The sequence below is a fragment of the Colius striatus genome, chromosome 1 (genome assembly GCF_028858725.1).
Source record: "Colius striatus isolate bColStr4 chromosome 1, bColStr4.1.hap1, whole genome shotgun sequence".
NCBI classification, from domain to species: domain Eukaryota; kingdom Metazoa; phylum Chordata; class Aves; order Coliiformes; family Coliidae; genus Colius; species Colius striatus.
Window position 1 is genome coordinate 94,775,929 of NC_084759.1, and position 72,089 is coordinate 94,848,017.

Below are 72,089 nucleotides of genomic sequence, written 5' to 3' on the forward strand. Positions count from 1 at the left end.
GACTCCCCAGGTGGGATTTCCGTAGTGGGCTGGAGCTCTTGATGCAGAGAATATAAACAGATAGCTTCTCTGCAAAGAAGCAAGTGTCACCACTCTTATCAGGAGGCAATTCTGAGATTAAAGAGTATTTAAAAAATGGCATTAGGTTTTCTGGAGGTTTAAATGCTAATTTGGCATTTAAAAGTTTCAGTTTGTTCATATTTGTGACTTCTTTAAAGATATCATTTGTCTGCTTTTTGTGAAAACTGGTGTGAGACCATACAGACTTACGTCACTTAGCACAACTGATCACAACAATAGCCTGTATCTGAGAGTCTACCTCTCTAAAAAAGGCTTAAATGGTTCAAAACAGATTAGAGGATCTTAAGAAATTTTTAAAAGAAGAAGTGAGAGAAGACAAACTATTATCTCTTCACATGGTATTTTTCTCCTTCTCATTAAAATTGACTGAGATCAGTAATTCATCAGTTTAAAGTCTTTGCTCTGTTGAAAAGAAAAACAACAAACCATCAGTGGTGCTAACTTAAGATATGGCAACAGTGATATCTCAAGGATACCACTGCTGAAACTTTGCACAGTGCAGATCAGTGGTACAGCATTCACAATTGAAAATCAGTATTAGATTTTCACCTAGTTTAGTTTTTCATGTTGCTGCAGTTCAGAAGAAAAGATCTGCAAGAGTATTTTACTTTGAACACCACTGAAAATATTTGCCCTACCAGAAGTGGTAACCTGTCATAGCCTGCATTAGTATGTTTACAATCTGGTTTCAAAATCCAGGCCTGTATTTGGCCCAGTAATGTTTTCCAAGTGTGCACCAATATGTGTTATCTACAAAAATACAGTTAAAGTACTAAGGTTTAGAATGGAAGACATTATTAAATTAAACTGGTTTTTGTCAGTCATTTTGGATAGATGACACACGATGACAGCATTACTATAGAGGATGAAATGTTGCTTCCTAAGTACGCTCTGTGACTCTGAGCTAGAGAATAAATGCCAGTTGTCTCCTCATTTATGTCTTCGAGAAATTTCTTGTAACTGGAAAAGAGAATAGGCTTGTCAGAGGCTTTCTCATCATAAGAAGGAACTTCACATATTTGCCACCAGTTCCTGTTCTTTACAGGAACTCAAGGATGTTTTGCTAATAGCCATATATTTTAGTATAGAACAGGTCTCAGGTGAGAAAATGGGATTTTAACTGATAACTCTTTCCACTTTTTAGACCTTTGTTTCTTATGCAGCCCTGCAGGGGTAGAGTAGGAGATTAGTACTTTGCCAGCTACTGTCCAGCTCCTCTCACTCCTTTCTGCCTTTTACTCTTCTGCATTATCCTTGTACTAGTGTAGGATGTTTCAGGTAGATGTGGCATTATCACAATAACTTTATTTTAAAAAGGTGACTTTTGGGCCTTCAACTGGAAGGTGATGCTACATATAAATATGTAAGAAAAGTGTTTGTCTAGATTGGTTAGGCCAGACTAACCAGCTAAGCACATTACATAAATGTTATTCTTCCATGTAGGAATGATACAAGCAGCTCTTTGTGTGTAGGCAGAGAAGGTACAGTAGTCCTTTATGGCATTCTTTTTTGCACACAGGTGAAAAAGAGAGGTTATAAAAACATGTCTCCATGTCAAAAGAGGAAAGTAATTTAAAGTTGGAGCTTCAAAACGCCCTTGCTTTCAAACATTCCTCACTGAGAGTAGGAAGTTAGGTGTGGCTGGGTAAGAATTCCGAAACAAAGACTCAATAACAACAGAGCTGTTATTAAGCAGTTATTCTTTAATGCAGTGTTGGATGCACAGAGGATCCTTCCACGAAACGTGCATGCCACAGGATGAAAGTACACTCATTTTATACATTAAAACATAACCTTTCACGGGGTTATTTACCATATACATGTCTATTACAAGAAACAATTGCCAGTTTTACAATTTTTTATTTCCTTGAGTGGTCGTTCATTGTTTGTCCTCTAGATTTACTTATGTGATTTGCTATCACTGGTTTGGCGACACTCTGCTAGCTCAATTAACTTACATCTTGAACGTTTGCTGGTCTTATCTTGGGCATTCTCTTTATAGACAATACTTTGTTTGACAGAGTCAAAAGGCCTTGAGAAACATTAACAGTCTTATGCAACTTTAAGCATATGAAGGTCCTGAGGCCTTTCGAAACATTAGGCGTCTTAAGAAATGATATATAAAAATTCAGTAGCATCAGTCTTAAGAAACTAAATTGAAATATTTAAGTAATTCAATGGCTCAATTTCAAAAGCATATAGACATGGCTTCATGTGCCATATTTCTCAAATTTTAAAGTTCAAACACTTCTGATCTTGTCCCAGCACGAGGATACTTTTGAAAAAAGTACAAAGAAAGCATGAAGATGAGTTGCATTAATTATAATACAACTGTCCAAGCAACGTTACGGCATTTTTCCCCCTTCTTCTAAGCTCCCTCTCTGTTGTCTGTGTTCAGTGAATGGTTTGCAGAACATCAAGGGTTGGGCAGCTTATCCTTAAGGCTGATAGGGGTATTAAGATGTCCAAGATGGCGACTTTTGGCTGATTTAAAAGTGTTTTCAGTGAGGGTTATTTTATTAACGGGCTTGTTGCATAGTATTCCCTGTGCTTTAAATCAGGACGTGTTGTTCCCCGCGCCTGCCGTGCTGCGAAACACAGGCTGTATGACTGCAGCGGGCCCCGGCCAGTCACCTTGGCCCTGGGTTGCTGCCATTCTCCAAGACGGGCTGCCCGTGCTCACCAGGCACGTGCTCACCCACAGCTGCTGGGTCACCTCGCCTCCCACCTCACCCTGATCACCTGGCTGCGTCCGCTCGTCCCTCCCTCCTGTACGTGTGCCACTGGCCCAGGTGCTGGCACCGCACGACCCACGGGCTCCCTCACTCCCCACAAGCCGCCCGCTGCCCTCACTCAAGATGGCGGAAGCAGCGCCTGGCTCGGGCAGGCCACCTGTTGCTGCGGAAGCGGCCGCTCGCTATTGGCTCGTGTGCGCGGAGGGGAAGGGGGCGGGAGGGTGCCACTCGAACCGGCCCGGGGTGAAGGAAACGAAAAGGGGGCGGTGGGGGAAGAGAGGGTGCGGTAAGTTTCGTGTGTGTGCGCGCCCTGGCGGGGGCAGAGCCGCCACCGGCGCTCGGCGTTGCCTCAGCGGCTGCCGAGCCCCGCCCCGCGGGGGCTCCACTCGCCCCCGGCCATGGAGAACGGCGGCGGCGGGAGGGGCCCGGCGGGGCAGGAGGAGCTGCCGTTCCAGCAGCCGCTGCCTCTCGGAGAAGCCGCGGAAAAGGAGGAGGAGCTGTTGCTGTGGCCGCCGCCGCCCGAGGCCGAGACGGACTGGAGCTTCGTTGACGGCGAGATGGAGGCGGTGGCACTGCGGGACCTGCCCACCGCCACGATCGCCTGCAACCTAGACCCGCGCGTCTTCCAGGACGGCCCGTGCCGGGTGAGCGCGGCGGGCAGGCCCGCCCCACGCTGGAGGATCGCGGGCCGGCTCCCTCTGCCGGCCAGGAGCTGCCGCCACTCCCCTCAGCTCAGCTCGGCTGGTTCCCGGGCGCTGAGGCCGCCGTTCCTCACACGAGCAGCCCGAGGCGGCGGCGGCCTTCTGCGGGGGCGGGCCTTGCGGGCTGGCGGCGGGGGTGGAGGGGGGAAGAGGCAGGGGCGGCCCGCCTCCGCCCGGGCCTCGGCGGGAACGTTGGTCTCTAAGGCCGCCCCCACTCTCTTCAGAAGGAGGGTGGGTGTTTGTGCTGTGTCTCCGCGTCCCCGCCTGCTCTCCTGATAGGAAGCGAGCGCTAGGAAGCGCGGCTCGAGTCCCGTGTCGGGTCCCGTGTCCTCGGGTCTCAATACAAGGGCTCAGTCTGGCGAATCCACTGACCTGAACCCGTAGGTCAGGGCGAAAAGGAGCATAGACCAGAAGAAAAAAACCTGTCCTCGACCAGTCTGCTCAGAGCGTGGCCATTGTGGTTTAGCGAGAAACAGCAGTTAGATGCACCTGAAAGTGCTTGGTGAGAGAGGAACTGGCAGGCAGTGTTTAAAGACCTTCGAACGTGTCAGGCAGGCATGGTCCGAAAGGAAGCAGAAACTGCCTGCGGGCAAAGGGTAGCACACACTGAGCTGTAGTGCTTGTCTGAGAAATAACCAAAATCACCTGCCCTTGTTCCAGAGCAGAGAAAGGTAGCAGCAGCTGTTGGAGGAATACTATAGACTGTCTGAAGTAAACTGCAGCTTTTGGTGTAATAAGTAGAAATAAATATTCCAGGATCGTTTCTCATGTTATCTATGGCCTTCTTGAAAGCTGAATTCAAATCAATCTTAATTTTTCATTCTTCTTTTACTTGTCTCAACCCTGGCCAGGATTAAACAATGAGTGAAGCTTAACTTTTCTTTTGGCTTTTATAGTTCATTTTGCTATTGAGCTCTTATTTTCTAGTGACTTGAATATGTTTAGGAAATGTTTAGTTTTCAACCAGATTGAAATTAAATGAAATGGACCTAAAAAATTAGGTAATACTTCCACCGCTTTTAAATCCTATTAAGATAATTTGCTGTCTCTCTGTGAAAAACAACTTGGAGTTTTTGTAATAGTAGTTCAACAGCTCAACTCTGCTATCTATCATAATACGTTAAAATGAGCTGGAAACAGTAGATACATGGTAGCTGTATTCCGGTTCTTTTCTAAGGTTTTGGATTTTTAGTGGCAATATACTTCTGTATCACTTTGGACACTTGCTGGTATGAAAGGAATGGCAGCTTGATCAGGATTTAGCCTATTTATTTGAATTCAAGTTCACCACAAGTATGCTTAGGAAAACACCTGTAATCAGTTCTACGTAGTATCGTCAGTTGCATGTAGTAATAGTATTTTGTCAGAAGGTGTCTTGTGACCTTGAAGTGCATCTTCTGAAATGACAACTAGGTGGGTGAAAATGTAGATGCATAATCCCACGCAAGACCAGGAGGTACCAGAATATTTAAATATTTTTCTGTCTTTCTGTGTTTTGACTTGAATCTTTGTCTCCAGGCAGTTAATTCAGACTGGGACAAAGCCTTAGTTATACTTAACACTGCAATAAAGAAAGGTTTCACTACTTTAGTTTTTCTTTCCAAGAACTGCAGCAGGAAGGAGTGTAGATTATTTAATGAATTATCATTTATCACTTAATCATTTCAGCAGAAACTGTGTTTTAACCATGGATGATACTGTGTGTACAGTTGCTGCAGCATAGCCGTTGCTTTTAAAATTTAAATTGCGAAGGCAAATAATGGAGGAATTGCCTTGAACTTGAATAAATACATATAAGTAATGCAAAATGGTAAAAAAAAGTTGAGGTGCTTGGAACCTGGTGTTTCATAAATGTGGTGGCTGTACACAATCACTTAATAGATTGAAAAAACAGCTTAGGGTTTGGCTAACTGAATGTCAGCCATTGAAATACATAATTTACCTTCAGCTAATACAGTTATAGAAATGGTAAGAACTAACTCTTTAAAGCTATAAACTTATGACTGCTGTGTATGAAAACAGCAGATTCATGGACCAGATGCATTTTTATTGTTTTCTGTTGGCCAAACGTCAGGCAGTTGCAAAGAGAGAGGAGGTGGGACAAGGCACTAGGGCTGCATCTCAGACTTTGTGCGAAAGATGTCTTCAGCAAAAGAACAAGGTTATATTAAAAGTGGAGAGAAGTGTGTTGGTTTTGTTTTTTGGGTGGGTTTTTTTTTTAGTGTTTACTGATTCTGGTATCCATGAAAATAAGGTATTTTGCTCTAGAGTGATAATTTAGCATCTGAATATTATTCCAAGATAGTATTTTTAAAAGGCTATGCTTTGCTAGGGAGAATTTAGGAAAATTCAGTTAGTGTACTAGAGAGTGTAATCAAATAAATGAAACTTACAGTGCAACAAGTGACTGGGTAGAGCTATGTTACTGTGATGACAGAGGGATGAGTAAAAATGAGGTATTGTAAAATCTAACATCACGAGACCTAGTGTTTTATAAATATTCTATATATTTTAGTGTGTACAATATGTTTTTTACTGCCTTGTAAACATCATACTTTTTCCAGTGTGTGCAACACTCCTAAAATACCTTGTCTACATAATTAGTAGTTTTCTGTCTTCAGCAGGCCCCTTAATAATCCTGGATTGCCCTATTTGAGGAGGATTGATCCAATCAAAGATGAGATAGGACAGCTAGGCTACGGCTGACAACTATTTCTATTTATCCCTCCCCCTTTCCAAACAGGGATTTGCACTTGAAATGCTGGCTATATGTTCTTACTCTTCCTATTTTAGAATAAAAAACAAAAAAAAATACTGAAGTGTTGAGAAATTGTAAGAAGTTTTATTGAATTTGTAATCAGTCCCTTAAATATAGGCCATCCTACCAAGTAACATAATTGGTGTAGTAAGTGACAGTTTCTCTGCTTTGTTCTGAAAAGAAAGAATCTGACTTACTTAAATACCTCATGGCTAGTTTTTCAGTGTCACTTCTAAAATCTTTAAGAGAACACTTGAATGCTTACTCTCAAGTTATTCTGCTGCAAAATTGCAGGAATACTTACAGGTTCTGCATCCTCTTTTGTTTTCTCTGAAGTACAAGAAATTACCTGAAATGAAAGTTGTTTATCTTGAAGTTTGCTAATTAACTTGGAAAAGTGATGTTCTGATTTCCTGAAACATCTTCTAACCCCCAGTGTTTTGGTAATTTCAGTGTGACTTTGTGCTTGAGGAATTATATTTCTTTCTTGAAGAAAAGTAGCATTTCTTCATACAACACACAGATGACTTTAATCTATTGCAACTGTATTCCAGTGTACTCATTAAAAAAAAAAAAGAAAAAGGTGTCAGTAGATAATTACCAGAGACAGCAATTACGCTTTTGCGTATTTCCATCCTCTGCAACTGGTATTCAATTTTTAAGAGCCTTTTTTATGTCAGTAGAGGACACTCGGGTTTTTTTATAGAACTCATGCTGTCAAATGGCAAGTCCAATAGGTAATATGCTTGCTTGTGTCTTGTAATCCTGAAGGGATGTGGCATACTTCACTGATGACTTTAAAGTTCTGAGTACAGCCACAGGGGGGCTAAATAACTTCATGTATGCCCTGGTAGTCTCTAGCTAAGTAGGTTACCTAGGTCTGTTCTGTCAGGTTTCCATTTCAGTTTAATTGTAGACAAGTATCGCTCATTTAATTTGTGAGGAGTAAAAGAGGAACGTAGTATATACAGAAAGAATTAAACTTTACGCTGCTGAGAAATGAATTGTTTTCTAGGGCGAAGAGATGAGAAACTTTTAGTTGCAGTGAATTTTCCTTAGAATGAATTGAGTTCTTTACATTATTTTAATATCTGTAATTGCAGTAACCTACTAGGTCTTGCAAGTTATTGCAAACTTAATGAATGTGGCAGAAGATTTCTTGAAATTTATGAGAACTTAAATTCATACATAATTCTTGAAAGCAAGCTTTTCTATCACGATAATAGTTTTTCTCTGGAGCTTACTAGGAAAAGCTTCAGTGAAAGCTGGATTTCTAAAGAAACTTAGCTTCACTGCTTTTTGAATGCACTAGGAGTGAGCCAATGTGTGTCCTCGCATAACCTCTAGTGGCAAGCAAAAGTAGAACTATCTGTGAAACAATATCTCTGATTATTTACTTAAAAAAAGAGAACTATTGTAGTTGTAATTGAACATAAGGCCTAAATAATGTCAGAAATCTCTACAGTGGTATAACCATGGGGAAAAAAAACCCCAATAATGGCAGATATATTGAATCTTGTCAATGATTATCATAGCTTTAAAATTCTACTCTTATTTACCTTTCCATAGTCTCAATATGGAGTTTTTTTTATGAACTGATTTGAAAATAAAGCCATTGTTAAATGAGCTATACTTTTAAAAATCATCAGTTGACTTCCATCCCACTGGAATAATCATGAGATGTTGAATATAATTTGTGTGTTTTAAATACTTAGAGAATTATTTCTGATTTACAGGAAGTTTGTCAAATTTCTCAAGAGTATTTACAAAACTTTCTTTACCAGAAAACCCAAGTACTAGTCTGTAATCTCTTCCTGTCTCGGTCGCATGCCTCATTAATCCTTTTACTTAAAGTTCGGTAATCCTCTTAGATCACATTTTAAAAAAAAAATCAAAAAGCTGTTTTTATGTGCTTGTATTTTTGTGATCACAGCTCTGTTTTGGCAAAATGTTCCCTGATGTGAGTGTAAAAGTTACTTAAAGACATCTCTACATTTCTGCTTGTATTTTGAAGGTGTTCATTTCTTCTCTGGCGGTGTTTTTTCCTTTTTTTTTTTGTGACAATGTTTATAGTTCTTTCTCTACAGTTGTTTTCTAGAGAAACAGAGTTAAGATTGTTATTCAGAATCCTATCCCAATAACCTGCTTTTACACTGAACTATAAAATGATTAAGAACGATTTAAAAAAATAAAGAAACTTTTAAAAAAAAAAATCATTATGAAAACTGAATAAAGCTTTTGGAAGTATTTGGTTTCATACTTTCAGATGATGCAGATTCATTCTGCAGCTATTAACAGGTTACGACAGACTTTTGAGTGACTGCAAGTCTGGAAGCCATATAAATATAATGCGATAGCTGACGTAATAACCTTTGACGTTACAGTAGAGTATAATACCACGTTAATGCAGTTTTATGGCTCCTGGGATGCATCCAGTCTGCCATGTGCACAAGCGGAACTTACTCATATCTCTGTATCTGAGGACAAAAATGAACTCTTGAGAGTCGCTGAGATGCCTAACCTCCTTGGCTTCTGAGAGTCTTTAAAAAAAATTTCTTTTTCTGTCTCAAAAAGATGGCATGCTTTGTAAATAATATGATGAGCTCTGACAGATGCCACTGTATATGCATTCCGTATGAAAACCTTAGCAGTAGTCATGAAGAGGGGAAATATCCAGAGAGAGTGAAGAGTATTCCTTGCTTCGAAGACAAAAGCTGTGTGCTTTATAGACTCAAAAGTAAATAGAGATTTTAATGCTTGTAGTTTTCTTGGTGGCAATGCAGTCCTTGATTTTTTTTGTGTGTGTGGTTTGTTTTTGTCCATTCTTTCTATCCTATGTGTTAATAAGAAAATAAAATTTAAATATGAATACTGTCCTACATATTATCAAGTATGAAATTTTTGTTCCATCTTAGTGTGTCACTTCAGTTTAAGGATGGTGTCACCAAGTCTTTTCACTTCACTAGCTTTTTTCTGGCCTGTGAGCCCAGAGTAGGTTTTCTAGTGGCTCCTTTCCAGTTCTCATGTGGTTCAGTTCTGCTGAGAGGTGACTGAATAAATTTTAAGTCAATAAATTGGTAAAATTCAAATCACAAAGGTGATTTGAGTAACTTTTGAGATGAATACTCTGTTTTCAGCTGGAGTAGAAGGATTTAAAGAGACTGTACAGTATAAAATTTTGTGGGCAAGCAATGCTTAGCTGCATTTTCTGTACACTTGGACTTCGGGGCGTGGAATAGTGATTTAGATCACTTCCTTTAACCATTGTCCACATTAATTATGCTTCTTGTGAAAGTACATAAAATACCATGAAACTGTAGTAAAAAGGCTTATTTCACAAGGAGAGGGAGAATTATTTTCTTTTCTGTAGCTTTTTGTTATGCTCAGGTCTTTTCAGTGTGCATCATAATGAGTCGGAGCCTTGATAAAATAAAGTGCTAACAGAGAACCCTCATGCTGCGGCTTTGAGTGTATTGCTCTCATTAAGATGAGGTATTTGAGCATATTCAGGTGTATATCATGCTTGGACCCTCTATAGGACCTAGGTGAGGTGCAAATAGCAAGATACTTATTTCTGTGTCAAGAATCCCCTACTAGGTAATCCTAAAAGTGTGGTCATTTTGCAAGCAAACGATGCAAATACCTTTCCAAAAAGAAAGAAAATGAAAATTGAAATAGAATGTTTACATAATATGATAAGTCATGCAGATAGGGTGAAAATAAGAATAAGCACTGGAACAGGCTGCCCAGGAAGGTTGTGGAATCTCCTTCCTTGGAGGTCTTCAAAACCCACCTGGACGTGTTCCTGTGTGATCTGATCTAGTGGACCTGCTTTAGCAGGGGGGCTGGACTAGATGATCTCTAAAGGTCCCTTCCAACCCCTTCAATTCTATGATTCTATGAAATGTATCATTGTTTAGAAATAGTTTCAGTAATGCTGCACACCATGATTGTTGAGTGGCTTAAAAATATCTCAGAATAAAAGCAAATATTACAAAATTGTCATTAATAGCTTAGATGTTGGAGACATTAAAAAAATATTTTCATATGATAAAATGCTCTAATTATTAGCCCAAAGTTGTGAAAAACAATTGTAGGCAAGATCTGTGCTACAAGATCAAGAGCATTAGTTTTCCCGGATAATCAGATGCAAACTAGGAGGAACTTCAGTTTAAATTACTGTACTTGGGTCACACTACCAACTCCGATATACATTAGAATGCTATGGAATGCATTTCCTTATTTTCTTTGCCATCTATCTTTTTTTAGGAACAAATTTAGCTTTGTTCTCCAGCAATAGTGGCACACACATACCTGTGTAAAAGGAAATTTAAAAATAACTACAGAATATTAGATATGATACTAACTGGATATATCCCAAAGACCTCTCAATAACATAAACATTAATAATATTATTAAGATCAGCAATGACTAAACTGTCTTATATAACATAAGTTTAAAATAATGAGGAGGGTCTTTTTGGCAGCTATCATACAGAAAGCTCCATTCTACAGCAATTTGTTACCGAAATTGTGTATTCAGTTCGGCAAGTTTTAATAAGTAATGTTTATAGACCTAAGTACTATGGGACATTAATAAATAATATGCTTTTTAGTGTCATAGCTGAATTTCACAACTGAAAAGGGAAAATGTAGGAAATAATCTAAAAATGGTTACACGAGGTTCATATATGGTACATTAAACAGAAATGACTTTGTAGTTCAGATTTTGTGTTATATTTGTGAGAACATATTGGAGATCTTATTGTACGTTTTTTGTTTTATTGGGCTTTTTTAGTAATATCCTAACAAAGATACACCACCTTTCTCAATTGAACTGTTAGGTAGTTGTATTTGAGGTTGGTTTGGGTTTTTTGCTCATACTCTAAGTATGATCAGGTCCAGAGCAGGCTTTTATACTTGAGACTTTTCATGGAAGTGTTTCTCAAATTAGTGAGCAAAAATTTTCATTACGACTGCTGTTATATCTTCTGATAAATAATCCAAGAGCTCTTTTAACTGCAACGTGGCAGGTAAAACAATGCAAAATAATTGGTGGAGCTAGTGAATGTTTTCTGTGTGCTAATTTATAAAAAATGTAATTCAGAAGTCCCAACTTTTCACTGGGATGGACCCAATTGAGGCTATTTTCAAGAACATGAGGATTTCACACTTCATCTGTGATGCGAGGCTTCTAGACACCTCTGGCCTAAAAGCAGCTAGGAATGACTTTATAGTTAGTTACATCTTTTTTCCATTCAGGTAGCTAGAACCTGCCTCTACCCCTCAAAGGAAACTGTATTTTTTAAAAACTCGAGATCATTCATGTAGCGTGAATTATTGTAAACTGGCTTTTATGAAGGATTTTTAGGCTTGGTGGTATAGTGTGATTTTTTTGTTTGTTTGTTTTAGTGTGGAATGCTTGTACTGTTATTTTTCTTAAATATGAGAATATGCTGGAAACGCATTAGTGAAGCTGAAATACTTGCTGTCTCCAGTGAACTTGAAGTTGAGGCCAAGGTAAAAAATACCTTTGTTTGTAATGAGTAATTAAATTGTGGAAATTATTGTCATAGAATGTTTGAGAGACCAGGAACCTGTAATTAAAAAAGAGGTGAGACTGATTCATGAGTAGTGTCTGTCAAGCACAGTGATTAGGGTATAACTTAATCCTCAGAGTCTGTGAAGTGCTGTTGCCAAGTTTAGATGGGAGAAGAATGGTCTATACATACCTGGCTTTATCTGTTATGTCTCTTCGTCCAAGCGCTTGATAACTATGATGGCTTTCTTCTTTTCATCAACTATGTGAGTCGTTTATTATTACTGGTCCCACTTACTAAAACAAAACTATCAATACAGTGTGCCTAGTAGATTTCATTTACTAAAATGTAACCACATTGTACAAGATAAACCTTCCTCTTCACCTAGCCGATCTTTAGATAGTTCAGAAGTCGATAGCTGGATTTGAATTTTTTCCTTTTTGAGGTTTTCTTTTTTGGAGTTATTTTGATGTTGGCTGACTTCCTGGAAGGAGAACACACTCTCTGCTATTGAGCTGAGGGTACACTGCAAACCTAATGAGTTAGATTTTAGTTACTCATTGTTCCTAAAGTACAAAAAGGTATTATGAAAAAAAACAATGTGCACTGTGAACACCATAAACTGCGAGACAGTGTATGTCTTTGACGCAACAATGGTTTTAGGAGTGATAAATGTGATCAAACTGCTCTATTACGAGAGTGAAGTAGGAATGAGTTGAAAGTATTGCAATTATTTATTCTTGTCTATATTCATCCTGGCTGAGGTATGTTTCTGAAGTGATAAACTTGAGTTGTCAGACAATTGGATAGGAGAAGAGTAAGATACTTTAGGTACTTTGCTCTCCTGGAAGCTACATTGTAGTTCTATATAGTACATTGTAGTTGTAGGGCTAAGCTGCAGAGAGCTTTCTTGAGGCATACACAGACACTGTCGTAAAAGCTTAATGCTATTATTGGTGTATGGCCAGTCTTTTAGCCGTAAATGTGCTGGATTGCGTCTTTGAGTGAAGATTATGGCGAGGTGAGGGTTGTTTGAGAAATGGATTGATGTGTATGGGTGTCTGTATCACAATGTTTAAAAAAAATAATCTTGGTATCCTTAAAAAAGAGTCAGCCTTTGACTTTTAGATACTATAAGAGTTTTATTTTGGCAACTTACTAAAGAAGAAGGCGGTGAGGAAACCAAAACCACTTTGTTTTGTTGCTGGAGTACCATTCTGGAAGCTTCAGTGAAGATTTGGGCCTGCTTTCAAAAGAAGCGGCTGTCTGGATCAAAAAGCCTCTTAAAAATCAGGATGTTTTCCAAATAAAATCTGGCTGAAAGGCATGGAGAAATGTTTCTCTTTTTCCTAGAGGTACTGTTTCCTTTCTCTGTAGAGATAGGAAGCCAGAATAATTGAGCTGGTGAACTGCCAGAAGACACAAGCTGTATTGTTATAATAAACTGTTTTTTCCCTCTTTCCGGTTTTTGTAGGTGAAGAAGCTGTTTGTAATCCATATAGTTAAGTAAAAACCGTCTGTGTGTTTTTAGTGAAAATATGAGAAAGGGAGGGTATGACCCAACAAATGCAGAGAACAGATGTTACCAAATCTGTTAGTAACGACTCCTACCTCTGATAATTTTTATTGAATTTTATATTTACTTGGGTTTGTTGACTTTACTACAAAGCTAATATGTCTATTACTATCGGAAACTGAGGCTACCTTTAGTCTACAGGTATATGTATGTTGCAGGTGGGTTTGCTCAATTCAGGGAGAAGGATGAAATTAAATATGGGCAAAAGAAAAGATGAGATAGAAACTAAAATGTGTATTTCGTGCAGGTTGTGATACTTAATGAAAAGAAAGACTTTCTTGTGTCAAGCAGAACATACACACTTGTGAAGCATTGTAGAGAAAGCGTATGTGTGTGGCATGTGCAAGCAAAAGGGAATCAGTGGGAACTCATGAGTGGTATTTGTCCGACTTCTGAGGTATGTGGACACTTCTTTGTAGGATGGATTTGAAAATGTTTTTTGAAAATCAGTTTCCTGTAGTTAGACTACTTGGCACTTTGGCCATGTCACATCAAGCCCATAGCAAAGATTGGTTGGCTAATGGAAACAGTGATTAAGGGCTTGAATTTTCCTGAGGCCCCGGGGTGATAGTGAAACAGCTGCTGTTGCAGGCAGTGGAAAGTATGAATAACTCTTGCCTGGGGTTGTATAACCAAAAGAATAATCGGATCAGAGACTAGGTTAAATCATTGTGACTTCTATTAAAAACGCTGTTAGTCCATGTGTTCACGCCTCATTACAGCATATAATTTAAGGACACTGGAGTCCACCTATTAGGCATGAATAGATAAAGCCTTCACATCAGGAGTCAGGTATTTTCCTCTTGAGAAAGGAGTGAGGGAGAAGGGTCATTTGCCTGAGAGTTGTATAATAACTTTGAACACATTTTAGAAGTTTTTTTCTTTGGTATATGCTAAGCAAACTTTAAAAGCAATTTTACTAACCTAACCCATAGCAGATTAAGCGCAGTAATTCTTCACAGGAGACAATTTTGAGAGACACTGTTTCTTAATTAACTACTTGAGATGCAGCTATGTCTCTTGTTTCTTCCTTAATAATTTGCCAAAATAATACTGTTAATATCAATATTAGGCTTGCACTGATAAGTTTTCATCTCCCCTGCTGAAAAAAGTGAAAGCCAATGACTTCTATAGAAAGGATGGGGGAAGCAGGAGATTAAATGAAATGTAGAACTGCATTGTTTTTCAGCAATGTTAATGGAAATGTAAGTTCATAAACAGAAACATTTCCTTGAATATTCATAAAGTTATCCTGATTTTGGTAGTTATTTTTTAATACTAATCTTTGTTCCTCTTCAATCAAAACAGATGTGTTCTTGCCATATAAATAAAGAAATTAAATGCATTCTGAAAGCTCTACTGTTACATACCTCAAAAGATTTAAAAGCCAGTGTTTTTTGTGACCAGTAGTGTTTAAATGGCAAAATTGCCCTGAGGCATCTCTAGTTAAAGCAGATGGTCAGGTGTCTATTTTGCTGGGGATTTTTTAGTGCCAGATATTGCCAGTAGTAGCTGAAGTAATTCAGCCCTTTGTTACCTAGGAAGCTTCACAAACTTTGCAGACATTTAGGCTATTTGACTGTTAAAAAGCTGTAATTGATCATATCGTAGTATATTTGCAAATACAGGTTATATAATTTATTACAGTATTTAATATGTCACTGACTTAACATGCCCAAGAAAATGACAGTATAGTAGACATTAACATTACAAAAATGCATGTGATTTAGGATAAAATGTAAAGTCTTCTGTGGCTCCTTTTATCTTTATTACTATATTTTTAAAATGCTTTTGAAATTTCTAGGTGCACTTAGTATATTCTTAGATGTACAATAACTAATTGCAATGAAATTGTTCTGCTATGCACCCAGAACATTCTTTAAAAACATTTTGAAACTGTCTTCCATTCTTCCTTCCCTTAGCTCCAGTGGAAAATTTCATTCTTCAAAGTTCACAAACATACCAGCCTGCTTCTGAACAGCTACTGTGGTTTTCTAAGACTCTTGTGTTACGAGTATATTTTTTTTTTCCCCTTGGTTTTTGTTTTTTCCATTAGTCACAGAGACTGTGTAAGAGGAATGGTGAGAAGATAAACACTAACTTTTACTTGCCTATCATAATATCTTTCATAATAAAGTTAAATACCGTTGTCACACTGTGAAGAACTAGTCATTAAAAATGCTGTTAAACACATGCTATTTTCGTATAGTTTTAGTCCTTGTGTTCCTTCGATCTTTGCAGTCCTTTAAGTAGTAGTTCTGGCATAATACAGTTGATTTTTTTAATGATAGTAAATAGTTAATTGCAGAGGTATTTTTTTCATGGATTGTGGCCATATCTTAACTCAGTAGAACAATTCATGTACCTGTTACAGCTGAAAACACCATAATGATTTAGAATAATGCTTTGGAGAAAACTTCTGCTTTATTTTTGTGATATGACAGCTAAAGATCAAAAGGAAAAAAAAATCACTAAAATACACGATCATGCTGCAAGGTTGTTTTGTTTTTTTTTTTTTAAGAAAAAAGACAAGGTAATATCTTGATTTAGTATTGCCTGTTAACCATCTTTGTCATTTAAAGGATAAACCATGTATCTTGCGTAAAATTTGGCACACATCTGAATTTTGAATATAAGCTATGTTAAGTTTACCAGAATCATAGCTGACAATGTGCAGCAAAGCATATTTATATGAGCAGAAATGCCCTAAACTCCCATTCTGCTTTTAGAAAACAGAAGCCTCAGAACTGTAAGTAAGAAGAGGAGGTTACCGGTTCTGTGTTGTGATGGGGGAAGTGTTGATGAGTTAGGCTACTGTGGAAGCAGCCTGGCAACACTGGCCTTGCAATCTTGTAAAAACCCTTTATTTTTCAACAGCTGCCCAGCATTCTAGAGCCCTTATCACTAAAGCAAGGACTCAAAGGACTCTTGAAGGCTCTGAAATGGGCCAAGGAGATAAGAAGTCTGCAGCTGAATAGCTGCTGCTGGTTGAGTTGCTTCTAGCAGCACAGTTCACAGTTTCTAAGAAATGCACCTTAGAATAGTCATCAGGTTTTGCAGCATACCTGACATGAAGTTGTACGTATGCTTAATCTTGTCCAGTGTTGTCAAACTGTTATATTGTTCTGGCATTAATTTGGGTTTGTGTTAGAGCATTGCTCCTTTGTCTGTTATGTTTCTTCTGTCCCTTCTGCAACTGTCAAGCATGGTCTTAAAGCTGGTGACAGTTCTGAGATCTGTGCATGTTCAGTGGAAACAAAATTGAAATTGCCAGCTTCTTTCTTGGGAACATCTGAAGAGCTGCCTTGTGGATATGATAAATGGCAGCAAATTTTAATTTGCTAGCTGAAAATAGCACCTACTTTATTGCCTACTATAATAAACCTCTGACCCCATAGATGATGCAGACCTGAAGGTGTATGTGAAGCCTAAAAGATACACAGAATGTTTGCTAGTCAAAGTGAATTAGCCAGTATAGAATTACATGCAGCTGCTTAATTCTTATGCACTGCTGTGAGTCCATTTTCCCCCTCCATAATGCAGAGAATTTCAGGTGTTACAGAACACCACATCAGTTTTGAAGCTTTTATCTCTGAATATGTTTCTGAACTAGCCTTTTATTTAATAGCAGACTTTTGTTAAGGTAAGAATATTTTAGTGATTATTTTGTGGTAAATACCTGTTGAAGAACTTTGTGCAGGAAGTAGAAATACTAAACAGTCAAGCCCCATTGTAATTTGCAATACAAGTGCAATGAAGAAGAATCTTGCATTATGTAGCAGGGACCAGAATTGATGCTGTTTAGAGAGGCCTTTGTTTTGTGAAACAGATAATGGCACCAGTGTCTATTTTTAGAGGGTGTGGTTCTTTCCCACAGTTAATCAAATATTACAAATATCTGTAGTAGACTGAGTAATGAAACAGAAGCATGTGATGCTTTAAAAAGTGAAGTCTACTATCACTTTTAAATAAATACATGTTTAAAAATCCTAGGTTAAAGGAGAACGGGGTGGAACGGTAAGAGCTAACTTCTGATCACTTGGTGATTGACTGCAAATTGGAAAGTAGAAGTTATTTAAACCTGTGCTGTCTTTGGTGCCTCCCTTTCCTAGACTAAATCTGGTTTTGACTCCTGCAGCTCAGTGTTTGTGACCTATAGTTTAACCATGATTACTAGAAGATCAGTTGCCCCATTGTCTTATCCTAAAAAATTCCCCAAGTGTAAGCATAAAGTGTGAGGTAAAGGATCCTGTGAAAGCCAAGTATCAGGACAGCAAAAGCCATCTGTGACACTTCAGTACTTCAGTGCTGCAATGCAGCACAGCCAGTTACAGATAAGCTATCAATGGTTTGTGCTCATATAGTCCAAAAGCTGAGGTAGCGTCAGTGGGGAAGCCGAGGTGCCTTTTAAGCCCCTATGCACCAGGGCAGCTCTGTGGCAGCAGAGCTTGCCAATTCCTCAGTGCCACCAACAGCACAGTACTGGGAACAGTTAGGCTGAGTTGTGGTGTTAGCTTGGAAGGAAGGTCAGACACACTTTTTCAGAACAATTGGACATACCCTGTAGGAGTAGAAGCTAGGAAGATTGAGAAGTTAGCTATGTGAGAAACCAAAGGGTTTTAGGGGGAGATAGTAGTTGGGTCTATAACTAAAAAGTAAAATAAAGACCCTAAGAAAATAGGGTGCTGAAAAGTCTCAATATGGTTTTGAAGGGAATTTTTTTAATAGACTGGATGTTTGCTACTGAACATACAGATCTGATTTCATAGTATATTGGAGCTTCATCCGTGTCAATCAGAAAAGGAATTACTATAATTGTTTCACCCTGCAGTTGTGTTTAATTACAGATTAAACTATGTGCAGTAGAGCAATTGAAAAGAGCATTGTTCCCAATTCAGCAGCGTAGAGTGGTTTGGTTGGGTTTTTCCTCTTGCCTATGAGGAAGTTTTTGTTACTGCAAGCTGATTTATCCTTAATGTAACCATGAGTTTCTGAGCCTCAAAACAGGCACCTGACTTTCTGGTAACTGACAATGTACTTCTCTTGTAAATTCACAGGACCAGGGTTAAGGGAACGGCTGGTAAAATTATTTTTGGTTTTTTTGCCACCTCTTTTTTTCTAACACAATCTTTTAATGTATTTGCACATTATTGTTTAATCTCTCTTCCCCTTCTTTCCCACCTCCCTCCCTTCTTGCCTAAGTATCACTTTTTTTCTGACTGTTCTGGTTACTGCTTTGCATTGTATATTGTCTTATTTGAAGACTGTGTAATTCTTTCCCATTTAAATCTACAAAAACCTTGTTGTAACATTTAGCTTGCACAATGTAGAACTGGAAATGCTTGTTGTAAGCTCTTTTTTTTTTTTTTTCTCCTCTGCTTGGCAGGTTTGAAATGTCAGCTAAAGTTTTCTCTGTTGGCTTTAGAAACAACAAAGGTAATGCTTTCCTTAGATGCTGTCAGGATCAAGTGATTTGAAAAGTGACCAGTCTGTGGTGGTTAAAAATACAGTTTTTATGAAACTGTGACTCCTAAAAGAGTATCTGTTAATCATCCACAAATTGTTTTTATGAAAAAGACTTGAGCACATCAGTGTATTTTCCTCACAGGCAAACTTGTGTAAATCTCCAAGCTTTTTACAGAAGTAGTCGAATCAAAACGCAGTTCATCTGGAAAACATGATAAGCCTTAACTGCTCACATGGGAAAGTTGTCTTTATTTCTTTATTTACTTAAAGGCTAACTATACAATAGTAGTCTTCCTTTGACTATTGTTGCAGTAACTTAATGAAGTTCCTTAGAAATACCTTGGAGAGTGGCATTAATAGCAAACAAGACCAGCTGTCTGCCTTTCTTCCTTGGCCAGAGAAACGCTTCATGATTGTATTTTCCAAAACAGGGTTTGAAAGACTATGAGAACAAGTAAAAAAGAAATGTTAAGGCACTAGGGAAACCTGAGAAATTACATCCATGTTTAATATTGCACTGAAAATTCTATATTATTTAACCTTCATTGGGAAATGGGAACAATTTTGTAACACTGGAAACCTGTTTTGATAGTACTGTATTACTGATATATGTGATAAACTGTGTTTATAAAACTGGTAAAAAAAAAATAGAGCATAGTGTAAAGGCTTTTAAGTAATTTCAAGTAGGGGCTTAACAGAAGCCCATCAGAACTTGCCTGAAGGAAGGACTGTAAAGATCTCATTAAAATTAAATTTCAAAGTCTACTCAAGCCATGAGAAATGTGAGCGGTGCTTTGTCAGACTGTCTGGGAAGGGAGGCATTGGGTAATCAATTGCCCTCTAAGCAAGAAAGAATGATGAGAGACATCAACCTGTTACCCTTTGAATTGTACAGAGGCAGCAACTCAGATATAAATAATGTGAAATGATGTTATATGTAGTTTCACTATACCCAGAGCATATCTGCATACGAAACAAAATTAAGTTCTCTTATATTTCTTAATGAAAACGGGAGGAGATGAGGGTCCTGGGAACTACTTTGAAGACTCATTTGTATGAGTAGTACCCTCCTGACTCAGGCTTGATCAGACAGTGGGTAAACCAGAACTTTGATCAAGTACTAAAGTCAGCCTCTCTGGTGTACGCAGTGATCAGTTGACACCAGAAGGGATTTAAGAAACCAGCTGGGCAAGTAGTTTCAGGAAACCTGTAATTATTTCACAGTTCCTCTATGTAAACAAACTCTTTGTAGTGTTCTAGCTTCTAGGAAAAGAAAAAAAACCAAACTTTTAATAGAATATGCAAGTATTCAGAGAATCTCTGTCTAAATTTCTTTTAAAAAATTAAAATAATGCTGTTTCCTAGGGCATCTTAGTCTGGAGTTCTAGTAAATGGGGAGACATAGGAAAATATACTTGGAAGGGGGAAGATTTTTGGAGAGAAACAAGCATTGCAAATAAGCAATAGGCCTTTTAATTTTTTTTTAAACAAAATCAAATTACGCACCCTTTTACTGCCATCCCCAATCTACCCTCTCTTCCAAATTCTCAAGACTCCTGTGTCCAAGAATTTGGCAGAGAAAGTTGCCTCAGAGATGCTTCTCCTAAGAGACTGAAGAAATTTCTTGCCATGTGGAACATAATTTTCACCCAAATCTTGAATCAGGTGAATCTTGAATCAGGCTGATGTTCAGAGCTACCACCCTCTTTGAAGAAGAAAGAATTGTTTAGGAAATTCTGCTCGTGAGTGTGTCTGTAGATTTGGGACTCAGATGTATATACCTGACTGTTCATTTTCTCTTCCCACCTACACACAGATAGAGGATAAATGTCCTGTTATTACACAGGAGCCTTTTCTGGGTTAATGAAAGGGCATTAGATCTGCTGACAGCTCTGCTCTCTTGAAGCCTGCTTCTTGCAGGAACTGTTTGTATTTTCACTGGAGCCTCTGCCTGTCAAGGTTGCCATAAAGTTAAATTGTTGTAACATGTCCTCATAGTCTTGCATTAAACAGGTGATTTTGTACTTATTGATGGTTTCATCGGAGTTTATATACCATTTTGGCAGCAACATCTAATCAGTGGTAAATCCCTTCTAAGAGGAGCTTACAGATAAGGACTTGATCCTCCTTTCATTTAGGAAAGTGGCAATGTTAAGGCATTAACTAACTGGAAACAGAATCAAGACATAAAAGAGTGATGTCAGGATCAGGATGAGCAAGAGAGGATAAAATGGACTATTAAAAGATGTACTAAGTCGAGTTACATGTTGAAGTAGAACTGTGTGTAAACCTGGAGTAACTTGTTTAGGAAAACAAGTGTCTGCATATTTACCATGATGGTAGTTATTCTGGGTGTAGGAGTACTTGAGTTAACAAAATCATATTTACTAGAATTAAATCAATAATACATGTTGTTTGCTTTTAAAGAGAGAGTCTCAAAGATTCACAATTATAAACTAGACAATGAGAATATACTGTTTTACATACTGTGCAGACTTTGTGAAACGTTTTCCAGGAAAGTTGAGTGCAGCCATGAATCACTTATGGAAAACCCAGTGGAATGAATTAGTCAAAGAAATATTTGAGTGACCACCCTTTGCCTTCTGCTACCAGGAAATAGTGCAGCTTTCCATGATTTTATACAAATCATGTGGCATAAATAAGAAAAGCTATACTTAGAATAGCAAGCAATTAGGGTTGCTGCTCTTTGACTTTCTCATAGCTTTCTAAAAAAAATATTGAAATTTCATATCAGACAAAAGGTTTGGATATGGGGGGGAAAATCTCCCAGGTTTTTATGATGCTCAGTAAATTTCTCTACTTTCTTCCCTGAACTTGACTCCTTTACCTGTGTTTTCCTGATTGTGTAATTTAAAAGGTGGGAGAGCAGTTTCACTCCCTTTTCTGAAAATGTTATTTATCTTTCCTTTGACTGTCAGCTTTTTATATTCAGTGTACCAACTAAGCAAAGTCAAAGACTGCCCAACTGAAATAACTTAGCTATAGAAATAAAGGCTTCTGCATTGGTACTCCACAAGTCATGTATTTGGTAATGGATGTACACTGCAGTATTGGTTACTATTTTTCAGAGAACTGATGGAAAATGATATCCTCATTTGTAACAAATTGGCCAGATACTGCTTTACTGGATTGTAATCAATTTTTTTTTTTTTTCATGTTACCAGTGTAATTATCAGCTGAGTTTTAGAGGCTGTTGTATTTCACATATACAGATGTGTTGAAGTATGTGAACTTTCTCTTTTTCTTTGCACTGGCAAGTGTTATCTGAACAATGTTGCTGATTATGGCATCATAGAACTGATAAAAAAGCATATCAGAAATAACAGAAGAAAATGTGTGGGAGTTCAGCTTTCAGTCTTCCTTGGAGTAAATCCTGGAGCAGTTTTTGTGACATGGGTTGTTCATCTAAAAGTCTAGGGTCGCTGTTGGTTTTTGAAAGGGAGTCGTTTGGACTTCTGACATACTTTCATAGATACAAAGTTGTGAGTATTGAATGACCGTCAAGTTTTTGCTGCTTCCCCTTACATGATGAGAGCTGGTTCTGCTAAAGGGGATTGCATCCAAGTTCTTTTAGGGGACTGCGTAGGAAGTTGTTTTGTGTTTTGGTTTTTTATTTGCTTGGTATGTGGGTAGTTTTTATTGTGTTTTTTGTGATGTGGATGGTTTCTTTGTAGGCAACAGTGGTACATGGATATATATATACTCTTTATTAGATCAGTTAGGTCAAGTGGAGTAAGTGGAATATTTTGTTATTTAGTAAGTGAAATCTGCTGTGTTCACTTTTTATGTTCAGCTGTAATGAATGGTGCCTTAACTTACTGCGGCATTGTAAAGGAATGGCACTTAGGCAACTCTGATTTTGAATTTCTTTGGAAAGTGGATGAATGCCTCACTTTTAGTTACATACATCTGAAGAGATGTAAGAAAGAGTTTTTAAAAGTTAATTCTTAATGGCTAAGAAAATGCCACTGAGCTGAATACTGTCCTACTCTGCTCCCTGTACAGAAGCAACCCTGAGCCCATAACTACACTTCTCCGTCCCTTTGGATTCTTCTTTTTTTCTCCTCAGTTTTTGTCCACTTTACTGTGTCCCAGATGGTCACACATAACTTTCTGTCACTTCTAGCATTTGCATTCTCATTCTTAAAACCAAAAGTGTGCATACTGTGCCAAATGTACTTCTCAGATTTGTATTGCTTACTTAGTGTGTATGTCAGCCTTAGGAGGTGGTTAGGTGTGATCCTTCTAAATTATCCTTAATTCTCACTCATCCTAGAAAACCCAGACAATTTTTTTTTCCTAAGGAACTTCAGTGATTTTTATGTTTAAAGTGTTATTACACTGTGTAGATTGAGTCCCTAACACTTGCAAATTTATTTCTACACTAAGCATATTTCACAGATCATGGAACCTAATCTTTGCATTTATGTCCTTGGCCATCACCTTCTACCAAGTTCTGAATTCTCCCTCCTTTACATCCTGTGGCATACACTGCTTCTTGTTCTAGCTTGTCTAGAGGCCCACATGAGCTGCCTGTCAGGCTTCTGCCAAGCAAAATCGCTGACAACTGAGTTTTGCCTGCTTCTTTCTTGGTCTTCCTACTCTGCCCAGTCCCTGATGTTTTCATGCAAACATCAGAAATTAAGTTTTTTATCACAAATGTTGTCCCTTTATCCCAGTATCATACTTGACTGAAACTTGCTAAGAGGCTCAAGACTGTCCATTTTTTCCCTGCTGTCTGGTGACTTTCAGAAAACTTTCCCTATCAGTTTAAGGGACATTATCTTCTGTGGATTTATACTTGTATGAAGGAGCTCTTTCAAAGTAAAACACTACCTTTTTTTTTTTTTCTCTAGATTGTTCTTGAAAGGACTAAGTAATGTCCTGAGGAGATTATCCCTGAACAATGTCTGAATATAGAGTTACAGGGTCTTAGTAATCCCCTAAGTAAACGTAGAGGACCCTTTAATATGCTATTTGTTAATGGCTGTTTTCTGCTCTCCAGGTAGGAACAAACTTGATGAGCTTCCTAACACACTTCCTAGTTATACATCAGTCATAAATATTCATATTCTTGTATTTTCCAAAGAGACACCAGCTACTCTAGATTGCATGGTTTGTAGCTCCCAAGTGCAGGATGATTTTGAGGTATAGATGACTGGGAAAGAATTGTAGTGCTGATTAGGCTTTCAGGTGGAATTAGGTGAATTGGTGGTAACTGTCAAGGTTGCTCAGTTCAAGTTGACAGCTTTGTTTCAAAATGTCATTTGAACAAAGTAGAGAGTTTTCTTGGAGACTTTTCTGTAGAGGTCTCTTTTTAACTCAGTAAGCTTATTCCTGATCAATTTAAGATGCTAGTTTGCACAGATGTTAAGAGTAGTTGAATAGCTTCTGTTTGTATAATCAATCAATACGGACTGACAGAATATGTGTTTTACTTGTTAAACGAGTTAAACTTTGTTAAACAGAAGTTGATTATGCCTTCTAAAATGCTGTCAGTGTGTAAAATCGTAAGAGACATGTTTTAAAATAAATCCATTACTCTATTTAGCCACTGTGATTTTGCAGACTTTTGGATGCTCGTTTTTAGCACTTAGTAGCCATTTTTCCAGGTGGAATGGCGGTTTTAATTATAATAGAAAAATAGTTGACAGTAAATATACTATATGAAACTGTTTATTTCCTTCTGGAATACTTTAATGAGGGCAAAATTACAATTTATTTGCTATATATCATTTGAGTCAATTCCTTGCAGGAGTGGAAACATGTTGAAAAAGGTCTTTAATTTTAGGAATATAATTGCCATATTAAAACTTTTCTAAATCGGTCTAGTTGGTTACTCAAATATTCTGTAGTGGAATTTCCAAATTACCATTTTTATGTTACCAGTCAGTGAAGAGGAATTTAGTGTTTAATGCTTGGAAATGGAAGTGTAAGTCATGGATTTTTCCAAGGAAGGAATAAGTACACTGCAGGTATTTATTTTTCAGATGGTTGTCTGGAAAACGGTCACACACTGAATCTGTAAATAGCTCTTCTGTGATAGAGCACAGCTTTTTATATTCTGTTTGAACATATGTAGGCTACATAATGAAAGCATGACAACAGCTCGTATATTTTAAGCTCCTATTAAAAAGAAATCTTGTATGAGTCTATTCAGTAAAAACAACTACTTTCCTTCTTGGCAGTGCTTTTGGAATCTATGTTTAAAAAAAATAATCAGTGGGTTATTTGAATCTTTTTTTAATCCCTCAGTGGAGTAACTGTGGAGTGGATAGCTTCTGTGTGCAGAGAAATGGCTGAATTCAGCACTTGGCTTCGTAGAAACGTTGCTGACGTCCATAGGTGATGCACACTTCTGTGGTCAAAACCCTGAATCCCTTGGCATTGTGGCTTTCTGCCGAAAGGACATAAGGCTTCAGGGTACAGTCTCTAGTTTCAGACTTCAAATAAATGTTTATAATTGCATTAAGAACTAATTTGAGTAGAATTTATTCTTTTCAAATAATAGCAGGTATGCTTCTGAAAGGGTTTCTTTTTTCCTTCTGTCATATGGAAAGCTGTTGAATTATGGTCAAGACAATGAGTAAGTTACCTGGCATTCATTGGAGGAAGCCTGGGTTGTGAGGTCTTTAATAGGTAAAAATTTTAAGTGAAAGAAAAAGAAATAAGTTTGGAACTTTAAGGAATTATTGGTTAAATGGTGAATAAAATTGTCTCTCACATTTTGGAACTTCCAAGAGGATTGACTGATTAACTATTCCAAACCATACTCCAGAATTTTATTCAAAGTGCTTCAGAGTTTCTGTAAAGCAATCGGACTGTAGGCAAGCCCATATGCTACTTCAGCAAATGTCATCAAAGAGTAATAATAGCTCTTGAAGGTTTTGAATCAGCTGTACTCCATCTGTGAGGGGGAGTAGTCCACAGAATGACACCTATGTATTATCTTTGGGTGTAAGACTATACCCAAACTCTCAAAAGTCTACCCAGAGTAATGTTGAGAAACAGCTTGTGGGAGGAGGAACCACCAAGACTTAAGGTTCAAATAAAGGTACCACCTTACTACCTTTACTGGAGAAGTAAATAAAGTGTTTATTGCAGTGGTAGCCAAGCTGCCTTTTTAACTTTCATTAGCCTTGAGAAGTGTGCATCTGTTCTGGAAAAACTCCAGACTGCAGAATTTAAAGACCTTCCAACAGGAAAATACAGGTGGAAAGGAGTGTATACTGCTGTATCCTTCCCTACTTAATACTGTTTTATGTAACTTGAACTGATTTGATTTCCCAAAATCCCAAATGTGGTGATGATTGCAGCTAAAAACCTCTGGTTCTGTTTGAGTAGAATCAGATAGGAATGACCGGAGTTTCGTTTCTACCATCAGAAGTCACTTGTTTTGAAACTTTCGCTTAATGTGTTACAGACATGTCATGTTGCAAAGCACTCTGTAGAGCCAAGGAGTAGAAGTAATCATGCAAGTCATACCAAAACACAGATTGATGACAGCCTCCAAAATCATCGGTAGAAATGACAGCTTCAGAGTTTTCTTACATTAAAGAACTTTGTAACTACTTGTCTAACCAGTTGATCTAAAATACCCATCAGAGATCTTTAATTTTAGGTCTGGAAACCACTAAAATACTATCTGACTGTTTTGAAACATTAAAAAGCAAAACCTTCTGTTTCTCAAAGAAAAAGTAGTTAGGCTTCTTAAATTGATTTATCTGAAGGTTTAATATGTAGTAATTCATGCTTTATAATGGTAACTCTTGATTTAGATGTTGAGTAGGGAATAAAGATAAGCTGACACAGATTCATTCGTTCTGCTGCTTCTCCTCTGTACTGACCTTTTATCATTATCTCCTTCATTACCTAGAATGTACAAAGTGAGATAAAAATATCTTGACTTCTTGTGGTATTTTTTCAGAAAAGTTTCAATGGATGTGGAAGCAGATTGAACCAAAAAATGCTACCTGCCTTTTCATCCTGCTGTGATGATCACTGTGTGTTTCATAAAAACAAGAGATCTGGACAGATATCTTTTTTTTTTTTCAAGCCATTTTAAAAAGATTACATCAAGCTTTTTAAAAGACTTTTACCGTAACTAGCCTATTGTTAAAAATGTATGTTTTTTAAAGACTCTGATTTTGTAACGTGTCTTCATCACTATACTTATACGTATATAGATCAAAACAGATCACAGTTTATTGTCTTGGGTTTCTTATAAGTCAAATTTAGGTTCAGTGTTCTGTTAGTGTTTTTCATTTATGTTATGGATGCTGTTTCTTGCTCCAGTGTGTAAGGCAAGAATTTTGAAAGTCTCTGCTTGGCATCGGAACATTTAGATATAGGGGTGCTTTGACCACACTAGCTTCAATTTGATAGGGTTTGAATAAAATAGTCTCAGCTGTAGGTCTGGGTTGTGACACAGTACTGGATTGCTTACTGCAGTCTTTTTCCCCAAATGTCTCTGGTGGTAAGGGGGAATGTGGTTTCTGTGTCTTTCACTGTGCATCCTTTCTCATGATATGATTGTTATTATGCAAAAAACTTCCATTCCTCATCACTTCTTGTTTCAGTTGCTGAAGATAGTTCTACACTGTCTACACTGTCATTTAAATATATCTAAGTCCACACTAAATGCCCATTTCATAGAATCGTAGAATGGTAGGGATTGGAAGGGACTTTTAGAGATCATCTAGTCCAACCCCCCTGCAGAAGCAGGTTCACTTAGATCAGGTCGCATAGGAACATGTCCAGGTGGGTCTTGAAGACCTCCAAGGAAGACTCCACAACCCTCTGGGCAGCGTGTGCCAGGGCTCCATCATCCTCACAGTGAAATAGTTTTTTATGTTTAAGTGGAACTTGTTGTGTTCTAGCTTCTCCCTGTTCAGTCTTCAAACATGGTATCTTTCAGATATTACTGTACAAACCCAGCACCAACATTTCCTCAGTGCCCCTTAGCTTATGCTAATGCATGGGCGATGTGCAGTGGCAGCATCAGAGTACAGTGCTCCAGCTGTGTTAAGAGTCAGAATATGTGTGACGTGCTTAAAGAATGCATGATTCCAACTCGAAGCATGTGCCCTATCCCCTGGACCTCTCCCTCTGCTGAGTCTAACTTATAAATAACTTTACAGCTGTTCCCTTTTTACTAAACAAACTGTTCTTCATCTTCAAAAGGTGCCCCCTCACTCAAAATAATTATCTGAAGGGTTATTTTTGTTTTATTAATTGATGTGTATAGCATATCCTTTCTTTCTTAAACTATTTCATCTTGCAAATCCACCTATCTGTTAATTACTGTCTGGATTTTTTCCCACGCTGGTGTTCAAATAAATAACCTTGGAAAGGTCAGAGCGCTGATGATTTTTCCTAGTTATAGTGGTAGGAAGAATACCTCATACTTCCTTTATTTCATAGTTACATAGTGCTTACGAGATATTACTTTATATCTTGGGGGGTGCAGAAACATTTTTATAACAAATAACTTCCTTCAATTCTGCTGTAAATAGTTTACAGATGCTTCTTCTATAGTATGCAAAAATGACCTATTAACACATTTTGGTTTAAAAGCCCTTGTTCTTTTTTAGTTCATTATAAATAGAGATGATCTTTGGAGAATTTTCCCGTCTTTCTCCTTTTTTAATCTTCACTCCGAGGAAAGGATTTATATAGATATCTATATTTATAGAAGCCTTCGCCAAGTTTAAGTTGGAAGAGTTGTTTAAGGATTTCCTGCCCTTCCCTTTCCATAGTTAGCCTTTTCTAGTGTGGCTTGTGCACCACTTCCATGGCGAGTTATAGACTGTGCTATTGTCCTCTCCACGTTTTCTTTCCCCTTCCCGCCTTAAATAGAAATAAATAATCAGCACTGCAACTGCATCCAGCCATGGAAATGATCTTGTTTGCATCTGTCTTGTTTAAAGATAATCGTCTTGGTCTTTGGCTTTTTATTTTGTGGATTTTTTTTTTCTTTCAGCTCCTGTTCCCATCATGTAATGGATTGACTATGGTTGGACTAGATGATCTCTAAAGGTCCCTTCCAACCCTACCATTCTATGATTCTACGAAATGAGCATTTAGTGTGAACTTAGATATATATGATTCTGTTCTATGACTATAATATTGTTGGATAGTCTTTTTCAGGTATTTTCATATATGTGATGGGAATGGGAGAAAGTTTATGACTGACCTTGCAAGAACTTTTCCCCTTCTATTTTTCAGTCCCCCCACTCAGTCATTGCAAAAAGATTCGGTGTTTCATGATATGCTTTATCTACTGTAAATTTATTACCTGCAGATAATGTAATTGGATCAATTAATACATTAATAACAAATAAATAGAGGAGAAATAGGTAGAGTTTTTTGAAAAACTTTTGATTGGCATTTATCCTTCTATTATTTTAGATATATAAATGTATTTGGGTCTTACTTCTTAAGCATGTGTACCATCTTAGTAAAGGCACAGAACCTTCATAGCTTTTCTGTGTTTTGCCTGGCATCTTAGGAGATGGTCCCTCATTCCTCAGCTGTGCTTTCAGTTTAGAAGAGGAAAAGGCTTTCCTGGAACAGTCTAAGATGGAGGTGGCACTGCACCCCACATGCTGTGGCTTTTCAATTCTATTGTCAGCTGAGTTTAGCAATGCCTATCTGCTAACATAGAAGATATGCTAGTGATAATTGTGCTGAACTAGTGCTCTGATAAATACTGCTGGCAAGTATTCACATCATATCTGTCTATACTACATCAAGTTAGGTTTTTGCGTACCTTATGATATGGAATCAGATGCTTAAATTTCATTCAACTGCACAAATTTTTGTCTCTACTTTTATGACTGGAAAATCAATGACTAAAATACTTGTAGGCTTATGAAATAGTGAGTGGTCATGTGTTTGCTGTTCCACAGTATAAACAAAGTTAATGAGAGGAGCTGATGATGACAGTCTTAACTCTATGCTTTGTGCCCCTTTTTCCATTTTGTCATTGTGTAGGTGTTACCTTGACTTAATAGACTGCACATAGCTCTGGGTAATTTGGAAAACCAGTTTGTGTACTTACATTGCTGTGCTTGTGTGGTTTCTTTACTGGAAATAAATTTGCAGATATCATTTGTGCAGTTTATTCCATAATACTAAAGACTTTTTTTACTTGTTAAAGTGTTTTGTTGCAGATTATTTCTCTGCTGATGTTCTCAGTGTATGTACTTATTTTGCTTATAAAATCTTATGATCTGATGAAAGCATAGAATGTAAAGTTGAATATGCAACTTTCACTCCAATTTTTTTTTGTAACCACAAAGCAGAAGAAACAGTTGTCATCAATTGTATGATAATTCTGATACACTTCTCCCTGTGTTTCTGAATGGGATTTGCCTGGCACAGGAGATACTTGTGTGGCTAAGTTAAGGACAGAGCATTGTGAGGAGAAAAGTATACATCTTGGCCTGCCAGTTCATTTCACTTCATAACAAATCCTGTCAGACTTCCAAAAGAGATGATGTCCAGGTTTCCTTTCTTTGTTTTGGGGGAATTTTTAACTTTTTCTTTTGTTAGGGGAAATGTGACTTGTTGATTCATTTTTGGCTAGTAAACTGAGATCAAGAACTGTGAAGACATTTTATGGCAAGTGGCTTAACTCACTGCCCTCAGTCCTGGCTCCTTGATTGAGTCTGACAGCACTGATGTGACTTTGCTTGCTCATCAAGTAAGTTTCAAAACAAACCAAGCCCTGCAACACAAACCTTCAAGTGAAAACAACCCGCTTCTCTAATCCCAAGGGCAAGGAAAAGAAGTTTTTTCCAACAATGGGGAGTGTTGCTGTTTCCTGACAGCAGTGTTAGTTTTAAGAGCATCCTTAAAGTCAGTAGGGAAAAATCCACCATCAAGGGCATGTGCTTGTTCAACTTCCTTACTTTTTCAATGGGTCTGAGTTCTGGGGATTTTTTTTTAGTTTTACCTGAATGCATGCTGAAGCCACACTCTAGATGAGTGTTAAGTTCTAGAAAGGAGAGTGTATTAGTTTTTCCCATTCTCTCCTTCAGGGTGCCTGTCCAGTGCAGACAGAGCAGCCCTGCTCCTGTGCTGATGGAACAATGCAGGTTGCCTAAATTCAGCTGTGTGGTAGTGCACATGGAGGAGAGCTTACTGACCCCAGGCATACACGGATAGCTCTGGAAGCTGTTTGTACTTTACTGTCTGCACTTCCCTCTCCCAGTCACTAGGAAAATGAAACCAGTAAGTATGATTATTCATTCTGGATAACTTTGAGATGTTTATCCTTGCCTAAGTAAAGGATAAGGCAAGGTAATTAACATGAAGACGGAAATAGAAACTATATGTTGGTAGCAAAAGATCAGTGAGTATATATAGTGGGAGTACAAGAATTACATAAAGAGCACCCTCCAAGGGCAATTGCAAAAGTCTGTCAGGGACAAGATAAAAGAATATACTATATTGTTCTGGTTTATAGCTCATAGGTGATCACTGCATTAGCTTGTTTATTTTCACTTTAAATTTCTTCTTCAGATTGTTAGCTTTGCTAATGTATTTGTCAACAATGAACAGTCATTTTTTGTGCCTTGCCTTTTTCTTCTGCTTCTGTGGTCTCATTTACTCGTTTTCTGTGCCTTACCTATTTTACTGCATGTGGAGATTAAATTATAGAACTATTTATGCCGTTCAGTCATTTTGTGTTCCCACTATTCCACATGCTCACTTGACTCCTTGTTTCTCCTTTCACCCTAAAAGTAATCAAAAAATGATCTATCTTTAATTTCTCTGCCTGGGAAGTGTTACTAGTGGAGGGTCTGTAAGTGCTATTGATGTTAGGAAGTACATTACATCTTTGCTGAGCATCTTGTCTGCAGTTTTTAGAACTTGATTTTTAAAACTTGAGCTTCAGAATCTGTACTTTTCAAGGGAAAGGTGAAACCTGAGAAATCAAGGCTGCCCATGCCATACTGTTCTTACCCATTTAATTTCCCTGATTTTTCATGCCAAAGTACAGCAGCATCCTTACAGCAGTTGAACTGATGAAGTTTGTGTTCGTGTCGATGACAGCATGTAAGCAGGTGATGTCCTTGCCCTTGTTCTCTTTCTGTAGGTCACTAGGAAGTCTCCAAGAGAAGACAGAAAGAGCAAACTCTCTAAAGACAAAGGAGAAAAAAACCTGCACTCTGATAGTATCAGAACATCAATTCTAGAAGTTCCGATAGTCCCACTGTGTTCTTGTTCCAATCAGTTTCTTAACATGTGGTTATCAAATGTTACAGGAGCTGAACATCACAGAAAAAACATTGCAACACTGTCAGGATTTTGTAATGGTGGTTTTGTAACTTTGACCCTTGGTTTCTACAACAGAATGTTACTGCCTTAAAGATTTCATTAAGAGATGCAGGGGTAGTGAGAATTTTTTTATTTTTGGAAAGAAAGTCCTTCTATTTGTTTCTAATAATTCAGGTTTGTTTAATCCATGAATTGAGATGTTGTAGACTTTTTGTTCTAATCAAGCATAGCAATAAGGACAGTAGAACACTATGAAGTAATTTCCAACCCCTTTTCCCCCAAATACTAGTTCATGATCTATTCTGTGTCGTCAACTGAGTGTTAGTATGCAACTGTCATCTTTGCCTGAATTGTTTCTTTAAGAGTGATTAGTGACCCAACCTTACCAAAAAACTGTGATAATTACAAAATGGAACAGACTAGGACTGATTTCTTTGTCTTTGTAAATGACCAAATTAAAAACCTAGCATGTGTCAGTAGAAAACTCAATGTTTAATTCTCGAGAACACAGTGTGGAAAAAAAAATGTTTTGTGAGTTGTTAAGTGTTCTCAAAAATACTTGGTTTATTTACAACTAACACAGGCAGGCTATAGTCCTGCTTTAGGTGACAGAGTTATTTTTGAAAGATAGCTGTAGTAAGACTTGTAAAGTAATTTTCCTTGGATCTCAGTAACGTGTGCGTGGTCTTGAGAGTAGCAATCAAAAGTATTTTTAATGTCCCACTCTTCACAGGATCTGGACATAAAAGTGAAAATATTGAGTTACAAAGGGATATAGGTGCCTAGAATCTACCTGTTTTACTTGATGCTGTGAAATCCAAAATAGGGCTTTTGAAGACTTTTACAATCATTGGACTGCTAAGAAGCTTTGATATGGTCAGCTGTGTAAAGGCCTGCAGCTAAGTTGCCAAAGGCTTCTTTCTGTTGAGCAGCTCAGACTGTCTCCTTTGTAGGCCTTATAAGGCTCAATGAAAGAAATATACTTTTCACCTGTCACCCACAGGTGAATTCTGCAGATTACCTCAGTACCCTCAGAGTAGCACATTAAAGAGAGGACCTTCTTTACTTTCTTCCCAGGTGAATGCTATTGCTACTGATATGTGGGAAGCCTTATTTTCCTTTCATGCTCAAGTGATTCACGGCCATGTTTTCCAGATGAGCATCCTGACAGCTGGTCTGTGAAGTCATGCTTGGTGCTTCCACTTCCGAAGTCTTTAAGACACTTGACGACCTAATTCTAGGGCAAGGGCAGGATTCAAGACATGCTCGGCATGACTTTCTGTGTGAGCTCAGGTGGCATAATGGCTGTTTATGAATCCTCTTCTGGACTGTCTATGTTTCTGGGTACTGGTTGTGAGCTTGGGAACTTAGACCTCTTCTCACTGTATGTATGCATGCCTGGTCCAGATCTTGTCAGTCTTGAGTGGCTGAACAGCATCCCGTTTTCCTGGGCATTTGGAGAGAGGAAAGGAGCTGCTGTTTTTCATATCTTTCTGTCCTTCTGCCATCCAGTATTTTAGGTGCTTGTGGCGCAGTGGAGGCTTGTTAATATTACTTTATTTTGGAGTTGAGTTTAATCTCACTGACAGCATCTACACCGGTTGTTGAGTTGCCTTCTCTTTTGCTCAGTTATGCTAGTTTTTAAGTGAAGAAAACAGACTAGGGAGGTGCTCTGAGCACTTTCTCACGCTAAGGTAAATTTACAGTAGCAGAGAGTTTGACTACTAAATGGGGATTTTAGCCAGTGGCACAATAAGCATCTTTAAGCAAGTAAGTAGCGCTCATAGAAAACAGAGAGGGCTATTCATGTGAATAGTTACACATGATCAAATATTTATGAAATAAGGTTTTAAACTGATGATTGCCTACTGTTTGCAAGTATTTAATAAAACTTGCTCCTTCTGTCGTAGCCCCATGTTATATAGTAAAATGAACTACATGCACCTAAGATTTTGACATCATTATAGTGTTTTATCTGAAGCTGCGTAGGAGAGTTCTGAATAGCGTGTGAACATTTGAGCTTAAACTTAATGAATTACTTGAAACGTTAATGATTTTTCTTTAAAAAAATGGTTCTTGATTTTTAAAAAATACAAACAAAAGCAAAACCAAGAAAAACCCCAAAACCTGTGTCCTGTGCAACTTTTTGGGAAATGTTCTGAAACTGGAATAAAATAAACCAGAAAGTGTCTGAAATGTAGGTTTCATACCTCATCACTGCCAACGGTCATTCAGGTTATCTCTTAAAACCCTGACAGGAGATTTCTGATGAAACTTCTGTTAAAAATAAACCTAAACCCCCCCAACCATTCTGAAACAAAAACCACCCTCAACAGTTTGAGGCTTGGAGTGAGTTTTTAATACAGTGAAAATTGTAATTAGTCCATGTAGTTGCTTTGAAGAAAGCTTCAAAACAAATTTTTACAGTAATGGGGGGAAAAGTATTTGCCCAACTTAGTTTCTCCTAATCTCTAAACTTCAGTCCCTGTATTTTTTCCACAAAATTAACCAAAGCTATTGACCTGAGGGATTTGTTTTCCATTCTGAAGTCTTGAAATTTTCCTCCTGGCTAATTGCAGCCTATTACTGTAGACTTTGGTCCCTTAGCAGTAACATTTTCCATCTTAAGATGGGTTGTCCCATTCCAGTGAAGAGCATGTTGTCTGAGCGCTGAATGGAATTACTACCAGTGGAAACTATGCTGCAAGAGACTCGATAAAGCAGCTGCTGTGCAAACCTCAGCTGTTTTTTCCATCCTCCCGAGCACTGGTAATTAGCATAGGGAAGCTGACTAATGTGCTGACGTCACCTCTTTCCAGTCGCAGCTTACATTTTGTTCCCGACTGCCTCAAAGCATGCAGGACTTTGTTCAGGAATTCGCTGTCACATACAGGATGCTCTGAAACCATTCCTTTTTTTTTTTTTTTTTAACTGAGGGGCTGGACTTGCTTCCTTTATAAACGCAGCCTGCAGGACCAACGGCTTCCTTAAAAGTCACTGGTTTCTGCGGAACAGCAAGTGTCGCTTTGGCAAAGCACAACATGCATTTTAGAAATTTTAACTACAGTTTCAGTTCTCTGATTGCCTGTGTGGCAGATAACGATGTCTTCAATCAAGCAGAAACAAGGGTATGCTTTGTCTTCCATGTTTCATTTCTGTCCACTACTGGAATACTAACGTATGTAGTAATGTATATAGGCGCTGTTTAAAATGGTTTAAAATAAGGATGTCTTGATAGCTTTTTGCCTTGTAAGAAAATTTCAGTTTGATGCAAGGGTCTTAGGTCTTACCAGTCTTACAAGTCTGCAACAATATGCTCTGATATGAATGAGAGTACGTCTGGAAATTATTAGATCTTAAAACTATGAGGTTTAAAAAATGATTAGAAATTTACCTCCTGACTTCCTTGACTGTCTGTATGGTGTATTCTTCTCTTTCATATGCATTTTCAGCAAATATTTAGATTGTAATTTTGATAGTAAGATTCACATAATTGATAGAATTCTTAGACTTTTCGTGGGACTTTTTGGCTGGCGCTGCAGTTACAAGCATAACATTAAAACTGTAAGTCTTCCTCTCAGATTGGTATTTGACTGATTTAGTGGTAATCCAAGTAATGACGAGTAATCCAGTCTTGATATAGTGAATTATTGACTGGCAAGATACCTTAAGGACAAAAATACCATTTTGTTTAGTGTCATATTGCTAGCGTGATGTTTGACCTCTATAATCACCCACACTTTAAAAAAATATCTGTCGCACAAATCTTGCAGTTACTGCCTGGGATTAAATGTTGAATGTGAACTTTGAAATGCAATTTAGCATGGGTTCGTCTTACTTTTTTATGGCTGCATCCAGCTTTATTCTGGAGTACAAGAATCTGACAAATACAGGCTTTGGGCAAGGAGGCTCATTTTGAAGAAACTTAAGCTTCATTCAGTAAAATGTCTTTGAAATATAGTCTCCATGCTGTGGCAAATTTGTGAAGCAGAGCTTTTCAGGAAAGAAAACTAAATTTTGAAGTAATCACTGCTTTCTTATGTAATCTTTGTTGCATCTACTAATTCAAAATATGTCAGTAAAAACAAGTGAGGCAATGTGATTTTTATATACTTGTTTATTTTGGCTTTGTATTGAACTTCTAGTAAGATTTTATGAGAGAAAATATCTGAAATCTAAATGCTTGATCTGTTGCCATCACTGTAATGTGGCTTATGACTGGTTACTGTGTTCTCAGTGTGAGCCTGAAAGACTTTGCAAAAGCATGTCAGCTTTAGAATGTCCTGCTTCTTTCCCTCCCTTTGTTCTGGCATCCTGAAGTTAGAGTAGAAGCACTCTTCTTTAAAAAGGGTAGAAAAAGTAGCTAATTCAGGTTTGCATAGATGCCATAGGAGCATAAACCTGAAGTGCAAAATGGAGATAGATACCTGTTGGCCAAGGTGCTTCAATCTTTTCATGCAGGTAGGACGGCAAAGTATCTCAGCTTCAGATCTCTGAAGGTATGAGGTTTTGTTACAGTTGCTAATCTTGCCACACAGTCAAACAGAAAGTGTGTCAAAGGTTCTTCAGGAGCTTTATGGTTAATACAGAAGACTTTTTAGGAAAGATAGTAAGAGGTTTTTTAGAATTTGTTTCCAGAAACAGAAGAGGCTGTTAAACTAGAGTTCACTAATAATGTATTCATTTTCCTAAACAAACATAGCAGACATTAAAACAGGAGATGTTCATGAACTTTTATTATGCTTGCTGAGTCACTGGAGAAAATTGTTTTGCTTGCAAATATGCTTTTTCAGGTTTTCTGTATTAAAACTTGTGTTGGTTTCCTTGACAATTGCCAACTTAGACAAAGGCATGCTTAGCAGACTTTTTTTGAAGGCTTTTGGACAGTCAGTTTATAAGACAAGCACTATGTTTTTTAATACCTTACCAATACTACTGTTTCTGTTATGTCAGTAAATCAGAGTATCATGCCCACACTTACTAATGTTAATAATCTGTTTTTAATAAGGAAGAAAAAAGCTGCTGTAGAGAAAACAGTTGGTTAGAAAAATACATTATAAAAAGAAGAAGAAAACTAAATCTAAGCTGTTATAAATACATGAATATTCAACAGTGATGGTATGACCCTACTATTATCTGCAATTTATTTCTGTATTTCTTCTGAGAAAATGTGGAGTGTTACCTATTTACTTTCTTCTCAATTCCTTTCTTTTCAGACCAAATTTGAATCACTGTTTAGAACATACGACAGAGATATCACCTTTCAGTATTTTAAGAGCTTCAAAAGAGTACGAATAAATTTCAGTAACCCTTTATCTGCAGCAGATGCCAGAATCCAGTTGCACAAGACAGAGTTCCTCGGAAAGGAAATAAAATTGTATTTTGCTCAGGTAAGTCTTTTTGTGATAATCCTTACAGGGTACTAAAGCCTTCCACAGGTTGTCGTGCTAATGAAGGATGTTAATTATTTCAGTTTGATTGGAGAATCACAAGTGATTCCAAAGCTACAAATATTTGGAGACTGCTGCATATTTTGAATTTGTGTCTCTCTTTGTATTTTTTTTATAACCTTGGGTAAAGGGAGGAGATGGTAGTTATCAGTGCAGTCAAAGACAGAGTATAATGGGGTGGGGGAAGCCAAGTGTGCTCTACAAACAGTACACACATGTGCACTTTGTAACTGAACGAATTCAAGTATAGAGCTACACACTGAGGACTCTGTCTGTTGATTGTGCTCTCACTACTGCAAATCATTTTTTTAACACACATTTGTGCTTGGAGATTGCCATCAGTGCAGCTCTGTAGCTGGCTAACGTCTTCTGCTAAAGATGTGAAACTCTACAGTTATGGTAATCTGGGTGCTTCTTGGTAGGTGCTGTGTAACTTCCTCTGTAAATTTAATGGGAAAATTATGTGTGCCTGTTTCAGATATCTCCAGGGACAGTCCTGAAGGAGCCAGTTTATTTATATACCTTCTGGAATTCTCACCACTTTCACTTGTAGTAATGAGTTTCAACACCATTTGACATTAGGTCCTAAAGCCCATACCCAGCTTCTTCCTACTTCAGTATTTTAAGGACAGCTGGTGGCATTTTTGTAAAACTCCGTAATGAGAAGGTACAGATGTGCGTATCTCATTGCATGTTTCATCAGAGTTAATGAATGTGGTGGCTTGTCTGTATCTTATACACTGGATCTTTCATACAGCTCTCTTCAATATTATAGTTACATGCTGCCACCTTGAGTGCCTCTTACAGCATAACATCTGTCCAAATTTTAAAATGCCTCATGAATGTTGGTTTCATTAATGCCAGTGAAACAGCTTTGACTTTCTTGTTTTTTTCAGACTTTGCACATTGGAAGCTCACATTTGGCGCCACCAAATCCAGACAAACAGTTTTTGATTTCACCTCCTGCGTCTCCACCTGTTGACTGGAAGCAAGTAGAAGATGCTACTCCAGTCATTAACTACGACCTTTTATATGCTATCTCCAAGTTAGGACCAGGTAAGGAGGAGTAGAAACACTACAATTTTGATTGAGTAAAACAACTCTTAAACTTTCTGAATTTCTAGAAATTGTCAAATCAATTACTGTCTACCAATTACATTTGTAATCACAGAATCTTAACGGTTGGAAGATCATCTAGTCCAACTCCCAAATACCAGAATTATTAAATATCAGCAATATCAGAAAAAGAGTTAGTAAACAGTAATTTCTTACACACATAATAATTTGACAGGATCACTTGGAGGACCAGATCTCCACAATGTGATCTGCTTTGTGATTTATAGAGAGCATGAACATTGCTTCAATAAGATATTAGTTTATTCAGCATAATTCTCAAAAAACAGTTTCCTAAAAATGAACAGGCAATTGTGTAGTTAGATACTTTTTGAAGGGATGGGGAAGTCCTGTTTCAGACTAAGACGGTGAACCAGTCAACAGTTGTCTAGCTTTGTGCTAGAATTACCTCTGCATCTGAGATAGTTTCCCTCCTACACATACTATCAGTATCAACCTAATTTGGAGTCAAGAGAGAGAAGTTTCCACCACTCCTTGTTCCTTCTAATTTTAATCTGCTGCAATTTATTAATTTATTAGAAACTGAGATAGCTTCACCCTGGAAAGGAAAAAAGTTTATATCAGTTTCCTATTTTTTTTTCCCCCTCACTGCCCAAACTCAAGGAGGTATTAAGAATGTACATTTACTCCTTATTTCTAGTACTATCCCATAAATTTCTTGTCATTTCAGTTACCTACACTGTATAGACTGTTTATAGGTCTATTTATTAAAAAATAAATGCCACCACAGGTAGGAGAAACAACTCTACCTGATAGTTGTGTTTTAAACCAAATACTACTTTCAGAAATAGATGTGAAGTTCCACTAAATGGAACTCTTATTTTAAACATGGTTCTGCTTTTCAGTGCTTGATGATCACATACCTTGATGTACCTCAGTTAAGACAAAATTTGCACCAGTTCTCATTAAAAAGGTTATTTCCCCAAATCTACAACTGTGATTTAACTTGATTGCAACTGTACTGTTCAGTGCAGGGAAGAGAAAAAATGGCCACATTTAATAGCAGTATCAGAGTAAAAACTAGGGTCTGAATCATTTTGCTGAAGTATTTTTATATGCCTGTTTACCTACCAGTTTAGAGAATGTGTCTTATTGTGTCAGTATTAAGGGGTGGAGAGGGGGGTAGGGCAGAACATTTAGCTTTTCAAACATCATCTTTTATGTAGTAGTTTGTGGTTGACTGTATGGTGGTTATATAGAAAGATTCTGGTGAAAATATCGTACATCTCACAAAATACTAGGGAATTCTTCTTACCAGCAAAAATTCAGCCCTTTGTAGTTTGGGAGCGGGTACAAAAAAATCTCTGCTTATGCTGGCATAAAAATTGGGGTAGATTGTTGCCAGTTTTTAATAAATACCATCTTTTAAATGGTGCATGACTTATAATGGCGAGAACAATTAATAGGAAAGTTGCTGCGGTTAGAACTGAAGGTGTAAAATGCTGCCACAAGTAATTTATCCAGAAATATGTAAACTAAACAGATGAACCTTCATGTAGATCTTTTAAAAACATCTATCAAGAAGACTGCTGACACACTAAATGTTTTTACCGAAGATTTTGTTTTCCTGAAATCAGTTTTTGAAACAGAGATCCTGTAAGACTGTGCTTGTGAGAATATAGTTGGCTTTGATGAAACATGTGGAATGAAAAAATAAATAATGCTTCAGCTTACTGATTTTATGAAAATTCAGAGCTTGCTCTGTGAGTGCTGCTTTCTTTACTACAAACTTTGCTTTTATGTTTTAGCAATACCAGAAAGAAACCTGTAGATCTTGAAATAAATACTGATGGGCTTACTAAGCATTAACAGTTGGTCCTTTTTCCCCTGCAAGTTCTGTTATCGTGATGTCTTGCAGTAAACTCTTTGACAGATTTGTGATCCCTTTTCCCATTACATTTTTCATATATACTGTGATTGTTGAGCCCTATAACGCTCTGCCTCTTGACTGTGATGTTCCACACATGGAGTTAATGACTTGATACCAAGAAGCAAGCAGGGGTGATTCTAGCACAATGGCTTGTGTGTTTCTGAAGAACTGGAGGCAAGAGCTTTTTCCACTATGAAACTCCTGTTTATGCTGTGTTCACCTTCCAAAATTCTTGGGAAAACTGAGAAGGGACCACTTAAAGGGCTTGCAGTGTGCTGCTTGCCACAGGTGTTGGCTCTTTTGAACAGCTGATGGGTGGATCACTGTAGTGGTCTTTATGGGGAGAGAACAGTCTCCATTAAAGTAACAAGAAAAAAAAAATTAAGGGGAGCTGATCAGGGAGAAACAGTTTATGCTTTCCCTGACCTAATGTGAGATTAAAATCCTTTAACACTACCTTTAAAGCAATTTTTTTATATCGTAGGGGGAAAAAAAGAGATATCAGAACAGTAGTCAATAAAACTTGTATCCCCGCACATCTACACACTGGCTGTATTCTGTCTGTTTTACATTATTTATGTGAAGCCTGCTGTCTAGCTCTGCTGCTCCACGGAATGCCAGGAACAGTGCTAGTGAACCTTTGTGTGAGATGGGAAGAACTGCATTCAGTTCTCTTAACACCGAAAGCTGTTGAGGGAAAGGAAGCTCCTGTGGTCTTGCCATCATTCAGGGAAATGACTTCCTGAATGTAGTACAGTGGACAGTTAATCTTGAACGCTTCAAAATTATGTAAACCCGCCAAGAAGACTTATGACTGCTCCCTAGAATGCTTTCTTGAATACCCAGGGTAATTTATGTAAAATTGTTTTTAAGATTGCAGCTGAGCTATGTTGCTTTGAAAACAGAACCTAGATATTTCTGGATGGTAAATGTGACTGTTGGCAAGACACCCGCCCACACCATCTAATGCATTGTGGCATCAGGCTTTTGTCATTAGTGCATTACTTACACATTTTTATGTATTCCTTTCTTTGTAGTAATTCTTTTCTACAGAAGGGATCCTTTTTAACCAGTTTTGCTAATATTTTAATTTTCAGGAGAAAAGTATGAGCTACATGCTGCAACTGACACTACTCCGAGTGTTGTCGTCCACGTATGTGAGAGTGACCAGGAAAACGATGTGGAAGAAGAAACGAAGAAACCCAAACCAAAAATTATTCAGACCAGAAGGCCAGATTATACTCCCGCCCATTTAAGTTGAACTGCTGTTGTTTTTCCAAGGGTTACAAGTAGACATGTGCAAGGGAAACATTTACTGTGGAAACAGCAGGTCTTAGGTTTGGTGGCAACGGCAGCAGTTACAGTAGGAGAAATTCCAAAATAAATTTGCTCAGAAAAAAAAAAAAGATAGGAAGTTTCATCCTTATTTTTGATGCTGCAGATTGATGGATGTCATGAGTGTATTCCCAGATCACTGAGAAGGAAAAATAGACAGAAGACAACAGTTTGAGACATACCAGGACAAACTAGGTTTGTTTTTTGAGGGGTACCATAGGGCTGTTCCGTTATAAAGCAGCCGGGGGAAGCTTTCTTTGTTCCGACTCACGTTAATCCTCAAACTAATCGGCTACTCATTGTGTGGAGTATGTAGCGATAACACAGGTGGTTTTTAAGGATTAAACTATGGGAATTGTAAACCTTTTTCTTACAATAGATTTTGTGCATGTGTATTCTCGGTCTTCTAAAGTAACTTTGCATTATTTTCTATAGTTTCTCACATGTTTCTGGAAATCTGGGAAATTGTTTAAAGTATTTATTATCTCAGCATCCTGGACTTGCTACTAGATGTGTATATACATATATTTATATTTGTTTTTATTGGCACTCATTTTCCAACAGGCATACAATTTCTTCAGCACCTTATTTTGGTGCTATGTAACTCGTGCTTTTAACATTTTAACTTCTTTAATGCCTATATAGGGTTTTATCTGGCAAAGTAATGGAAAAATGTGCAATAGGAAAGTTGTTTAAATAAGTTGATTTTAAATTATTTAAGTTTAAATAATTTATATCTTCAGTAACGTTTATTTGGTAGCTTTGACTTTCTCAATTGGAAAAAAAGTATTCTTAAATGTATAAATAAAGCTAATGTTGCATATTCACAGCAATGAAATCTTTCAGTGAAAAGGATGGCAATGGAGAGACATGAACTGTACTTGGTCTGTGCATCTGCATTGTTGCAAGCAAAAGTTTGAGTGATTGAAAAATTGCACACAGTGTGTAGAACAGTGAAGAGAGATGGAGTGCCTTTTCCTTGTTCATTCCTGATGTGAACTGTTCTACAAGCTGCACACTTGTATCTTTTTCTATTGGCTTTGTATGTCCATAAATATAAACTTTCTTAGCTTTGCTTCCAACATAAGCTGGTATTTAGAAATGCTTAATGCCAAGTAACGATGCATACTTAAGTAATGGGTATATGTGGGAGAAGGTTTAGGGCTTTTTTTGTCCTAGGGTTGAAAGACAGTAGCTCATGGCATGAAAGTTTAGTGGAAGATGGCAGGAGTGTATTTTGTTACTTGTTTTTTAAAATGGAGATCCTCACTTCAAAATAGGTTTCAGTATTTTTTTAAGAGATGGTAATGGATAACTGTGGGGAAAATAGCACTTACAGTTTTAGAAAGGAGATATTTCAAGCCTCTCAACATGTTTTTAGAAATCAAAGCATAATTCTCTCTCTTGGTTTGCTTTTGCCACAGTTGGTCTGGGAATGAATTATTTAGCTGAAGTTAATATACAGTAATCCATTCTGTGCCATTTGAAGCAAACATTAACTTAAATGCCCGAATTCACACCCTGTTTTTTAAATAAATAATATATCCTAAAAAACCCAAGATGTACAATGAAGCCATTCCAAGCAGTGGTGCAGTGTAAACGTGGTATTATTGAAGGCCTGTCATTATACAGAACAAAGTAGAAATTGATATCCTGTGACCACAGAGAGCAGGAATATATTGAACTTGAGTTAATGCCTACAGTAATGATCCTGTTTGATTGGAATGCCCTGTAAACTGAAACAAGCACTGACACTTGTGTCTTCGGACCTTACTCAAGTGGCACTCTCTCCATGTTGACAGTGTTAGGAAGAGCTGATGCCATCGTGGACATGAGAGGGCACCAGGTTATTTTGTGTTACTGAGGTGCGACAATGAGCTGGATATGTGTACTGCCGATTAACATACAAAATAAGTGTAATTGAGAGAAACTTTGTAGGTTTGCTACAACTTCCATTAAGCCTTTCCAAGATTCTTCCATGTTTCTCAGATCATTGTGAATATAGTATTTCACTCAATTTAAAATAGTTGGAATAATTCCTGTTCTGTCCTGTTTCCATCTTTCCACAACTACCAATCAAAGCATTAGTTTTGGATTGGAAACACAGGTAGTTGCTGTTGCGTTTCTAAGCAATCCTAAGAAAGCTGTCAGTTAACAAAAATAAGATGGTAAATACCAATGTGTTTTTATCATTTTAGTACACTGACATCTGCCTAATAAGGTGGGCACTAGAAGCCATGGAAGACTTGGGTTGGTTACATTGAGTTTCCACTTTTGACGGTAACCTTAAGCGAAGGCTGCGAGACAGTAATTTGCCTGTCTTTATGACTGTATAGCCTCACTCGTGCCACCTTCTGTTATTACTACAGTGTGCTGCTTTTGCTCTTTCTGTTGGTTTGTTTTTTGTTTATTTTGTTCTGTAAATGTTCAAATGAATGCTTAGTTGGTATTTTATACGGTTGTATAGTATGGGGCCTATTTAAATTAAAATATTTTGTGGTTTTCTTGTAAGTGTTGTGGCATTTATGCATGAAACATGTTTAAGGTTTTACACCAAGGTCTGAACTTTAAGCTTCCAAACCCTTCTGATTTGCTAAAGGCAAGAATATTTTCTCGGGTCACATTGTTACCAAATGAATTTATCCAGAGAAAAACTTTCGAGTTAAGAGCCTTGCATGAACTCAGTCGAAGTATGAGAATCTGCTAATAAATAAAATATGGTCTAGAATGTTCCAGTTAAAAACGGATTCTTCTGTGTTTGAAGTTGCCGTGCTGGCTAATACAGGTGGCAGCATCATACTATTCTATAAAAATGCCTATCTATAGGGAATCTCTAACATTGATAATATCCTTATCAGTTTTCTTCTACATGTGAATAACTCAGTTTTTAAAGCTCTTGAAATATGAAAATATGGCATAATTGAAATGGCTTTATCTAGGAAGTTTTTCTGCTGCAAGATGTTACACAGAAATGTGTTGAAAGTTTTACTCTCTCTGGATAGAAATCCTTTAATGGCAGAAAGGAGTTCTTGTTGATATTAATGCTCGTCATTCGTCTCAGTGCTTATGAGGTACTGATGTTTGTAAGAAATTGTTCTATATACAGAAGTCCTTTGAAGCAGCAAAGTATTGCTGCTTATCAATAGTAGGCCCATCCAGGGGAATTCCTGCATAGGGTAACAGAAATAACGTGATCAAAAGAAAGTGAAATAGCAATCCTAACTAAGCCATTCTGCTTTACATAGAAGCATTCATTTCATTTTCTTTTTGGAAATACAGCTCCTGTTTAATTATTTGCCTTTTGTGTAAAGATAACATGCACAATCTCCATAAATCTTTAAGTCAGCACTAGCATTTGCCACTTTGCAAGACTTGTTGCCAGCTTAGTGATACCCGTTCCCATCATTGGGTTATGCCTTTGTGCATGCATTACTGCATTAAGGTCAATCCTTGTTACGAAGGCAAAGTCTACGACATAACATGTAAGACTGAAGTTTGTTTCTAATCAGTTTTGTTTTTCAGAGCAGCAACAAGTGTAGTAACTTTGCAACCCTGGACAAGTGTATTATTTGCTCTTGTTGTATAGTCCAGACTTGTCAAGGGTGGGGAAAGAATGAACTCCAGCAACTCTCTCTCATACCCGTTTTAACAGTTACAGCGTGGATTTTGCCCTAGGCATAATCACCTGCCTAGTCAAGTTTTGCTTTGTCACACTATAAAAAAAATGTCTTGGGGAAGAAAAGTTCTTTAACTTGAAATTGTGACTTGAATCTGTAAAGCTTACTTGCTTATTCTGGTTTGTCCCAAACCCACTCCCAGTTCCAAACATATAAAATGATGGCAAGGGCCTTTAGGTGTAGACAGTTCAGAAATTCACATACAAGGTTTCGGGTTCAGTTGTTGCACTTCTATTATCTTTGCTTTTAACTTGGCTTGCCCAACACACTTTAGAGACATTTTACAGAAAATTATACCTGCTTAATGGTTTTAATAATTCCTATTTGGATGTCTAAAAAAAAAACCAAAACAATAATATCAAAGGTAGGACATCCTTCAAGATACTGTACATTACAGTACATAAAGCAAGGGCTGCAAAGGTGATTTGATTGAGTAGGTGACAGGATGGATCTATCAGGACTGGGTTCTCTTTTCTGACACAATTTCTATTGATAAAGTAGTGTCTATCACACTAGAAACTTTTGTCACCTACGTGGGCTATTTCTGCGTGTTTAAAACTGTAGCATCTCTGTCATTCTTGTAGTCTTTTTTTCTTTTGAGTAACTGGCACTCTATCTGAGGTAATGAAAGGAAATGAAATGGTAAGACTTCAAGTATGAAAGACTGAACAGGTGGAGGAAGAGACAGAGGCTCCAAGGGCCACTTTGTCACTTCTGGCAGTCCTGTTACCTGTTCTGTTTTGGACTTTCTGCCTCTCAAAGACCAGCTCAAGGACCTCCAGTTCTTCCTAATGTTGATATTTGCTCTTACCTCTGCCCTTCTTCCGTGAGAGGTTACTCCATATTTCCAAAAGACTGGAAGTCTCTGAAGTTTACAAGGACTTTCTAGGTCTTCTGTCTAAAATAACCTTTTCTCTTGCCTAAAGATAGACACAGCCCATTGTCTGTGGCTTCAGAACTTTGTTACAGGCTTTGCAGAGGTTTTGCTGGTAGCACAGTGCAGGGAGAACACTGATGGGAAATTTTTTAGTGGACTTCAGTCTGGTGCTGTTCATGCTGCTAGATTTGGAGTCTGTCAATAAATTACCCTCATATTTGGCGTGATCATGTATTTATAGCCTGCAATTTGTAATCTCAGTCCTTTCCATAGAGTGATAATTTGTTGAGTGGAGTTTGGGGGGCTTGTGTCTTTGTCCCATATTGAAATCTTTCTTCCACTTTACCTTTTTTCTTTCCTTTGTACATATTGGAGTTCGTCTACCTAATCTGTCATGTAGGTCCTTAACTTTTATCTGTGTGGACCTGCCTACATTTTGGGTGTCTACATGTTTTCTTGCCGTCAAAGTTGTGCCAGAAATAAAATTTGTTTTCAGTTTCATTCCTACCACATCCTGCTTGAATGAAGCCTCCAAGTGAAACTAAGAACTTTTCCTGTGTTCACCTAAGGCCCAAGATGTCCTTTGCTAATCCTGACAAAGTTATATCTGATTTTCAGTTTGCTTGGTATTACAGTTCTCATGCTGTCAGTTCTACATGTTTGTCCTCTATTTTTCTGGTGCAGGTTATTGTAATGTGTTCTGATGCAGTGCATCTGTAACTCTGGCCAAGCCCAAATCCATTCATCCATCTCATGGGGTGTGATCCCTTTGATACTTCTGTAGGCCTAAGGACAAGTCAAACTCATGACTGCAATTCTGGCTACTACCTATCATTGTCCAGATATCTGGAAATTTTGATGCTGGCTGTCCTGCTCTACCACTTCCCAAGTCCAGTGAGGAGTAGCTTGTCCAAGGCTAAACAAGTGTACAAAGAGCCCTAGAATATTGGCAAGAGTTTGATGTGTGTCTTTTTTGTTAACATGTTTTACCTGTTAATCTCTTTTCAACTTGTTATGCTTGTTATTCAGGATAGACTCCTCATATCTTAGAGTACCTGCATTTGAAACTGAGGATTTCACTGGGTAGCCAGTGTTTTGCTCACAGTTTGTTTCCAAATCCATTTTTTTCATATCCATGTGTGTGGAGCATCGCTGCATTAAAGATTTTACAAAATAAGGCTTACTGAGGTACTGCAGAAATATTGATGAAGAGGTAGAAAATACATCTGTGTTCAGGTCTTTTTGTGCCATTGATGACTGATTGAATATTTGTAGTTACTCCAACATCAATCCTATAAGAATACTAAAGAGGAAAAGCTACAGAGGTCATTTAAGTGTCATTCAGTAAGACGTTCCTATTATTTGATTCAAATTTCCTTTATGGGAATATGTTGTGGTTATTGGGGTGCCTAGGGATGCTGCTAGATTTAGGCATGTTCTGGAGCTCCTTTCTCTGCCTCTTTGCATTTCAGTGCTTGAAAGTTCGTACTGCAGTCTGTTAAAATCCTATCGCTGCTTTCCCCTCTCCCTTGTGTCAGAAACTTACATCCCCTGATTAAGATCTTTCAACTTTTTATGGTAATAGCTCTTCTAAAGCTTTAAAATGCATCTTTCAAAACCTGACAGGCTTTTCAGTAGATTTTGGTAAGGTCATCTCAGCGTTGTTTCCCTCAGTGTCTCTCTCATGTCAAGGAAATGAAATAAAATAGTCTGACTTTCTCATGTCTTAAGAGTCTATCAGTAGGACTGTCCAGGAAAATGAGGAGGTAACCTTGTATAATGTCTAAAAAGAGATCCTGAGTCTTTTTTTTGTTGTTTCATTTCTAAGATGTGATGGTCTCTGTTGCTTTTTCTTCTGCTTTCCCCTCATTCCTCTCTTTTCCAATTTGTGTGTTGTGTGATTTGAATAATAACTTAAATCCTAACTTCGATGCAGTCCTCAACAGAATTATGCATCCACCTTTTTTCTTTGGGGGTGGAGGATAAGGGAGAGTTGCATGGTTAGAGCCATAAACCATAACCAAATTGTTTTCATTTCGGTAAATTGAAAGAGGTACATAGAGGTGCCCATAGATGGAGCTAAATGTCAAGCAATGTCATTGCATGCTGCTGAATAAAACTCAAAAACTCAACCTCCATCTAAGGTTTTCATGGCAATAGCAGCTGTGGAAAAGAAATTGTTTCACTATGAGATTACAAAATTACAGTATTCATTGTCTCTGATCTCTTTGAATACACCTGATTTGCAACATATCTGAGGTGTTGTGTGGTTTAGGCCCATTAGGGAACAGAAGACCACAATTAGCCTCAAGTTCCAAAGACCTGAGGATTGCCAAAGGGCAGGGAGAGCTTAATTGCCGCTTAAGGTCCAGGACAAAACAGAGCAGGCTACTCAGCTTGGGGAAGAAAACAGAAAATAATTTAATGCAACACCAGCTAAAACATAAAACCCCAAAACATAACCAAAATAAAACAACACAGAGTGGTACAACAATGAAGAGTCCAACCAGCCCTTTAAGAACACCTTCTCCCCACTCCTCCCCTCTTCCCGGGTTCAGAGCCCTGATCTCTATGTTTTTACCTCCTCCCCCACTGAATGGCCCAGGGGGGCAGGGAGTGGGGGTTTCACTTAGTCTATTCCTGATAGCCTCTGCTGTTTGTCTCTCCTCAGGACAGGTGGGCTCTGCACCTGTCCTCCCTGCAAGTCTGGGGTGTACCTCACACACACGGCAGCCCTGCACGGGCTGCTCCAACGTGCATTTATCCCAAAGGCTGCAGCTCCTCTCTGCCTCTCGTGTGGGGCTGCTCTGCGGCACGCAGGCTCTCCAGCACGGCCTTGGCCATGGCCGCCTCCCCACAGTCTCTCGTCCATCTGGATACACTCACATGGAGCTGCTGGTGGCTCTCAGTCCTGCCATGGCCCTCGGTGGGTTGCAGGGGCACAGCTGCATTCTCACCATGAAAGGCATCTCTGGAAAGGCATCTCTGGTCTGATGCTCCTCCTTCCTTTCTCCTTCTCTGGCTGAAGGGTCCGCGTGGTTGCCTCCATCTTGTGTCACTCTTAACACCTCCTGCAAACACTTAAAATTCTCATCCCTAAATAGTGATTGCAGAGGTGCCAGATTGGCCCAGCCAGGCCGGCCGGAGGTGGGTGTGAACCCAGGAGAGAGTCCACAAACTTTACCGGGTCTTCACTGCAACTCCCTCCCCCTGTTACCAAGCAAAAGCTACTCCTTGCTAAACCATGACAGGTGTATAAGATGTCTTGTAGCAAAATACTTTTTCAAGGTAATCACAAGCCATTTTAGCAGTAAGTTGCAATGTGTAACACACTATCTTGTACTTAATTCGATTGATATCACTCATGAGAAGGTTCACATGTGCAAAGTGTTTGAATTGGCCTGCTAAGTAATCTTCGTTTTCAGAGCAGGGTAACTACTGGAAGATAGCTAGCAGTTAGCTTCCCTTCTCTGCTTGTTAGAAGGCCATAAGGATGTGGTAATGGTTTTGAAGATTTTTGTTTCTGTCTGTGTGCTGCAACCTCTAAAAAGCATGTTGAACTTGTATCCAAATTCCATGGCACGGTCACTTCCAAAGCTTTGTGCATCTCTGTGTGGGTATCCCTGCATGCCAGTAAACATGCTTACTGTAACAAGGGGTTAACGCAAATGGTGAAGCACCTTGTCTGTGGGCTGTTTATGCTGGGGTGTGGCGATTCCATAGAGTTCTTTCACTACTGGAATGAAGTCATCACTGCACTGCTCTTATAACAGGAAAAGTGAGTTATAAAAGGCTTGCATGGAGTGCAAGTTTGCAGTGATGGGAGACGCTTGTAATTTTGCAGATGTGTTTATGTCTTACTTTTTCACACTATTAAAAGCTGTCCAGTGGCAAAGGACCTAGGAGTGCTCAGGTGGCCAAGAAGTCCAATGGCATCCTGCCTTGTATCAGAAATAGTGTGACCAGGAGGACAAAGGAAGTGTTTCAGTTTTGGACCATTCTCTACAAGAAGGACAATGAGGTACTGGAGAGGATCCAGAGGTGGACTAGCAAGGGGTCTGGGACTGTTTAGCCTGGAGAAAAGAAGGCTCAGGAGAGACCTTATTGTTCTCTACACCTACCTGAAAGGAAGTTGCAGGAAGGTGGGGCTTGGTCTGTTCTCCCTAGAAACAAGCAATAGAACAAAAGGAAATGGCCTCAAGTTTCCCCAGGGAAGGGTCAGGCTGTATATTAGGAAGAAGGAATTTCTTTACTGAAAGGGCTGTCAGGCATTGAAATGGCTGCCCAGGTAGGTGGTGGAGTCACTGTCCCTGGAAGTGTTTTAAGAGATGAGTGGATGTTGTGCTTAGGGAAATGGTCTGGTGGTTGATAGGGCTAGGACAAAGCCTGGACTTGATCATAAAGGTCTCTTCCAGCTGAAATGATTCTATGGTTGTACCCCTATACTCAGCACTGGTGAGGCTGCACCGCAAATACTGTGTTCAGTTCTGGGGCCATCACTACAAGAGAAGGACTCCGACGTGCTGGAGGATGTCTGGAGATGGGCAATGAAGCTGGTGAAGGGTCTGGAGAACAGTCTTATGAGGAGGGGCTGAGGGAGCTGGCATTGTTCAGTCTGGAGGAGTCAGAGGGGAGACATGATCACTCTACAACTACCTGAAAGGAGGCTGTAGAAAGGTGGGGCTTGGTTTCTTCTCCCCAGAAATGAATGATAGGACAAGAGTAAATGGCCACAAGTTGCACCGGGGCAGGTTTAGATTGGAGATTAGATTGGGAGAAATTTTCCCAGAATGAGCTTGTCAGTGTGAGATTAGTGGTTGAACTCAATGATTCTTAGAGATCTTTTCTAACCAAACTATTCTAAGTATTAATGTAACGGTCATATTTAAGCACACCAACTCAGAAGAACCGTAACCAGCAGTGAAGCTGCCTGTTAGGAGCAGGGTAGGATTTTATGCCAGAGGGTAGAAACTAGCTGGGATATAGTTCTGTTTGTATCACATACTCATTCGCTCTACCAACTGCCTTGGCCTAGCTTTGTGCCATATAAAAGAGTAAAAAGTGCTCGCATTGCATAGCTGTTAGACTTGTGTAAAGAATTCTGAACAAAAATTTAAAACTCTGTCATTTTTTTCTTCTTAAAATAGTTTGCTTTAAAGGACCATGTAGGACAGAGAGTGAAAACTGTCTGGTCACACATGTGAAAGGTGACGTTCAGACGCCCAGCTTTTTGCGGCCACTATGTATAATCGTGCTCATTCACAGGATGTGTCTGTCTTAGAGTTCATCCAAAAGCCCTTTTGTAATGTTCTTGTTAGGCTAACACAAAGAGGAACAGCCATGTAAATATATGACGTGGCATAAAAAGCAGCTGTGTAGCTCTTTGTACCTCTTATTTTGCCCATTCTGTGAAATGGAGTTTAATCACACCATCCTGAGGTGGCTTGAAGCAGCAAGGTGCTGAGGTGCTTATGTTATGCTCAGCAGTAGCTGAAACAGTTCAGGTGCTGAAACACTTCTGTGTGATAGGCCAGGGGGACTCACCCCTGTTTTAGCTGATCCCCTGCTCATTAAGGACAAACAGAACAGCTATCAGCTGGCACTTTGCCACAGCAAATTCATGGAGATTTTGTGTGCATTTACTTCTCTAGAAAGTGACAGAGGGGTTTTTTTTCAGTGTTAGTATCTTCTCAGCATCCCTCTGGTATCTTATGTCCCGTTCAAATGTTTCTAAAAAATGCTGTTTCTCATCCCTTGAGAAGTGCAGAAGCAGCCAGCCAGTGAACTAACTCTAAAGGCTGCAAGGAAATTTCTGTTCAGCCAAGTGATTATTTCTCAAATGTATCTTTAGATTCTTTGTGTGTACTCTGAACCTCGTTCAAAGGACAGAGAGTATGCAAAGAAAATATGCATGCTTAATATAGCTCTTGTAAGCAGGAATTACAGTATCTTCCTTGTTCTGATACTGAAGGTCAAAACTATTGCATGTCATAACATTCAGTGTTCTGGCTGAAGGCAAATGAGCTTGTCCGATGAAGGACACCTGGAAGGAGTTTTACTTCTTGAATGGAAAAAAAAAAAGCTACAGGGTAAAGGTCTTGCCTTTAATTGTTTTTCCAATCTGTGTAAGGTGGTTCTGTTGGAAACAAGGTTGCTGCCCAAGCTGTCTTAAGATGCACTTCTTAGACTTATTATCTTAGGTTGATAATAAACTGAATATGAGCCAGCAATGTGCCCTCGTGGCCAAGAAGGCCAAGGGCATCCTGGGATGCATCAAGAAGAGTGTGGTCAGCAGGTCAAGGAAGGTTCTGCTACCCCTCTACCCCTGGTGAGGCCTCATCTGGAGTCCTGTGTCCAGTTCTGGGCTCCTCAGCTCAAGATGGACAGGGAAGTGCTGGAGAGAGTCCAGCGCGGGGCCACCAAGATGATCAGGAGACTGGAGCATCTTCCTTATGAGCAAAGACTGAGGGAACGGAGGCTGTTTAGTCTGGAGAAGAGGAGACTGAGGGGAGATGTCATTAATATTTACAAATATCTAAAGGGTGGATGTCAGGAGGTTGGGACATCCCTTTTTTCTATTGTATCTAGCAACAGGACAAGGGGTAATGGGATGAAGCTGGAACACAAAATGTTAATAAGAAAAGACTATTTCACTGTTCAGGTGAGGGAGCCCTGGCACAGGCTGCCCAGGGAGGGTGTGGAGTCTCCTTCCTAGGAGATTTTCAAGACCTGCCTGGACGCGTTCCTATGTGACCTGACCTAGGTGGACCTGCTTCTGCAGAGGGGTTGGACTAGATGATCTCTAAAGGTGCCTTCCAACCCCTACCATTCTATGATTCTGTGATTTCAAGATTATTAGATGTACTGGAGTTATTTTAAGCACCAAAAGAGTAAGGCTTATATTTCCTCATCCGTGTGCAGAGTTTCATTCAAAGAGACAAAAAAAGCTTTCAAGAGGAGATGTTGCATTCTGAAGTCCATTGCTCCAGATGTTTGGGTTTTTTTTGGTTTTTTTTCATAAAATTTCCCATGTTGAGATTTTAAGGAAGCAAGGTGCAGTTGGATTGAGAGAGGGGGAAGAGAGGAGGGAGCATGCTATGATGGAAAAGGTGGTAAGAGGCAGAGAAGGACATCCTGAGAGCAGGTGAACTGATTTGGAATTGGGAAACTGGGAGAAAACAGAGCAACTGTCACTAGTGTCTTTTACTGTTTTCCTGCTGTACTTGTATGTTCTGGGATCTGATCCATGCCACCTAAAGAACTGCAAGGTGGATTTGTGGGGAAAGGAATGAGTACAGTGGGAACATTGTTTCTCTGTCTTTGGTTCTGTGGCTCCTGGATGAGAAGATGGTCTCACCAGACCAAACCTGGGTGTCTGCCACCATCATTTCCTCAGCCTGGGCTAGTCAGCAAGTTGGCCAAGTGTCTAGCATCTCAGGTCATTCACTGGCATCACTCTTTTGCCTGTGTCCTAACTGGGATGGCCAGCAGCAACTGCAGTTGTTCTTGGTCATGAGAAGGTCACCTTGCAGCTTGGAGTGGATACCTGCCCTGGCTCCCAGGCTTTTGCCAGGCCTGTGTGAATTCATTAGGAAAAGGAGAGGCTAAAGAGATTCTTGAGGCAGAGATGACAAGTCTGCATATAGGAAAAAAACACAAGAGGGAGAGTGACGTATACATCGGAGCAAGCTTGGCTCAGATTTCCTCTCCCACCACTCCTCAGTGCCCCCAGAGTGGATGCAGCATCCTTCAGATTCTTCCTACCCACTGGCAGAACTACTGCTGTAGGGATCATCACACTGATCCTTTTTGATCTGGACCTGTGCCCTAGCATTTCATCTTCTTTTCCCCAAACACACAGCGTTCCTCAACAGGCTGCTCTCTCGCAGCACCGGCTACCTCTCAACTCCCTACCCTCCTAATTTTTGAGGTTCATAGAGAGTAAGCCTTTACTTTCTTATGCTCCAATTGCACATCTGTATTTCACCGACTTTCCTTCACAACTTGAACCAGGTGAACAGGTCTAATTACCTCACCAGTCACGGTGTTGCTGATCAGGACCTCTGTGTTTCAAGGTTCAGCCAAGCACAACTATAGCATTATTTTTAAAAGTACAAGCAAATGTAATTTCTTGAACTATTTTTAAAGCTAAGGTCTTAGGAGTGTTTTGTTTTTATTTTGTTTTTCCAGGAGGTTTTATTTTGTAAGCTTTAAGGAGTAGACACAATTCATCCTTTTGAGTAGCTGACTAATCCTCAGGCTCATGAAAACAATGCAGTTTATCCTGTGGGAAGTGTTCACAAAGGGTCATGGGGCTGTTGTTCTTACCAGTAAGGTCTTGAATTCATTTGAGGGAATCACAACTAAGTGTTCAGTTTGAAGTCTCTGACATACTAAACTATTTGTATTATTTTTAAAGACTATGTTTTAAAAATACTGAATAAAAGCCTCAAGCAATTTGATGAGTAACCATAAGTTTTCTAGGTACCTTCAGCTCTGGATACTCTCTCCTTGGAAGGCAACATTATAGAATGGAAACTTTGACACGATCTTAATTGTAGGCTAGTGCTGCTATAATACAGCTCTCGAACGTAGGTCAAAAAGCTTCCTGGGCATGGTACAGTGTTTCAGCACGTACTTGCTGAGGAGTGGTTCTGATGGCTCACTGCTGATTAAGGGCAGTGGTTTAGCAGTCAAAATTTTTACATGAGATTAAAAAGAAGGTACAATACATTACGCTGTTAATCTAAATTGTATTGTGTGAGAGAGCAAGAACTTTCCATGCTTTCTGAGCCTATGGAGCCACCCACGGATGGAAATATCACCATTCTGGGGGAGTATTGTGCTGGTTAGTAGTAAATACCAAATCTTTTCTCTCCATAGAGAATTAATTAACTCATCTGCATAACTTCCTTCTATTCCCAGAGGTTTCCAAAATCCCTTTGGGTACTAGTACTGCTCAGCACTTGATCTCTCTGCCCTTACCTCCCTTGATATATCTGACATGTTGCCAGAGCCATTTGGAGATTCATTTTATGCATAGTCCAGTTTTCATGTCAGAGTATGTCAATACAGAAGCAAGGTGCTGCTGTGTTGTTTCAGATGTACGTTGCTCATTGGATATCAGGATTGCTGAGGGCTGTGGCAGGTGTGTGGGCTGTGAGGAGGAGGGAAGAACTACTCAGGTTAAAAGCTGTGATTAATTGTCATTTACCAAAGTTCACGATGATTTGTGTGCTTTGCAAATGCCAGGCTCCAGAAGACCTCTGTCTCAAGCAACTTGAGCTACTGTGTGAGCAGAGAATGAGGCATGTGAGAGAGGATGCAGAGGAGGCCAGGAAGAATAAGTCATTAAATGCAAGTGGGGTGTCCATAGAAACAGCCCCAGTCTATGGCTTGGCTCTGAGCTCCCCAGCATGGAGGAAGCTCTTTAAGCTATTTAAGAGAACACTTTAAAAATTAAGTACTACTGGAAATCAATTTCTTAGACCCTTGGGCCAATGAGAATTGATCTGAATTCTGAGAGGCCACTTGTGCAGACTGGACTGTGTGAGGCAGCAGTGAGTGGTCAGAGGGATGGCGTGGGCTGCAGATGCCAGTCCTGTTCATTTCCTCGGCAGTGAATGCCTTCGTTTGGGCAGCCGAGTCACACAGAGTTGCCTGTGCATCTCAATAGATGTTGGCAGACAATGAAACCCACCAGAGAGCTGCATTTGCTCTGTTAGCCATGGAGTCAGTCACTGTGGCCTGAGGATATGCGAGTGGAGCTGTCACCTATTGCCTAGGGTGAGTGGGAAGTGAGAGGGTGGCCATTTTGCTCCTGTTAGCCAATTTGAACAGCAGCACGGTTCCCAGGAGGCATGAAAGCAAGTGCTTCCTCGGCTGACAGTGCAAAATCACCCAGCCTGGATCCACAAATGGCAGACTTGTGCCGATGACACCGCAGTTTGGCTGGCTGTGAGGCTACTTGCTGCCTGCAGATGCTGGCTATTTTGCATCCAAATGTCTCAATTTCCCCGCGCTCTGCTTGATTACATACTGCCAGATGGCACTGCAAATTCTGCAGTAAATCCACAAAACTCCACAAAGAGAGCTTCAGACAGAAGCCACGTGGAGAGCTAGCTTATACTGCAGGTCACCTTGCCACCTGACCAGGGACATGGGACCTTACATGAGAAGATGATCAATAGTTGATGCAGTGGTTCTGAGGGCGAAGGAATAAAGAGACCAGAAAGAAAATGAGGGAGAGAAATGCACACAAATGTCTTGTCATCCTGGAACAGTTCTAACATTTTCTGGGGGTTTTTTTGAGTACCAAAAAAATCCAACTCTAGAGTGAGTAATCCGTTAGGAAACAAGTTTCTTTAACCCTGCATTTGATGGAACAATTGGTTTAAAAATAGCTATTGCAGGTAGAAATGGTGTTTTGCAGTTGCTTTTAAGTTGCTTTTAAAGCATTTGGTAGAAAACATAGGATGACTTTCTGATGTATATACACAATCTGTTCACAGAGGCCCAAATTATTTTCAAGCTCTGTCCCAGACGATACAACGTAACAGTAGTATTTCCAGGCTGTTAGCAGAGGACCCTAAAAACATGAGAAAACTGACTGCACCAAACACTTGAACTCATCTACCGTTGAATCATGTTGGTTCTAGCTGTCTTGCTAACACAATGAGCCAATTCCAGCTTAGGACAGCCTTTCCATTTTGGGGAAGTCAAAACCTGCGAGCCTGTGAATGTCCAGCCTCTTGTGATCATTTCCTTTAACAGTAAACCAGACACCCATGTTGTGCATCTTAAAAAAGCTCTACGTGATGTAGCAGATGGATTCTCAAGCATAAACAGATGCTCTCAATTTTTTTTTTTCCATTATCTCCAAAGTAAGCACATAACTTTCCCCTTGGGGAGGTGAGAGGGACAATCTCTGTGCAGGCCCCTGGCATGCTCAGATTCCCCAGCTAGCACTTTTAACCCAGCAGGCATTAAGCTCATACAACTAGATGTCATGGTCACAGCTGTCAACAAAAGATTATCTGGTAGTTGAAGCCGAACCTTACTGCTTGAAAGTTTTTTAATTGTGACTTGCAGATTTGGGACTGAGAAGGACTTTCTCCCTGCCCTTCCCACCAGGTGAAATTCAATTCTATGACTATTTACAATGGCATTAAAAAGATACTTGGATAATTTGATCCACGTATTTTTCCAGCCAGGGAAAATCCATTTTCTTTGCTTCTTAGCACTCCAAATGGTCAGTGTTAGAGTCACAGGACTTAGCCCCTCTTTCTTATCTTTATATTAGATGTCCTGACTGCCACCTGAAAGAGTGTCATGAGGGCATCTTAATGGGTACTACCCCATCTCTTAATTTCTTTATTTTTTTCTTCTCTTGATAATTAGTTAGTACAGAAAATGAAGCAGAAATGGTCCATGGGGAACCACAGAAATAGTGGTAGATCAGTGCTTGGGATCTTTGTGTTCCAAATCAGCATATTTCCATGGTTTTAACCTTGATTAACAGCACATTCTCAAACCAAAATGCCAGGGAATTTTTACTTTGAAGGCAAACCAGAAGGCTTTTGTGTTTGGTTTGGGTGGAGATGATACAGGAAGCACTCTTTCCCCCTTTTAGTTGAAAAGAAACCCAGTTATATGCACTGACCTTGCTCTGAATGCAGCTTGCTTTGTTGTCTGATTGCTGTTTGGGCAAGCAGGTAAATTCTGACCCAACCCTGAAAGAAAAAATTAATAGCTTTATTTTGACATATCTAACTGGTGTTAGCTGCTAGTGTGTCTGGCCCAACAGACACACATTTTAGCAGCCTGTGAGCTGCCTCGTGACCAATGGCTGGCTACTGAGTTTGTGCAAGGTGCTTACTGAGGGATGCATGACTTGGAGCTGGCATGGGCATTCAGATCAGGGTTCTAAAAAAAACCCATTTTGTTAAAAACATGTATTTATCTATTTATTTTGCAGACTGCTGGATTGGTTTATGCAAGTGTGGCACTGAGTTTGGAGGTACTGAAGTGCCTAATGTCCTGCTTGGGGTTTGTCTTGTACAAGGAGCAAAAGGATCATCTTTGTCCAGAAAGTATGCTCATGCCATGACTGTCAGAATCACAGAATCTCAAGGGCTCGAAAGATCTAGTCCAGCCCCCCTGCCAGAGAAGGACCACCTAGAGTAGGTCACACAAGAACTCGTCCAGGTGGGTTTTGAAAGTCGCCAGAGAAGGAGACTCCACAACCCACCTGGGCAGCCTGTTCTGGTGCTCCATCACCCTCACAGTGAAGAAATTCTTCCTTGTATTTCTTTGAAACCTCTTATCTTCCAGCTTATACCCATTGCCCCTTGTCCTATCATTCAACCTCATTGGTTGACAGTTGCTTTTACCTTGCTGTGACCTTCATTTTGGTGAGAGTCATGCCTACTGTCAGCAAGGTAGCTCTGATCATATGCTGCATGCAGCAACTCATAAATGAAATCCACACAAACACTTGCTCCTTAAATGTGTTTTTATAAGCTGTAAAATCTGATGATGGCCCTGCAGCTGAAAGGAAACCTTTAAACAAGAGGACTAAGTCACATGAGGGCACTCAGAGAGAATTGCAGCTCTTGGGACAGTATTGCCTCAGTGCTGGCACCAACATAGACTGGCTTGACCCAGCCTGGAGTGGGAGATGTTACAGAATCAGGTTCTTGCCATCACCAGCCATCTCAGATGTGGAGTGTTTATTGCAAAGAGAGTGTCTGCAACTTCATCAGTGTGTGTATTTGGTCTTGATATTAATATCTTTAACTTAAGACCTATACGTTCTTTCCAGAAATCCAGTAGTTCAATCTAAAAAAACAAAGCACGCAAAAAAGTGAACTTGGAAGCAAGGTAAAATGTGACTTCTGTACTACTGCAGTGTCTAAATAGTGGCTTATGTTGCCATCTGACTGGGCACATAGTTTCTTCTGTTTGTTCAGTTCAGAGTGGGGGGTTTTTTCAGCTGTTTTTGTGGGAGATGTTTCTTCCTACATGTGGAAAACTTGCAAGGTGATTAGGCACTGATCTTACTTTAAAAAAACAAACCAACAGGAAACTTAACTTTACAACAGTAAAGTGCAAAAGTAACAAAAGCTACCTTTGACCAAAATATATGAAAAGTCATAGTCACCAGTTTTTCCTTGTTAGAGTGGATCTCCTCTCGTTAGTGAGGATGCCACTGTGAGTTACTGTGGTGCTGCCTGGGAGCAATGACAGCAGAAGTAGGGACACAGCCCTCATCCATCAGAGGCATAATTTGTGAAGGGGAGGGATTCGTGTGCATGAGCAATTCCCCATGGGGCATCAGGTGATGGGGTGTCATGGTTTGACACAACAGCCATTTCTGGTAAGGGGGAAGGGGCTGTAAAGATGGCTCCTGTAAGAAGTTGCTCGCAACTCTCCCCAGCTCTGAGCCAGACCCACTGCTGGGGCTGAGCCAATTAGACGCCTCCACGATCACTTTTTAAGAAGAAGCCAGAAGGGGACATTTCTTCCTCCATCTTCTTTCCTTCTTCTGCCTCTTCTTCTTCTTCTGACTGGTGGTGGTGCAAGGAGTAGGAACAGTGAGAGAAACAACTATGTGGACTCCAAGGTCAGTGATGAAAGAGAGGAGGAGGTGTACTGTAGCAGAGACTCCCCTGCATTCTAAGGAGAGAACTGGTGAAGCTGAGATTCATTTTCATTTCTTTAAAGACCCCACATCAGCGGTAGAGACTCATTTTGATAATGAGCCCGTATCAGGGGCAGAGACTCATTTTGCTAAAGCTGGCCCCGGACCAGGGGCAGCGATTCACTTCATTAAAGGCCCCGAGCCAGGGACAGTGATTATGGCCGGAGCAGGCCCTGTCCCAAGGAAGGGGCCCAATATCCACAGCTGTAACTGTGGGGAGGAACCCACAACAAAGCAGCTCATTAAGCTTATGCCCAGAAGAGGCCTTGTCCCGAGAGAGAGACCCTGCAACTGCAGAAATTGCAACCGCAGTGAAGAATCCACACCAGAGATATTCACCAAGGACTGTGTCCCGTGTGAGGGACCCTGTATTGGCAGAAGCCACAGCCGCTGGGAACAACCCACACCAGAGAAGTTTGTTAAAGACTGTGTCCTGGGGGAGGAACCCCATGTTGGAGCAGGGGAAGAATGCCAGGAGTCGGCCTCATCTGAGCAGAGAGAAGCAGCAGAGCCCATCTGTGAGAGACTGACCACATCCTCCATTCCCTGCCCCCCTGAGCCATTAGGGGGGGAGAGGTAGAGATATTGGGAGCAGTGAGCTGGGCCCAGCAAGAAAGGAGGGATGGGGGAGGGAGATCTTAAAGTGCTGGTTGTAATTTTCTCATCATCCTACTCCCTTTTTGCTTTTAATCCGTTCTCTTTCTTGTACAATAAACTTTCCTACTTTCCTCTCTAAGTCGAGTACTGGAGTCTGTTTTGCCTGGAACCATAATTGGCAGTGAGCCCTCCCTGCCCTTGTCTTAATCCACAACAACCTTGCTTATCTTTTTACTCCCGTTTCACTGGGGCCTCCGCCATCCTAACAGGGGTGGGAGTGAATGGGGGCACCGAGTGAGAGACTGTCGTGGTGCTGCTGTGCTAGCTGGGCCAAACCACGACATGGGGTGCAAAGGATGGGAAGCATCACTGGTTTTGTTGCCTGGCTTTTGAGGAAGGAGCCATGAGGTTGCATTCACAGGGTATTCCACTGAAAGGGACCTCAGCCCTGCTTGAGGGTTTGCATGTTGTTGCTTTAAGTTAAAAGGAAAGGTTTTATATCTTGGTTATTTTCCCCTCTGCCAGATAATGTTATTATCAGAGGAACTGGGTCAATGGGGAAAAGAATCAGGAAAAGAAAAAGTAAAACTTGTGGGTTGAGATAAGAACGGTTTAATATCCAAAATGAAAAAAACCAAAACCTAATAATAACAATAATAAGTAATTGTAATCAAAAGGAATATAACAAAAAGAGAGAAAGAAAACCCAAGGGACAACCCCCTACCCCAAAACCCCAAGTGCTGCACAATATCATTGCTCACCACCTACTGGCCAATGCCCCAGCAGCAATCTGCCCCTCCCAGCCACCTCCTCCCAGTTAATATACTGGGCACGACATTCTGTGGTGTGGAATATTCCTTTGGTTAATTCAGGTCAGCTGTCTTGGCCATGCTCCCTCCCAGCTTTTTGTGCACCTGCTTACTGGCAGAGCATGGGAAACTGAAAAATCCTTACCTCAAGATAAGTGCAAATTAGCAACAACCAAAACATCAGTGCATTACCAACATTATTCTCATGCTGAATCCCAACCAGAGCACTGCACCAGCTATTAGGAAGTTAACTCTATCCTAGCCAAAACCAGGACCATTAATTTTTGGATGAGATTGAAAACAAAACAAACCATGGGAATGTTTTTGTCTTCTGTGGAAACATAAGTGGTTAATTTCTAAGATGAAATCAAATGTGATAGAGTAAGCAAAAATATTGTTTTCATGCTACTGTTTTGTCCAAAAAAGTTTCAAGGTACACTTTTTTCTTTGACTTTTTTTAAGAGATTGTCTTATCTCCAACAATTAAGTTGCAGCTGTCAACGTATTTAATTAATTTGCCATCAGGTGCGTTATTACATTTTGTGAAGGATGGAAAACACTGAAGATATTAAAGATCAGCTTTGCTAGGGCAGAGCTGAATGGAGCAGAGTTACAAACAAACATCAGCATCCATGCAAAAGATTCAAGTATTCATCCACCTCCCAGCCGTTGTCATGGCAAGTTCCTTGCTATTCCTGATGCTGCAGAACATGTATGTGGCTAAGGACAGAAAGGCCATGTGGTCATGGACAGCAATACCTCAGTTCTCCTTGGCATGGCTGGGTGAGACCTGCTGCTTCTGGTGGTGGTCTGAGAGGGGCAAGGGCCATCCCAGGGCCACCTGACTCTGGTTGCACAATGGGGACTGAGCTAATGAGAGATGCCTGCAGACAGAAGTGGGAGCAGGATGACCACAGGCACCTTGTGTTGCACAGCCTCAGAGGCAGCCTGGCCTGACCACACACATCAGGGAGTGTGTGGTGCTTCCCATCACTCACAGAGAGGGATCTCAAATCACTTTATTTTATTCCCATTAATATACCATAAAGGAAAACCCTTCTGAGAAGTCAAGCGCTTGTTGGGGTGGTGTAGGACAGGGACAGACAGCTGGGGACTCAGCCTGCAATACTTGAACCAAATACTTTTGGTTCAGATAAAATAGCTTAGGCTAAGGTGCTAAAACATTTGAGTAGTTTCCAGTGGTCCTTGCTGTCTAGAGCTCTCCTGTGGTGCTCACAGGGGGTAAATCTGGCAGCTGAAACTGCTGAACAGACAAAAATCTGACTTTTAAAAAATGTTTGGGTTAAAAGTTGATGTCAAGTGGGGTTTTTTGATGAGTGTACCTGGTCATAACACCAGAAAAAAATAACATCCTCTTGGTGAGATCTGCTGGAAACTATTTGGATGGTAAATTTGTTGCATTAATAAAGCTTGAGTAATGGATGGTGTTTGGAAATGAAACTTTCCAAACAAAAGGAATAATGTACTATATCTGTCACAGGAGTTGAACAACAGGGATTCACATTTTCCATTTCCTTGTGTGGAACAAACAAAGTAGGCTTAAAATTACTAAATCTTTTAGTCATTGCTTTATGAATGGCATGGGCGAGTAATGCCACTGCTTGGGGAAAAATTTTCTTACAACTATATACAGTTTTCTACATAAAACAGACCTGCTGCTAGGCACATAGATCTCACTTCAGCAAGATGAAGTATTTGGCATCTCGTACTCAGGCATCTACATTTGTGCATGACAGGATTTGGGCTCAGATGACCTGCAAAAGGCATTGTGGGCTGAGCTCAGCGCAGCATGCTGCTGCCTGGAGTGGCTTGCTGGGAATGTAACAGCTCAAATATACAGATGTAAACTGGTGCTTCAGCCATGATGAGTTTTAAAAAACTGTAGCAAGTTGGGTTTTCAATTAAAGAACTACTATCCCATAGCAACTTTGAGTCTTCCAAAGCATTTTTATGTGGATCTGAAACTTTGTTTCTAGCTATAAGCTTTTGTTTTATTGGCAGCCTGTTTTCTGAGGACATTTGATTTTCAATAATGCTAAGGAACAGGTTCAGCCAGGAAATTTTCAAGGCAGGGAAATAGAGTAGTTTGTTAAAACAACTCAGTAATGAAGACCAACCCCACTACAAACATTTGATTAAGGTCACCCCAGCATTTGCTTGTGGTGATGTTATCACCGGATTGCAATTGAGTATGGCTTATCACAGGCAACAAGAGAAGCATGGGAAACAGAGGTTGCTTTTTCGGCACCAATCGGGAACAAGCATGGGCTTCACTCTTGCTTGTTGACCAAGAAAGAATGGAAATTATGAGTTTAGCAACAGTCCCTTATTTAAAGCAAGAGGAATGTGTGGCAGCCTGGTTTAAGGAGGGACAGTTTCGCTCCCTGTATAGCCTATTGTTTTGAGTGGGAGGGGATTAAAAAAAACTGGGAAGGCTTGTGTGCCTAGGAGGAAAAGAAATTCTTAAAGTGATGAAAATATGCAGTGTGTGGAGAAAATGTCCAGGTGTGCATACTTAAGGTACATATGTATGAATATATGTATAAGAAAACCCAAACAACGAGGAGGAGTGTGGAGCAAGGGCCCTGAGGGGGCGGCAGCCTCAGCAAGCAGGGCTGGTGACGGGAAGCACAGGGGGAGAAGAGCCTCGCCTGCTGATCCACAGCACCCAACAGGTCCCCTCTTCACAGGCGGTAGCACAAGAAGATTCTTGCTTTCTTGCCAGTCTAGTTGCTGCTGGCGTGGAAGAAAATTGTTTGGCTGTTCTCAGAAAGCTGTCAGATTGCGTGAGGGTGCCTCTCACCATCACAACCGGCAGCTGGCCTTCTGACCTTTAGAAAGCTGGTTCCTTCTCCTGAGCTTTCTGCTGAGTTCGCACAACTGATAAATCTCTGTTGCCCTTTATTTCTTTTATGGCTGCACAAAAGAAACAGGGCAATAGGCCGAGGGGCTGGGTTTTCAGGTTGGTAGTATAGATGTTATGAATCATCAAGGTCTTTATTTCTAGAGACATTCCCAAGATGCATAGATGAGTTGCTGAGGGATATAGTTTAGTGATGGGCCTGATGGTATTAGGTTAGTGGTTGGACTTGATGATCTTAAAAGTCTTTTCCATCCATTGTGATTTGATGGTTTCAGTGGACTGGTACAAAACTCTCGGGCCACACTTCAATATTACTCTTCCCATCACTGCTTTTGACTACTAGCCATGTGAACCATTAGCTGATATATTCTCCAGCTCTGCTTTTTTCGGTAGCCATGGGCTCGTGTCTGCAGATGACTGCCAATAAAAGTTTGACTGGAGCACTGACAACCTATCAATCACAATTAATCTCTTCCAGTGCATGTTTTAGGTTCACTTTTAGCAATGTCATTAGGTGGAGTCACTGCCTCTGGCACTTCTGGAAGGCTCATTGTCATTCAGTAAACTCATTGATCATGGATGATAACTTCAAAATCAGTTAATTATTGCCATTATTGTTTCTAATTGCATCAAGCCTAAACTCCACAAGAGGTTTTCTAGGTAGGCGAATGATGAGGCCTCTGCTGTGAGGAAGTTACAGTTATCTCACGACACTGATATAGATAAGGAAGGGAAGGACTTGCCTTGAAGAACGGAGCAGCCCAGCAGTAGACTTTGTTTGTTAACCTTTGTTTTGCTGCTCTCCTCCTCTCCAATTTTGGTGTTGTAGGCCCTGCATTGAGGTAAAGATTTAAGTGCTGATCAACTGAATCTGCAGAACCTCAGCCTAAGGCAAGTCTAGTTAAACCTCATGCAGGCAGGCTGCTTCTCCCCAGTCCAGCACACCCAGCTCCTAACCCCCATGCATCGCTGGCATGCACTCATGCTGTTTGCAGGCAGCTTGGGACACTAACTCCAGGTAAGTATTAAACAAAAGACAATTTTATTTGAAAGACAGAAGAATTAGTTAATGATTTTTGTTAAAAATGGGTTTTCTTGTCCACCAGTTGAGCAGACTCTTGCTGCTCAAACCTTTGCAGCATGGGTTTCTGCTTCAGACCGGGAGCAAACTGGGTAGCAGCCGTGTTAGCACAGCAGACGGTGCTCAGGTGCAATGAGGATGGGCATGGTGTGTGACTCTGTATGGGATGGATCTGAACTCGGCACCAGTTGCAGCAATGATGCTGCTGTACGAAAAAATGTGGTTGTGGTCTTCTCACTTTCAATGCATTTGTGGTCCAGAGGTACAATATGATACTGAAGGAGTGAGATCAGCATCATGGCAAAGGAGAAACTTGCACCCAGAGTTATACTTGTCCAGTGCTACCTCTGTGATTGTTTTCCTATGTGTATTTTTTGTTAGGGAAATGCCACGATCGTTTTAATGGTATCACGGCCTGTATCAGAAATAGTGTGGTCAGCATGACTAGGGAAGTGATTGTCCCCTATACTTGGCTTTGATGAGGCCACACTCCAAATACCATGTTCAGTTTTGGCCCCACACTACAAGAGGGACACTGAGGTGACGATGCATATCCAGAGATGGGCAACAAAGCTGGAGAAGGGTCCGGAGCACAAGCCTGATGAGGAGTGGCTGAGGGAGCTGTAGTTGTTTAGCTTGGAGAAGAGGAGGCTGAGAGGAGAGACCTTATCACTGTTACAACTACCTGAAAGAGGTTGTAGTGATGTGGGGGTTGATCTCTTCTCCTAAGCAACAAGCAATAGGACAAAATGAAATGGGTTCAAGTTGCACCAGGGAACATTTAGATTGGAGATTAGGTTACTAAGAGGGTTGTTAGACACTGGCACAGGCTGCCCAGGGAAATGGTGGAGTCACCATCCCTGGACATATCTAAAAGCTGTGTAGATGAGGTGCTGAGGACATGGTTTAGTGATGGGCTTGGCAGTGGGAGGTCAGTGGTTGGACTTGATCATCTTAGAGGTCTTTTCCAACCAAACCAAATCCCTCTTTCTGTGATTTTTTGTCCAAGCAAAAGGATTCTATGAATGTGTTCTTAATTCACCTAAATCACTATTGTCTCTAGTTTCATCAAGACATAGGGAATTGTCTAAAAAGATGTAGTGCTGTGCAAGGAGTGTGTACTGCAGCAGTGGCTGCTGGTAGCTGAGAAGCTGTCCCAAAAGCTGCTTAGCTTGACACTAGTTTCTTACCAGTGCTCCTTAAACGTGTGCTCTGGCCACTCAAAACATTGGGTTAAATGGAATTGACCAGTTATGACTTTTTGCATGTAGGAGTTGATCAAGGTTTCCTGCAAGGAAAGAATTGCAGCTTGTACCTTTGCTTCAAGGCATTTCAGATGCTAAGTGCAGTGTCTAATTTTCATGTCCTCTGAATCAGCTCATGCCCTTTTGCTTTTTCTCCCATGAAATATGTGTGTCAAAGCAAAGAGAACACTGGCAGAAAATGCTGGCTCCAGGTGGAAAAAACATTCTTAGGCTGACTTTTCTGTACTTTCTGTTCCTAAGCCTCAGGATTTCATTTCCTTCTGCTTGGTTGTGATCAGAGAAGAAAGATAACCTATGTGTACTAACCTCATGTACTAACCAAGGAACAATCTTGCCCTTCGGTTTATAAAGCTATAAACAAAAGTTGTTACATAGCCTGAACAGCTATCTAATATTCAGGGGATATTGTGGGATCACCCCTGTTGAAGAAAACACAGGTGATGTCGTTCATGCTTGCCTTTGATACCCGGTTTAGTTTACAAATACAGAAAGCCTTTCCTCCTTCACTCCCAGAAGGATTGAACAGCATCGCTTCCAAATCACAGGGACAAGGAACCCAGAGCTGCGACACTGAGAGGTACCAACAGGACAGGGGATGCCAGGATGGACAAGAGGGTTGGACTGTGCTTAGCACTCACCTTAGGCAGAGGAGGAGGACAGAACAGATGCTGGAGAGCAGGCAACACAGACTTCTGTTGTGCAGATCCTTGTTGGGATGATGGCAGACAGGTTTTATGCTGGCTGAGCTATCAAAGTGGGGTGATGGAGAGCTGTTTTGCTGCTTTGTCCTTGCTGGGCTGATCTGGAGCTGCTGCTCAGGAAGGCATTTTGAGAACAACCGCAAAACCTCTGGCTGTGCCTTCAAGGTGATACACGAGATCTGACTTTCCTTGCACCAAACTGGGAAAAAAATCACTTCTAATACAGTTAAATCCATGCAAAATTGGGGTAAGGAGAGATGAGTCAGTCAGCACAGTGCCAATATGTGCCAGTGTTTTGGCAAAGGCTGTGTGGGTACATCTGGAGAAAGTGCATCCCAGGAACAATCCTGGCCTTCTCACTCCACAGTGGGTCAGTGGACCAGAAACACAAAGGATCTCGGAGGTTTCTGAAGGGTGGCAATTTTTTCATACTGCTCACATGTGGTGTTTGCTCAAGGGGAAAAACAGCACATCGGGAAGATATATGTGGCTGCTTCTGCAGAAAAGCTTATCTGTGCCTCACACTGTAAAACATACAGCTTCTTTAGAAGAAGAAAAGAGGAAAAAACCCACCAGGAATAGTACTGTCCCCGAAAGACTTCCTTGATAACACAGGCAAGGTTGGACCTTGTGTGATGTGCAGGCAAAGGAAGCTGTGGGCTGCGTGGGTGAGAGATTGAGCATATAGTTTTCATTATTTTAGCTAAAATAATAGAAAGGCATTTTTCACTTCTATTTCTTGGGATACAAGATTTCCCTTTCCCCAAAATCTGTCTCCCTGAATGGGAGCATTTTTGAGAATGTCCTTCCTTGTGCATGGAGGACCCTCCTCTCTCAACCTTACCCAGCAATTTAGTGCAAATTCCTGGGAGATTAGAGGGGACATTTGAAAAGCTTGTTCTTTCTGCACCATTAGGGGATCTTTGATCTTTTTTTCTTCTGGCAATGCTGCCAGCAAAATTGGTTTCTGAGCATAAAGCATCTCTGCTTACCGGTGTATTGGGAGATCTGCTGATAAAAATGTGAGTATAAAATGCCCTCTGAGGTGGCTGGATTCAGTGAAGGTTCAATATTATTTTTGCTCAAGCAGCATGCTATCAAAGAAGAACTATGCAAACCTGTTATGTTCTCAGTACTTCAAACACGGGGAGATTGAGCAAACCACCAAAAGTGTGGTGATGCTGTGTTGGCTTATAAAAGCCCTAACTGTCTGATGCCACGACTCTTTGTGGGTCACTGCCAGCACAAACCCTCTGCTGCCCACACAGGTTTTATGGGTTAGAGTGGGGATTTTTTGGAGATACTATCATTTAATGGCTGTGGTCCCTTCAATACTGGAGACCTTCTTTGGTTAGATGTGCTTTCTGAGCAAAACTTTTGAATTTTGCCACCTGATTGAGTGGGGATTGAGTTTGTCAGGCTCATGTTTTCCCTCCCAAAGTGAGAAGAGAGGAGCTGGACACCATGGAAGCATGGCATAGCCAAGGGCAGCATGGCCTGGGAACCCCTTACTCAACCAAGGGTGCTGCCACCAAGCAGGCAGAGGGGGCACAAACCACTGACTTCTCTCTAGCAGCATGGATGTGCTGTCCTTTTGGATGCTAAACTGAGCTTGTGATGGACAGTATCTGACAACCTCTGGCTGACTGCAGCAGCATCAGCAGAAGAGTTTGCACAGTGAGCTGCAGATGTAACCTTATGTCTAAGAAGGGAAAGGGTGTGGAGTTTTTTTGTACTGTCTTGTCCTTACGTGTTTAGGTGGAAGAAGTGACAATGAATCCTGCTCAGTCACATGTGCTCATTTTGTACTTGGTACATCCTGAAACTTGCATCTCTAAGGTGTGTGCTCTCTTTGGAAAAAAACACCATTTTGGTTTAATGGAATCTGACATGAATTTCAACTTCTGTGTTCTGCAAAGGAGGAGAAAGTTAGCACTATTTTCCACTTGTTAATTAGCATTAGCGTGAGCCCAGCATCAACGTATGAAGAGAGCTGTGATGCTTTTCCACTGCACTGTTTTTGTAGGTTGTTTTCTCATAAAGTTTTATTTTTATGAGTATATAGACTTTGTGATTTCACTTGGTTTAAGTGAGATCTTCAGACAGCATCTTTAAATCCTCCTTGAAAATATGTCTGCAGTGTTATTTTAGCTGCACTTTGCTCAATATAATCCTTTCTTTCAAAAGATACAAGTAACCTCACCTTTTTGTAAACCTTCACAGCAAACAAGTACTTAAACAATCTGGGGAAAAAGTGTGCAGAGACTCTCGAGTGAGTTCCTTCTGTCTGTGCACAAAAGTGTAAACTTCCACAATGCTCATCCTCTGTACCAGCAGAGAAAAATGGAGGTTTCCAGTGCACTCAACTAAATCAGTGATGCAAGTGAGTTCTGCCCAGCTCCTGTAGAGCTGTGGAGGTGCCTAACCTTGCACAGAGTCTTCCTGAGAGTGGGCCAGGAGACATGCACCTGGGAAGAATACAACTGAGTTTGGGATCCAGAGTCTCACCTTTCTCCTTCTACATAAATCCTGGAGGTAGGTGTCCAGCCCAATAGGTATTCTCAAGATACATCTAACACAGGCTGGAAAAGACTGAACTTCCCTAAGATGTGTTTTTAGCTGCTTCTATTTAACTTGCTGATCATAAATTCATGGAGTCATAGAATCTCAGAATTATTTGGTTGGGAAAGACCTTTAAGATGAAATCCAACCACTAACCTAACACTGCCAAGCCCACCACTAACCCATGTCTCTCAGCACCTCATCTACATGTCTTTTAAATATCACCAGAGATAGGGACACCACCACATCCCCGAGCAGCCTATGCCAATGCTTAATAACCCTCTCTGTGAAAAGTTCTTCTTAATGTCCAATCTAAACCTTCCCTGGTGCAACTTGAGACCATTTCATCTTGTCCTATCACTTGTTACATGAGAGAAGAGACTAACCTCCATCTTACCACAGCTTCCCTTTGGGTAGTTGCAGAGTGCTCATGTTTCTTTCAGCCTCCTCTTCTCCAGGATAAACATCCCCAGCTCCCTTGGCCACTCCTCATCAGACTTGTTCTCCAGATCCTTCACCAGCTTTGTTGCTTGTCTCTGGACACGCTCCAGCACCTCAGTGTCCTTCTTGTAGTAACAGGCCTGGAACTGGACGTAGTATTCGAGGTGCAGCCTCACCAGCATTGAGTACAGGAGGACAATCACCTCCTTGGTCCTGCTGGTCACATTATTTCTGACATAAAGTTGGTGAAGTGTCTGGAGTACAAGTCTTATGAGGAGTGGCTAAGGAAAGTGAGGTCATTTAGCTTGAAGAAGAGGTGACTGAGAGGAGACATCATCACTCTGTACGACTACCTGAAAGGAGGTTGTAGCGAGGTGGTGTCAATCTGTTTTCCCAAGTAAAAAAGTATAGAACAAGAGGAAATGGCCTCTAGTTGTGTCAGAGGATGTTTAGATTGGATAGTAGGAGGAACTTTTTCACTGAGAGGGTTGTTAGATACTGGCACAGGCTGCCCAGGGAGATGGTGGAGTCATCATGCCTGGACATATTTAAAAGCTGTGTAGATGAGGTGCTGAGGGACATGGGTTAGTGACAAGCTTAGCAGTGTGAGGTTAGTCGTTGGACTCAATGATCTTAAAAATCTTTTCCAACCAAACCAAATCTCTGTTTCTGTGATTCTTTCTTTTTCTTTCCTCTCAAATGAGTGCAGAGCAAAAAAAGAAATCTCTGCCTGCACATGTGGTCGATGTTTCAGGGATATTATCTTTGTGGCAGGATGGTGTCCCCCACCATCAGTGCTTGCAGCATCAGAGACACGTTGCCAATGACAGGCTGAGAGCCCGGGTCGAAAATGGGCACTCTGCAGAAAGGAACCCCAGACAGCTCCTGTGATAGATATGTGCAGAGTGGAGATGTGCACGGAGGCAATGCTGTCTCTCCTCACCTGTTTCTGGCTTGTTGCCCTAATGCTCCTGATGGATGAAGAGCTGATGGTGCCAGCAAAGGCAAGGTGTGGAGTGGGCCAGCCTCATTTCCGAACTGGCTATGGAGCTGCTCTTTGTGAGGCACTGACTGAAAATGCCTGCCTTCTCCTCTGAGCCATGTCTTATAGCATTGTAGTATCAAATAGGTTGGAAAAGACCTTTAAGATCAAGTCCAACCATTAACCCAGCACTGACACATCCACCACTAAACCATGCCCCTAAACACCACATCTAAACACCACCATTTAAATACCTTCCCTGGGCAGCCTGTTCCAATGACTGACAGCCCTTTCAGTGAACAACTTTTTCCTAATATCCAACCTAAACCTCCCCTGGCAAAACTTGAGGGCATTTCCTCTTGTCCTATTGCTTGTTACTAGGGAGAAGAGACCGAGAGTCTTCGCTCACCTTGGCAGATGCTCTTCCCAAGGAACAAAAGCCTCTCTGTCAGAAATGAAAGCTCATGCCTTTGCAGACCTTTTAGGTACAATCAATGCCCTAAATGGAGGAGAGAACCAGTCATTGGGCAGCAACTGCCTGCTGGAATAAGATGCTCC

At 40.0% G+C, this 72,089-nt stretch overlaps 1 protein-coding gene across 3 annotated transcripts; it reads left to right on the top strand.

Annotated features, from left to right (window-relative positions):
• Positions 1-3,067: 3,067 nt before the first annotated feature.
• On the top strand, positions 3,068-44,464 carry RCAN1 (regulator of calcineurin 1). 3 transcript variants are annotated; one of them, XM_062001307.1, is made up of 4 exons: positions 3,068-3,460; positions 37,381-37,554; positions 38,511-38,670; positions 41,716-44,464. In XM_062001307.1, exons 1-4 carry the CDS (start codon positions 3,215-3,217, stop codon positions 41,877-41,879), a joined length of 744 nt encoding a protein of 247 aa, XP_061857291.1. In that variant the 5' UTR covers positions 3,068-3,214; the 3' UTR covers positions 41,880-44,464. The 3 variants fall into 3 exon arrangements, with proteins under 3 accessions (XP_061857291.1, XP_010198198.2, XP_061857308.1); XM_010199896.2 differs by lacking the exon at positions 3,068-3,460 and adding an exon at positions 35,139-35,292; XM_062001324.1 differs by lacking the exon at positions 3,068-3,460 and adding an exon at positions 37,236-37,282.
• The last annotated feature ends 27,625 nt before the right edge of the window (positions 44,465-72,089 follow it).

Excerpts from the sequence above, each read along its gene's own strand:
- RCAN1 (XM_062001307.1), top strand. The coding sequence starts at position 3,215 with ATGGAGAACGGCGGCGGCGGGAGGGGCCCGGCGGGGCAGGAGGAGCTG. Across the intron at positions 3,461-37,380 it reads TCCAGGACGGCCCGTGCCGG|ACCAAATTTGAATCACTGTT; the intron begins GTGAGCGCGGCG and ends CTTTCTTTTCAG. Across the intron at positions 37,555-38,510 it reads TAAAATTGTATTTTGCTCAG|ACTTTGCACATTGGAAGCTC; the intron begins GTAAGTCTTTTT and ends TGTTTTTTTCAG.